Raw genomic sequence first — 72,089 nt, forward strand, 5'->3', positions numbered from 1 at the left:
GCGAAACAACAGTGTAATAGCGGTTCAAGGCTGCCAGTTCACCTGCACTGCTACGTGAGGACAAGAATTTGTTAGTGTCTCTGTCTGTAGCTGCACAGTCAGTCTATTTGCACCCTGACACTGAAGCTTCAGTGACTTTGCTCCACCGTAACACTTACGAACTGCTTGGCAAACCGAAGTTGAACACATCGCGTCATATGCCAACAATGTATAATGCCCAAGGCATTTCTGTCTTAGCCACCTGCAGCCTTGTATATACATGAAACTTCAACCAGTCGTTCGTTTGAATTGGTATTATTATTCCATAAACCGGTTTTTGAACCCTCTCAGGTCAATTGTCAGATGGCTTTCTGGAAGTTACATCACTATTTCTAGCATAATGATGGGTGCTGGTTTGCGACAGTATGGGCGGCTTTTTCTGTTAGTGTCCATCTGTCTGCTTCCATTTTGATGGCCAGTTGGTACATCAATTCACACACTTTCACACAACCTGTATGTATTTACACTGTGACAGAGAAACTTCGCCTGTATACAGCATTATGTTCTAAAATATCCATAATGGATAAGTTCAGCCTATAGTCTTTCTGCAAATTTCTGAAATTTGACGAACACAGTGACCTTTATAGCGATTCCGTCCCACGACTGCATTAATGATTTTGGTGTAGACACTTTTGATTTGTTTGTGTTAAGAATTCAGGACAATTAACTTCCTGTTTCTTCCTTTGTTCCTTGGGAAAATTCTGCTAAGTTACGTGCAGAATTTCAGGATTTGTTTTCTGAGGGTAGTTTGGCTACCCATGTTGTAGTAAAGGGCAACACACAGCAACGTTTTGCTAAGCTCGCCCTATCTCTCAGGCTCTTCGAGAACAGATAGCTCAAGAACGCACTGCTTTGCAAGACTGTTGGGTCATAGCACCCCTTACTGCCTCCTCTTGTTATACTAAAGAAGCCATCCGGCAGACTCCGGTTGTGTTCCGATTTTAGGAAAACTTGGTTCCAAAATTAATCTGTACGTCGCTTACTCGCAAATCTCTCTAGATGAGCAGTCGCAAGAGGTCTTTATCGTTAACACTCATCTTGGCCTATTAAAATTTTCGAGATTGCCGCTTGGCACTGCTTCCACATCCGCAATATTTCTGGAGCAGCTGACGGCATGAGTTCCTTTTTGCTCGAATTATTTAGATGACATTGTCCACTCAGTTCACACTCCTGAAGAACACATTATCAATATTTGCACTCTGTTTCAAGTGTTGTCTGTATCTGGCCTCAAATGTAACAGTGACAAATGTGTACTGTTTCAGACTGAACTTGAGCACTTAGGACATGTCATTAATACCCAGGTTGTTCACTCGCAGCAGTCATTTCCTTGGTATCCGTAACTTCCCACCATCACGCAACATGCGGGAATTGCAATCCGTTTTAAGCCAGCTCACGTACTATATCTACATCTACCGCTACGTATATACGCCGCAAGCTACCGCAGTGTGCGAGGTGAAAGGTACCCTCTACCAGTACTAGCCATTTCCTTTCCTGAAATAGAGCAAGGGAGAAACGACTGTCTATAAGGCCTCCATATGAGCCCTAATTTCTCACATCTTATCTATGTGGTCCTTGCGCGCTATGTATATTGTCTGCAGCAGAATCATTCCCAGACAGCTTCAAATGCCGATCCTCTAAATTTTCTCAATAGTGTTCTTCGCAAACAACGTCGCCTTTCCTTCAGGTGTTCCCATTTGAGTTCCCGAAGCATCTCCGTATCACTTACGTGTTGTTCGCACTTATCGGTAACAAATCTATTAGCCAGTGAACTGCTTCGACGTCTCCTTTCTATCTGAACTGGTACGGATCCCAAACAATACTCAACAACCGGTCGCATCAGCTTCCTATATGGGGTCTCCTTTACAGCTGAAACATTCTTTCCTAAGATTCTCCCAATAAACCGAAGTCGACCATTCGCCTTCCCTATCAGATATCCCAAATGCTCGTTCCATTTCATATCGCTTTACAACATTATGCCCAGATATTTAAACGACTTGACTGTGTCAAGCTGGACACTAGCAATGCTGTATCCCAACATTACAGGTTTGTCCTTCCTACTCAACTACGTTAACTTATATTTTTCCACGTTTAGAGCTAGCAGCCATTCATCACAATAATTGGAAGTTTAGTGTAAGTCGTCTTGTATGTTCTACAGTCACTCAACCTCAACACCTTACTGTACGCCACACTATCATCAGCAAACAACTGCAAACTGCTGCCCACTCTATCCCTGTATACAGAGAACAACAGCGGTCCCATCACGCTTCTCTGGGGCGCTCTTGACGATACTCTTGTCTCTGATGGACACTCGCGGTCGAGGACAACATACTGGGTTCTATTACTCAAAACGTTTTCAAGCCACTCACATATCTGTGAACTTTTTCCCTATACTCTCCCACCTTCATTAACAGCCTGCAATTGGGCACTGTGTCAAACGCTTCCTTGAAATCTGGAAATATGGAATCAGCCTATTGCTCTTCATCCATAGTTCTCAATGTATCATGTGAGAAAAAGGGAAATCGAGTTTTGGATATTGGTCTATAATTTTGTAGGTTCTACATCTACATCTACATCTACATTGATACTCCGCAAGCTACCCAACGGTGTGTGGCGGAGGGCACTTTACGTGCCACTGTCATTACCTTCTTTTCCTGTTCCAGTCGCGTATGGTTCGCGGGAAGAACGACTGTCTGAAAGCCTCCGTGCGCGCTCTAATCTCTCTAATTTTACATTCGTGATCTCCTCGGGAGGTATAAGTAGGGGGAAGCAATATATTCGATACCTCATCCAGAAACGCACCCTCTCGAAACCTGGCGAGCAAGTTACACCGCGATGCAGAGCGCCTCTCTTGCAGAGTCTGCCACTTGAGTTTATTAAACATCTCCGTAACGCTATCACGGTTACCAAATAACCCGGTAACGAAACGCGCCGCTCTTCTTTGGATCTTCTCAATCTCTTCCGTCAACCCGACCTGGTACGGATCCCACACTGATGAGCAATACTCAAGTATAGGTCGAACGAGTGTTTTGTAAGCCACCTCCTTTGTTGATGGACTACATTTTCTAAGCACTCTCCCAATGAATCTCAACCTGGTACCCGCCTTACCAACAATTAATTTTATATGATCATTCCACTTCAAATCGTTCCGCACGCATACTCCCAGATATTTTACAGAAGTAACTGCTACCAGTGTTTGTTCCGCTATCATATAATCATACAATAAAGGATCCTTCTTTCTATGTATTCGCAATACATTACATTTGTCTATGTTAAGGGTCAGTTGCCACTCCCTGCACCAAGTGCCTATCCGCTGCAGATCTTCCTGCATTTCGCTACAATTTTCTAATGCTGCAACTTCTCTGTATACTACAGCATCATCCGCGAAAAGCCGCATGGAACTTCCGACACTATCTACTAAGTCATTTATATATATTGTGAAAATCAATGGTCCCATAACACTCCCCTGTGGCACGCCAGAGGTTACTTTAACGTCTGTAGACGTCTCTCCATTGATAACAACATGCTGTGTTCTGTTTGCTAAAAACTCTTCAATCCAGCCACACAGCTGGTCTGATATTCCGTAGGCTCTTACTTTGTTTATCAGGCGACAGTGCGGAACTGTATCGAACGCCTTCCGGAAGTCAAGAAATATAGCATCTACCTGGGAGCCTGTATCTAATATTTTCTGGGTCTCATGAACAAATAAGGCGAGTTGGGTCTCACACGATCGCTGTTTCCGGAATCCATGTTGATTCCTACATAGTAGATTCTGGGTTTCCAGAAATGACATGATACGCGAGCAAAAAACATGTTCTAAAATTCTACAAGAGATCGACGTAAGAGATATAGGTCTATAGTTTTGCGCATCTGCTCGACGACCCTTCATGAAGACTGGGACTATCTGTGCTCTTTTCCAATCATTTGGAACCCTCCGTTCCTCTAGAGACTTGCGGTACACGGCTGTTAGAAGGGGGGCAAGTTCTTTCGCGTACTCTGTGTAGAATCGAATTGGTATCCCGTCAGGTCCAGTGGACTTTCCTCTATTGAGTGATTCCAGTTGCTTTTCTATTCCTTGGACACTTATTTCGATGTCAGCCATTTTTTCGTTTGTGCGAGGATTTAGAGAAGGAACTGCAGTGCGGTCTTCCTCTGTGAAACAGCTTTGGAAAAAGGTGTTTAGTATTTCAGCTTTACGCGTGTCATCCTCTGTTTCAATGCCACCATCATCCCGTAGTGTCTGCATATGCTGTTTCGAGCCACTTACTGATTTAACGTAAGACCAGAACTTCCTAGGATTTTCTGTCAAGTCGGTACATAGAATTTTACTTTCGAATTCAATGAACGCTTCACGCATAGCCCTCCTTACGCTAACTTTGACATCGTTTAGCTTCTGTTTGTCTGAGAGGTTTTGGCTGCGTTTAAACTTGGAGTGGAGCTCTCTTTGCTTTCGCAGTAGTTTCCTAACTTTGTTGTTGTACCACGGTGGGTTTTTCCCGTCCCTCACAGTTTTACTCGGCACGTACCTGTCTAAAACGCATTTTACGATTGCCTTGAACTTTTTCCATAAACACTCAACATTGTCAGTGTCGGAACAGAAATTTTCGATTTGATCTGTTAGGTAGTCTGAAATCTGCCTTCTATTACTCTTGCTAAACAGATAAACCTTCCTCCCTTTTTTTATATTCCTATTAACTTCCATATTCAGGGATGCTGCAACGGCCTTATGATCACTGATTCCCTGTTCTGTACATACAGAGTCGAAAAGTTCGGGTCTGTTTGTTATCAGTAGGTCCAAGATGTTATCTCCACGAGTCGGTTCTCTGTTTAATTGCTCGAGGTAATTTTCGGATAGTGCACTCAGTATAATGTCACTCGATGCTCTGTCCCTACCACCCGTCCTAAACATCTGAGTGTCCCAGTCTATATCTGGTAAATTGAATCTCCACCTAAGACTATAACATGCTGAGAAAATTTATGTGTAACGTATTCCAAATTTTCTCTCAGTGGTTTTGCCACTAATGCTGCTGAGTCGGGAGGTCGGTAAAAGGAGCCAATTATTAACCTAGTTCGGTTGTTTAGTGTAACCTCCACCCATAATAATTCACAGGAACTATCCACTTCTACTTCACTACAGGATAAACTACTACTAACAGCGACGAACACTCCACCACCGGTTGCATGCAATCTATCCTTTCTAAACACCATCTGTACCTTTGTAAAAATTTCGGCAGAATTTATCTCTGGCTTAAGCCAACTTTCTGTACCTATAACGATTTCAGCTTCGGTGCTTTCTATCAGCGCTTGAAGTTCCGGTACTTTACCAACGCAGCTTCGACAGTTGACAATTACAATACCGATTGCTGCTTGGTCCCCGCATGTCCTGACTTTGCCCCGCACCCGTTGAGGCTGTTGCCCTTTCTGTACTTGCCCAAGGCCATCTAACCTAAAAAACCGCCCAGCCCACGCCACACAACCCCTGCTACCCGTGTAGCCGCTTGTTGCGTGTAGTGGACTCCTGACCTATCCAGCGGAACCCGAAACCCCACCACCCTATGGCGCAAGTCGAGGAATCTGCAGCCCACATGGTCGCAGAACCGTCTCAGCCTCTGATTCAGACCCTCCACTCGGCTCTGTACCAAAGGTCCGCAGTCAGTCCTGTCGACGATGCTGCAGATGGTGAGTCTGCTTTCATCCCGCTAGCGAGACTGGCAGTCTTCACCAAATCAGATAGCCGCCGGAAGCCAGAGAGGATTTCCTCCGATCCATAGCGACACACATCATTGGTGCCGACATGAGCGACCACCTGCAGATGGGTGCACCCTGTACCCTTCATGGCATCCGGAAGGACCCTTTCCACATCTGGAATGACTCCCCCCTATATGCACACGGAGTGCACATTGGTTTTCTTCCCCTCTCTTGCTGCCATTTCCCTAAGGGGCCCCATTACGCGCCTGACGTTGGAGCTCCCAACTACCAGTAAGCCCACCCTCTGCAACTGCCCGGATCTTGCAGACTGAGGGGCAACCTCTGGAACAGGACAAGCAGCCATGTCAGCCGAAGATCAGTATCAGCCTGAGACAGAGCCTGAAACCGGTTCGTCAGACAAACTGGAGAGGCTTTCCGTTCAGCCCTCCGGAATGTCTTTCGCCCCCTGCCACACCTTGAAACGACCTCCCACTCTACCACAGGTGAGGGATCAGCCTCAATGCGGGCAGTATCCCAGGCAACCACAGTCGTAGTCCGATCAGGGGATGCGTGGGACGAGCTGGCCGTCCCCGACAAACCCCCATCCGGACCCCCACAGTGATGCCCATTGGTAACAGCCTCAAGCTGTGTGACCGAAGCCAACACTGCCTGAAGCTGGGAGCGAAGGGATGCCAACTCAGCCTGCATCCGAACACAGCAGTTGCAGTCCCTATCCATGCTGAAAACTGTTTTACAAAGAACTTCTGAACTAATCTACAGAGAGCGCAAACAAATCGACAAAATTTAAACGGTTATTAAAATACAAGATTGGCTAGTAAATGCAGTAATGCTGCTACTTGCGCACTGCTGACACTGCTCGGCGGCGGAAGGAGACTAAGCGAAATTACACTATTCAGGTACTAAGACGCGATGCTACACTCTCAAATACTATAATACGCCCGAAATTTATGAATTAAACAATGCAAGTACCAAAAACACGCAAAGAAATTAAGAATTAAACTATGTAACAAATGAGTGAGCTAGGAGTATACGACTTGCTGCTCAGCTGCTTATCCAACGGCGGCAGGGAGCACACAGGTTCCTCCTTTTACCCTTCCTATGTACTGGAGCACGTGAGATTTTTCCCAGTGACTTGGGAATTAGTGCTGGGCGAGAGATTCACGATAAATGCAGCATAAGCAAGGAAAAATGCCGTAGATAACTAGTTGCAAAACCGAATTGGAATTCCATGCGCACATGCTGCTTTGTTTGCTTTCAAATCTCTTCCTTGTTTCTCTTAAGCAGGAATGCTTGTTACTACGTCGTCCATACAAGAGCCTGTCTGAAGGTCAAATGACAGTATGTTTGTGCGATTGTCCTGTATGAACGATTATTTTAATATGAAATTTATTCCTAACGCCAATCATACTGCTGCCTTATTGTATCTCCCGTGCAGGAAGCACGTTCCTTTTGTTTGGTCGCAAGAATGTCAGTCTGCTTTCCGAAGGTTGAAACATACACTCCTGGAAATTGAAATAAGAACACCGTGAATTCATTGTCCCAGGAAGGGGAAACTTTATTGACACATTCCTGGGGTCAGATACATCACATGATCACACTGACAGAACCACAGGCACATAGACACAGGCAACAGAGCATGCACAATGTCGGCACTAGTACAGTGTATATCCACCTTTCGCAGCAATGCAGGCTGCTATTCTCCCATGGAGACGATTGTAGAGATGCTGGATGTAGTCCTGTGGAACGGCTTGCCATGCCATTTCCACCTGGCGCCTCAGTTGGACCAGCGTTCGTGCTGGACGTGCAGACCGCGTGAGACGACGCTTCATCCAGTCCCAAACATGCTCAATGGGGGACAGATCCGGAGATCTTGCTGGCCAGGGTAGTTGACTTACACCTTCTAGAGCACGTTGGGTGGCACGAGATACATGCGGACGTGCATTGTCCTGTTGGAACAGCAAGTTCCCTTGCCGGTCTAGGAATGGTAGAACGATGGGTTCGATGACGGTTTGGATGTACCGTGCACTATTCAGTGTCCCCTCGACGATCACCAGTGGTGTACGGCCAGTGTAGGAGATCGCTTCCTACACCATGATGCCGGGTGTTGGCCCTGTGTGCCTCGGTCGTATGCAGTCCTGATTGTGTCGCTCACCTGCACGGCGCCAAACACGCATACGACCATCATTGGCACCAAGGCAGAAGCGACTCTCATCACTGAAGACGACACGTCTCCATTCGTCCCTCCATTCACGCCTGTCGCGACACCACTGGAGGCGGGCTGCACGATGTTGGGGCGTGAGCAGAAGACGGCCTAACGGTGTGCGGGACCGTAGCCCAGCTTCATGGAGACGGTTGCGAATGGTCCTCGCCGATACCCCAGGAGCAACAGTGTCCCTAATTTGCTGGGAAGTGGCGGTGCGGTCCCCTACGGCACTGCGTAGGATCCTACGGTCTTGGCGTGCATCCGTGCGTCGCTGCGGTCCGGTCCCAGGTCGACGGGCACGTGCACCTTCCGCCGACCACTGGCGACAACATCGATGTAGTGTGGAGACCTCACGCCCCACGTGTTGAGCGATTCGGCGGTACGTCCACCCGGCCTCCCGCATGCCCACTATACGCCCTCGCTCAAAGTCCGTCAACTGCACATACGGTTCACGTCCACGCTGTCGCGGCATGCTACTAGTGTTAAAGACTGCGATGGAGCTCCGTATGCCACGGCAAACTTGCTGACACTGACGGCGGCGGTGCACAAATGCTGCGCAGCTAGCGCCATTCGACGGCCAACACCGCGGTTCCTGGTGTGTCCGCTGTGCTGTGCGTGTGATCATTGCTTGTACAGCCCTCTCGCAGTGTCCGGAGCAAGTATGGTGGGTCTGACACACCGGTGTCAATGTGTTCTTTTTTCCATTTCCAGGAGTGTATTTTCCTTAGTGATCGGTGCCTTGTTCATTATGATCCAGCCCATCCTGTAGGCTTGGCTGTGTATGCTTCTTCTTACATCACTGGTTGCGTTTTGTCACATAAATTTTGTTATGGCGACAGGCTGACTCCTTTTGCTTCGAAGATCAACAAAGTTTAGTGTAACTATTCATAAACTGGAAAGGGGGCTGTCGCCAGTGTCTATTGACTCTCTAAATTCCACCAGTACGTTTGTGGCAGTAAATTTTACTTGGTGGCTGATCATAAGGCTCTAAAGTTATAGTTTAGCCCTTCTCAGTCAGTCCCAACTCACACGGTGCGAGAGCTGCACGGGGGAGTGGGGTCTCTTGTCGAGTAGTCAGTATCAGATTGTGTACCACCCCACTTCTAAGCAGGCCAACATCGATGGCCATCCTCACTTCCTTCTTGCCTAGCATTTGGCGAGTGAATTGTTTTTTGATGAGAGAGGACAAGCTACTCTCTCACCTATTTATCACATACTAAAAATTAGTATAGATTTCATTACAACCTGATGGACCTAGAGCAGACGTTCATGGAGCTCGGTAGGGTGCTTAAAGCATGAGATATTTTTATGATTCTTAACTTGTAGAAACGGCTTGTTGGGAGTTGAAAACAATTGGCGGCGAGCCCATCCCTCAGTAAATCTTGCCGAACAGGCCCATAGCTGTATAGGGCAGACAGGGTGGCCACTTCTTGAGACAGGTCTCCAGCAGAACAATGCCACACTATCTGCTACATCGCCAGCAGAAGCCTGGGCTGGGGTGATGGTCTGAATGAATGCATCTACACAGTGGACGTATAAACCAGACATTGTGTGCAGAGTCACGTGTAATACAAATTAGCATGTTTCCATGTTTGACGACAGTACAAACATGCCAGTGAAACACTTCCCTTGGCTGCCTCGGTTGTAAGACACTCCAGCGTCTAAGAAACGCTTAGAGATAGAATTTTTATTACACCTCAGAGCTAGGACTAAAAAGCCCCAAGAAACAGGCGATTTAGATAAAGATCTTTGAGATTGTACCTGTCTACTTGTTGCTTTCGAAAACGACAAGACTTTTGAGAAAATTGTCTAGTCTCTCTCTGTGAAAACTTAAAAGAGCCAGTAACTGGCAGTTTCTTTTTATTTATTTTTTTCAGAGACTCACGTTTCTTACTCTTGCTCTGATTCGACATGACTATATGCTGTCGTGTGGCAGGGGAGATTTAGCGCCTCTAGAGCTCTGTTGTTGGCTCAAGATGGTGTGAAGGCGGTGTCGTTCGTGAGCTTTGTCGGAAAACGGAATTTTTTTTTCTGGAGAGGTGCAAAGCACTCAGGTGTGGGGCTTTGGTCTGGTAAGCACTTCTATTCGAAGCTCTGGCATGTGTGGTTGGTACTTAGGACATTTCCTGAGACTGACATCATATGCGAGTAGTTTGGACTGGAGAGCCTGTGGTGAAGTTCTTACTGTACTGCCAGTGTGACTTCAAACGTCTTGGACTACTCGTCTACCGAGGGCACACTTATTCGGTTTTGGTGTACCAGACTTGACGTTTGGTACACTTGTGTGCTCTTTCGTATAAGTGAGCCAAATTCGTCCTTGGTACGACCAGCGAACAGGTGTATCACACACTACTACCGTGATTTCAGGGCTCAGGTAGGGAGTAAATTGCGATCCGTCTGCCTGATCGCTAGGCAGTGAGATTTTTGCATTTCTTTCGTGGCCGCGATCGATTCACAGATGACACCTCCTCGTCTCTCCTCCGCCGCACACATCTCGCCAACTGCAAGTCACGTCGCCACACGATGCAAACAGGGTAAGGTACCGCCGCTCCGGTACTGTCAGGGCGTACAGATCTCAATCACCACTTGCTCTCAGCTGCACCTATGTGGAAAAACTTCAGTAGATTTGATTAATCAAAGTCTGCTCAGCGTCAGATCGAATCAGCTTGCGTTATCCATATTTTTAGGGCCAGAGTACTTGACTCATTTATCACCTAGTTAAACTGCCTTTGCCACCTGGGATCCACCCAGTGTAGTGTTAGATAATCTGTCAGTTGTTTCGGGAATGCAATGTATAACTTACTTAATATAATTTATGTCTTGTTTAAAAAAATAAATGTTGTTAGTACTCTAAACTTTTTTCCAACATTCTCAGTCAATTAAATAGTCCCACCAGAGTTTCTTTTCATTGTGGCGTCCCATGCCATGATCTCGGATTGATGCTACCTTCTGTGACTGTCAGATCGCGTTGTCTAGAGTAGTTATTCAGTTTGACATGCCTTGCGCAGAATTTTAAATTTATGGGACCTTCTGTGACCATTAGATTGTAGATAGTGTTGCCTAGTGAAGCTTCTGCTCGCCATGTTAAATGTGGCGCACTCGTTAGAGTAGATTCGCGTTTCTGGCTCTAAGACATAGTACAATACTTAATTATTGTATGTGTGTATTTTCATGTTGTGGTTGTGACTTCTGTGTCACTTGATTGTTTCTGATGGCGAACGTTGTTGTGCTGATTTGTTAGGATAGATTGAGTTTTTTGTTTGTTAGCGTATACAAGTGTGTTGTTATTTGAATTCGTTGTCAGGAACTACGAATCAGTACCTCACGGGAGCGTAATTTAGAGTAGAGTCTGTGTGGCGTAGGAATGTGTAGTGTTTAAATTCGTTTGGGTCATAATTAGAGTGCATGCTTACAAGAAGCAAAGCACGTTTGCTACACGGTTCTAGGCGCTACAGTCTGGAACCGCGCGACCGCTACGGTCGCAGGTTCGAATCCTGCCTCGGGCATGGATGTGTGTGATGTCCTTAGGTTAGTTACGTTTAAGTAGTTCTAAGTTCTACGGGACTGATGACCTCAGCAGTTAAGTCTCATAGTGCTCAGAGCCATTTGAACCAATTTTGAACGTTTGCTACAGAGTAACGGAAGGAATTGTGTTTTGGTAACCATGAATCCATGTCAGATTATTAGCGGAAACCAGGCAGATATTACACTGGATTCTCAAGTAAATGCAGTTGCAGACCAGGCAGAAATGTCGAAGGTAGAACCTGCAGAGTATGACGACATGTCTCAGTCAGCTGATGAAATTGAACGGGAGACCACAGCAGAACGAAATGTAGGCGCTGCTGGTACGAGACGCACCGTCAGTGAGACTAGCAGACCAGAATCACGAACGAAACGTCACAGAATGATGGACTCTCGCTCATCTAGTCCTGGAGGTGTTAGCTGTGGATCTCAGTCTGAGGCTCTCATGCAATTCATACAAGAGGCAGACAGGAAGAGACAAGAGGCAGCGAAAAAGAGACAGGAGGAGAAGAAGGAAAGACTAAAATTAGTCATAAGAGCGGTAAAAGACGGTGTATACGGGCTCAAGAATGAGATCGTAGGAATCCAAGAGGAGCTAGAGAATGTCAAGAAAAGGACAACAGAAACGTGAGAGGTCGTGGACCAGGGGAAGCGCGATGCCAAAATTGCGCGATTGGTAGCACAACTAGCACGAAAGAACGCATCCGTGGCAAAAGAACAAGTAAAACTGGCAAGAACCGATGTGTGTAAGACAAATCAGACACTTGAAACTCTCCAAAAGAAAAAAACAGTTCAAGAAAAGCAGGAAAAAATGAGTGAGACTGGCAAGCGAATCAAACAAGTAGAAATCAAACAGGCCGAAATTTCTGTAGTTAAAGATCAGCAGACCCGAGACACCCCGCAACAAAACTATTTGGCTAAGGGCGTTCGGCAGGCACATGAGCAGGTGGCGCGATTGTAAGCACAATCTCGTCCGGTAGAGCACCATAGAGAGCATTACAGAAATGAAGAAAATGTTTTTCTACTCTCCGAACCGCTATATGAGGAGACACGACCTGCACATGGGCGAATGCAACAGGAATATGCTCCTAGCGCGGCGAAATTTGTAATAGAACACGTTCCATCGGTAACACACAGCATACCAGAGACCGAGCCGGAAAACAATTGTATACATCTACGAAGGTCAGCAACGTTATTACAAGAACACGAGGGGATACCATAACAGTGCACGAGGCTCGTTTGGGAACGGACACATGCAGCCGAGAGGGGAAATTCATACTGCGGATACGTCGAACCTTTCGACCACAAACTTTTCTTGATCATCCAGAATTTTCTAGTCTACAAGGAGGCAAACAATGCAATACATTCAAAGACCTGGATGGCATACTACGATCATGTGCTACCAGAATCTTGGTCACTGAAGTACAAAACTCCAGTTTATCTGTGGTTTCTTGGAAGGCTCGATTGCAAAACATATGCGCGGAGTTGCGAAGAGTTGTCATTGCTACAAAGAGTTTAAGGACGTATTCCTTAGCACATGCTGGTCGCAAGACACACAGGAAAGGATAAAACAGGGTATCATGCTAGGAAAGGACTTAGAAGCGTCAGGATTCCGCAGTTCTGTCAAAATCTTCGAATCCCAGGTCAGAAGAACTGATTCTTCGATCAACCGTACCGTTCCAAGGAAATTATGAGGGACTGCTACATTAAATTAACTTTACGTTTCCGGCAACTGCTCATCGGCAGATGCAACGATTCAGTTGAAGCTTTCAAGAGTGTGCTGTGTGGACTCGATTACTTGAATGAAATTCACAACTCGCGAGAAAAAAGTAGAAATAATGATCATAACTGGCCAGATTCGCCAAAGAGGAATGAGGATGGACGAAACGGGGGAAAACATCGATCGATCAGAAACAAAATTCAAACTTCAGTGGGAAAACCAGCCATCATGGGAAAATAGAAGAAGACGAGAACATTATAATCGTAACAACAACAACAACTACCGACGAAACGGAAACTGGAAAGAGCAACAGAACTCGAACTAGGGCTAACAGGATTCTAGGGACCAACATCAAAGCAATAACAGGACATACAACGGTCAAGGTCAAAGGAATGATCAATGTAGCGAATACGTGGGAATGAGACCGCCTAATCCATCGCAGGTGTCAGGCACAGAAATTTCGAACAAGAATTGACGTCGGCCGGTGTGGCCGTGCGGTTCTAGGAGCTTCAGTCTGGAACCGCGTGACCGCTACGGTCGCAGGTTCGAATCCTGCCTCGAGCATGGATGTGTGTGATGTCCTTAGGTTAGTTAGGTTTAAGTAGTTCTAAGTTCTAGGGGACTGATGGCCTCAGATGTTGAGTCCCATAGTGCTCAGAGCCATTTGAACCATTTTGAACAAGAATTGACACACAGCCAATGCGGACTCATCTGAAAACAACTTCGCAGAAACTATCGGAACGAGCGATATTAACCTGTTAGAGTACGAAGATACAACAGAAATGCCACGGGAGGAGAAGATGCAGTATGTAAAGAGTCTCCATGGATGAATGTTTAACGTAATTTAATGTTGATATTGTGTTGCTTAGCGTAATTTTCCATTTGTACTATTTCGGTGTTATTTTGTTTTTTATTTTCAATAGTTTTCAGCATGAGTCCTTGTTGAACATGGTCAAACGAGATGCGTATTTGTGACATCTTCACACCCACATTCAATGTCAGGTGGCAGATAGAATTAAAATTTCGTTGCAAGTTATATCACATCAACCTTTGGGACTTTTTAGCATGCCAAACCAGGGACGTTGCAATACTGAGTACCACAGACAACTGAATACTGCTATTATTTCTATAGACCTCTCAATTGTTGTCCTATTTCCACTCCCAGCGGAGCGAGGATATCTGTCGTAATTTGACCGCCAATGAGCATTGTACTCTGTCGTAGCATTCTCGCAGAAGAGCTTTTACAAGTAATACCACGGCCAATGAAATTGTTTGTTTACTTTCTGTGGTTTCTTGTACATTGATCAAGAGACGGATGTATGTCACTTCATGTTTCTTGTGGTGTGAAGCTGGTAAATCGTGCCATAGAGCATGTGCATCTCGATTTGGGCGCGTGTCGACACTAAGACAAGGTGTGATATGTGCCATCACCTGTCATGCAGTGTAGCCTGTCTCGTGGTGGAAATTTGTCAGCGCCATGTGAGTGCCGTCGGCGACGTATTGTGTATGGGGAATTAGCAAGGACAATGTTTCACTCTTCATTATTTTTTCTGTAAGTTGATTATATCGATGTAATGACATTTCTGAGAGAATACGGCAGTTGACAACACTTGAGGGTTGTGCAGACTCCGGAACTAACACTGCAGACTGGACGTCACGACCCATGCCAACCAGCGAGGGGCGAATGTAGTCCGCCATGATAATGAGTCAGCTGTAGCAGCACAGGTGTGGGGGACCACCCGCTGCGGCAGAACCGGCCACTGCCAACTGACGTGCCTATGTCACGCAGCCCCACTGGAGGAGGCAGGTCTCAATCCAGTGCAGAGAATGGGACACCACTGCACACCGCCAACAACCCCCTAGTGGCCAAATACCCACAGGCTGCTAGTCGAGGGACAAGCGAGTCGCATGGCACCACAATCGACTCTGTGACTAACCGACTAAGCGGGATGCCGGGAGTGACGTGTCCCATCGACAAATGGTGAACTAATCCGACGTCCTGCTCCAGCAGGCGCGCGTTCCGATGCAGAGACGAATGGGAAGAGTAGGCTGTCCCATATCTCACTAACACTGAATGGATTTCTACGCCAGAGAGTGCGTTGCATGTCAAATACAATGCTGTAATGCCAGTCCCTGACAGCTGACTGCGGCCTGACCAGGATGAGGCCAAAGGTCCAGCTGCAGACTGTAAGCTGCCAAAGATGCCGGATGCTGACAAGATGCCAAATGCTGCCAGAGACAAGAGAGAATGCCAGAGACATCTGCCGCCACTTCTGCTGTGTCATGGTTGAGTGACAGGCCATTCCACTCTGGAGCAAACTGATGTTCCCCAGTCCTACCAGTCACGGTTTGTACATGTGCGTAAGTGCCATGTTATCAATTCGTTGACATTGTCAACTGTAAAATTTGTCTCCCCAGGGACCCTTGTGGAGTGAGCGATAGGATACCTGTCTGTAATGTCCTTCATACTACTCACAGAAATGTTTACCTGTACTCTTGCTGGCTTCCAGTTTCATGTGAGAGAATGACCTCTGTACTAAAAGAGGTCAAGCTGGGATGAGTTTTAGCCATGGGCAATCCTGATTGTCAGAGTTACGTTTGTCACATGTATATCGGTTACCAGGATGAGATTCTCCTACTATTTTCAATGATTTCCTCTGGTCTGTGCCACACATATTGAAGTGAGACACTACCCATGCAGAAATCAAACAGCAGATAGGGGGAAGTGAGAGAGGAAAAGTTACTCTCCCACCTATTTTCGCATATCTAAAATTATTACAGATTTCATTTAAACCTGTCGCACCTAGAGCAAGACTCCAGGAAGTTAAAGGCCTGAGCAGACACTGATGGAGCCTGGTAGGACACTAACAGCATGAGGTATTTTTATGATTCTTAACTTGTAGAAACGGGTTGTTGCGAGTTGAAAACAACTGGCGGCGAGTGCATCCCATAGTAAATCTTGCCGGACAGGCCCATAGCCGTACAGGGCGGATATGGTGGCCATTTATTGAGACAGGCACTACCTGCCGCAGCGCCAGCAGAGGTATGGGCTAGGGTCATGGTCTGACGGAATGCATCTACACAATGGAGTCTTAAACCAGGCATTGTGTGCAGAGCCACGTTTAATAAAAATTAACATGTTTTCATGTTTGACGACAGTGCAAATACAGCAGTGAACCACTTCCCTCGGCTGCCTCGGTTGTAAGACACTCCGGCGTCTGAGAAACGTTTAGAAATAGAATTTTTGTTACACACAGCTAGGACTAACAAGCTCCAAGCCACAGGTGACTTAGATAAAAATCTTTGAGATTATACCTGTTTGCTTGTGGCTGTCGGAAGCGACACGACTTATGAGAAAATTGTCTATTTCCTCTCTGTGAAATCTTAAAAGAGTCAGTAATTGGCTGTTTCTTTTTTTTCAGAGACACAGGTTTCTTAACTCTTGTCCTGATTCGACGTATGCACTTTTGTGTGGGAGGGGAGATTTAGAGCCTCTAGAGCTCTGAGAGTGTCTCAAGAGGGTGTGAAGGCGGTGTCTTCGTGAGCTTTGTGGGAAAACGGAATTTTTTTCTGGAGAGGTGCAAAGCACTCGGGTGTGGGACTTTGCTCTGGTAAGCATCTCTAGTCGAAGCTCTGGCATGTGTGGCTGGTACTTAGGACCCGTGATGAGACTTATATAACTTGTGAATAGTTTGGACTGGAGAGCCTGTGGTGAAGATCTTACTGTACCGGCAGTATGTCTTCAAACATCTTGGACTTCTCGTGTGCCGAGGGCACACTTATTCGGGTTTCGTTTACTAGTATTGAAGTTTGGTATCCTTGTGCGCTCTGTCTTATAAGTGTGCCAAATTGGTCCTTGGTACGACCAGCGAACTGATATGACACACAATGAAATCTATCGTGGTTTCAGGGCTCTGGTAGAGAGTAAATTGCGATCCGTCTGCCTGATCGCTAGGCCTTGAGATTTTTGCATTTATCTCGTGGCCGCGATCGATTCACAGGTGCCGCCTCCTCGTTTCACCTCCGCTGCACACATCTCACCAGCTGCAAGTCACGTCGCCGCACAAAGCAAACATGGTAAGGGCGTACAGATCTCAAACACCACTTGCTCTCAGCTGCACCCATGTAGAGAAACTTCAGTAGATTTGATCATTCAAAGTGTGCTCAGTGCCAGATCGATTCATTTTGCGTTATCCACATTTTTAGGGCCAGAGTACTTGATTCACTTATCACCTAGTTAAACAGCCTTTGCCGCCGGGGATCCACCCAGTGTAGTACTAATTAACTTGTTAGTTGTATGGGGTATGCAATGTATAACTTATTTAATATAATTTATGTTTTGTTTAGAAAAATATATGTCGTTAGTACGCAAATTTTTTGCCAACATTCTCAATCAATTAAATACTCCCACCAGAGCTACCTTCCATTGTTGCTATAGTTATGCACAAGACACATATCTCTGCATAGCTGCCCGCATCTCGTGGTCGTGCGGTAGCGTTCTCGCTTCCCACGCCCGGGTTCCCGGGTTTGATTCCCGGCGGGGTCAGGGATTTTCTCTGCCTCGTGATGGCTGGGTGTTGTGTGCTGTCCTTAGGTTAGTTAGGTTTACGTAGTTCTAAGTTCTAGGGGACTGATGACCATCGATGTTAAGCCCCATAGTGCTCAGAGCCATTTTTTTTTTCTGCATAGCTTTCCGCTTAATCATTTGAAAATTGCCCAGGCCACTGCAGCGGATGTCGATCTAGAGATTCTGTTGAATTACATCGGCACTGGTTGGCCACATTCATCCAGACAGATTCTTAGCTCTGTGGTCCGCCAATTTTACCTATCGGCAGGTCCTTGCAGGCCAGAAAGGTGTCATTTTGCTTCGCACCAATAATGACCAGACACGTTTACTAGTACCCCAGGCTCTCCAGCCTGACATGTTTCGTTTTCTACATGAAGGACACTGGAGCATCTTTCTCACCAAGTACTTGGCGTGAAGTAATTGCTCTTGGCACAGTCTGGATGTGCAAACAGAACAGTTGACTTCTCACTGTCAAACCTGTGCTGAACTTCACTCAGTCCCTCCTTAGCAGTTATTTGAATGCCTCAACCTCAAGCACTTTGTTAATGTTTTGACCTGGATTTTACAGATCCTTAGTGGAATTCACGTTGGCTCATCTTCATTGACAATTACAGCAAATTTTCCTGCTTGTCTCTTATGCAGTCTAATATGGCTCGTTTCACAATCGAAGGCTTGTCGTCGATGGTTTGTCTCGAGGATTTGCCTGAAGAGATTCTGACTGACAACAGGCCTCAATTTGTTGCCGGCGAGTTTGAAGAGTTTTCCACCATCTCAAGCATCGCCCACGTCACCAGTGCCCCATTTCACATGCAATCCAGCGGCGAAGATGAATGCTTTGTACGAACAATGGACAAATTTCATGCCTCCCACACGCAGGATCAGGCGCTGTTGCTCTTCTTCTCTTCCTACTGCTCGCACCCACATGAGGGACCTTCGCCAGGGGAGCTGTTACATGGGCAGTGCCACTGTACTTTGCTTCAGTTGCTGCACCTGCCCGAGAAGGCAGCACCCACTCTGCCCAGACAGGCGAAGTATCTCACTAACGATTCAGTCTTCTACAGATTGTATGGCAGATGCAGGCGCTGGGAGCGAGGTGACATTGTACATTTGGTTGTATGGCCTATGTTTCTCCTGCGGGGACTGAGAGGATTGCTGAGATGTCACCAGAACCAAGTTCGTCCATGCGAATTGTGTGATGCTGCCATAGGCTTTGTGGTTTCAGATTCCGTGCCTGCCTGGAAGCAGCAGCTTCTCCTGCCGTACTGCCGTAGAGATGCGTCCGTCTTCGTTTGCTGCTCCGCCTTTGCTCGGGTTCCAGGGCAGGCTCCAGGCTCGGGGTGTACGCCGGGGTACTGGTGGGAGCTCGGCCCAGACCTCAGTTTCAAGCTCCCGTCTCCTCATTCTCACTTGCATCCAGCAACACTCCCTCCCCCCCCCCCCACCCTTACCACCACCACCACTACCACCACCACCATCATCATTCGCTCATCTACACAACAGCAGTGTGGATATAGAGGAGTGGTGAATGTGGTATCACGTATCGATACCACCCCACAGTCCTCATGTAAGAGTACTGCAAGCACCGATTGCGGACAAGCAGGATCTGGCGGCCCCCATGGTGTGCACCCATTTAACTATGATTATGAGCGCCCCCTGCCACCACGATATACACTCAAGCGCCAAAGAAACTGGTATAGGGATGCGTATTCAAATACAGAGATATACAAACAGGCAGAATACGGCTCTGCGGGTGGAAACGCCTATATAAGACAACAAGTGTCTGGCACAGTTGTTAGATCGGTCACTGCTGCTACAACGGCAGTTTTACTTTTAGCGTGGTGTTACAGTCGGCATAAGAGCTATAGGACACAGTACCTCCGACGTAGCGATGAAGTGGGGACTTTCCCGTATGACCATTTGACGAGTGTACTGTGAATATCAGGAATCCGGTGAAACATCAAATCTCCGACATCGCTATGGCCGGCGTAAGACCTTGGACGAACGGGACCAACGACGACTGAAGAGAAAGCGACACCGCACACCTCTAGCATTGATACAGAGTGATTCCAGGCACACTATTCTCCGATTAAGCACTTCCGCTAGCCACCAAACTCTCCACACTTGAACATTATTGAGCACATGTTGGACATTTGTACAGATTAGTTAATACATTCTTTGCATGTTTCCCTTGCGTTATCTAGGCACGGACTCGTGTTTCAGTAACTGTTGTTCAACATCGATTACAATTGACAGGGACTGTGATTGCTGTGTTCGGATGAGGGCTGAGTTGGCATCCCTTCGCTCACAGCTGCAAGCGGCGCTGACTTCGGTCGCGCAGCTTGAGGCTGTTGCCAATGGGCACCACTGTGGGGAGCCGGACTTGGGCATCACGGGGATGTCAACCTCGTCCCGTCTGTCCCCAGGTCGGTCTGCCGCGGTGGTTGCCCCGGTTGCTGCCCGCAGTGGAGCTGAGCCCTCGACTGTGGTTGATTGGGAGGTCGTTCCAAGGGGTAGCAGGCAGTGAAAGACATCCCCGGATGCTGATCAGAAAGCCTCCCCGGTGCGTCTGACAAACAGGTTTCTGGCACTGTCTCTGGCTGAGCCAGATGCAGCTGCCTGCCCTGTTTCAGAGGATGATTATCAGCCTTCAAGGTCTGGGCTATCACAGAGGGTGGGCTTATTTGTAGTTGGGAGCTCCAATGTGAGGCGCGTAATGGGGCCCCTTAGGGATATGGCGGCTAAGGAGGGGAAGAAATCCAGTGTGCACTCCGTGTGCATTCCAGGTGGAGTCATTCCTGATGTGGAAAGGGTCCTTCCGGATGCCATGAAGAGCACAGGGTGCAGCCAGCTGCAGATGGTGGCACATGTCGGCAGTAATGACGTGTGTCGCTTTGGATCTGAGGAAATTCTCTCTGGATTCCAGAGGCTATCTTATTTGGTGAAGGTTGCCCGTCTTGCTTACGAGATGAAGGCAGAGCTCACCATCTGCAGCATCGTTGACAGAACCGACTGCGAACCTTTGGTGCAGAGCCGGGTGGAGGGTCTGATTAGAGGCTCAGACGGTTTTGCGACCGTGTTGGCTGCAGATTCCTTGACTTGCGCCATAGGGTGGTGGGGTTTCGGGTTCCACTGAATAGGTCAGGAGTTCACTACACTCAGCTGGCGGCTACACGGTTAGCGGAAGCTGTGTGGCGTGGGCTGGGCGGTTTTTTAGGTTACAAGGCCTCGGGAAAGTACGGGGTGGGCTGCAATCTCAAAGGGTGCATAACAAATACAGGACGTGCTTGGGTCAAGGAACAGTCGGAATTGTAGTTGTAAATTGTTGTAGTTGGGCTGGGAAAGTTCCTGAGCTTCAAGCGCTAATAGAAAGCACAGAAGCTGAAATCGTTATAGGTACAGAAAGCTGGCTAAAGCCTGAAACAAGTTCTGCAGACATTTTTACGAAGTCTCAGACGGTTTTCAGGAAAGATAGATTAGGCAGAATTGGTGGTGGAGTGTTTGTGTCTGTCAGTAATGGTTTATCTTGTAGTGAAGTCGAAGCAGATACTCGTTGCGAATTGGTATGGGTGGAGGTTTTACTTAACAGCCGAACTAAGTTAATAATTGTCTCTTTCTACCGACCTCCAGACTCCGATGATATAGTTGCTGAACAGTTCAGAGAAAATTTGAGTCTGGTAACAAATAAATACCCGACTCATACGGTTATAGTTGGTGGGGACATCAACCTTCCCTCGATATGTTCGCAAAAATACTTGTTCAAAACCGGCGGTAGGCAGAAAATATCTTCCGAGATTGTCCTAAATGCTTTCTCCGAAAATTATTTCGAGCAGTTAGTCCACGAACCCACGCGAATTATAAATGGTTGCGAAAACACACTTGACCTCTTAGCCACAAACAATCCAGAGCTGATAGAGAGCATCATGACTGATACAGGGATTAGTGATCACAAGGTCGTTGTAGCTAGGCTCAATACCGTTTCTTCCAAATCCACCAGAAACAAACGCAAAAAATTTTATTTAAAAAATCAGATAAAGTGTCACCAGAAGCCTTCCTAAGAGACAATCTCCATTCCTTCCGAACCGACTATGCAAATGTAGACGAGATGTGGCTCCAATTCAAAGATATAGTAGCAACAGCAATTGAGAGATTCATACCTCATAAATTGGTAAGAGATGGAACTGATCTCCCGTGGTACACAAAACAGGTCCGAACGCTGTTGCAGAGGCAACGGAAAAAGCATGCGAAGTTCAGAAGAACGCGAAATCCCGAAGATTGGCTAAAATTTACAGACGCGCGAAATCTGGCACGGACGTCAATGCGACATGCCTTTAACAGGTTCCACAACGAAACATTGTCTCGAAATTTGGCAGAAAATCCGAAGAAATTCTGGTCGTATGTAAAGTACACAAGCGGCAAGACGCAGTCAATATCTTCGTTGCGCAGTGCCGATGGTACTGTTACCGACGACTGTGCCGCTAAAGCGGAGTTATTGAACGCAGTTTTCCGAAATTCCTTCACCAGGGAAGACAAATGGAATATTCCAGAATTTGAAACACGAACAGCTGCTAGCATGAGTTTCTTAGAAGTAGATACCTTAGGGGTTGCGAAAAACTCAAAACGCTTGTTACGGGCAAGTCTTCAGGTCCAGATTGTATACCGATTAGGTTCCTTTCAGATTACGCTGATACCATAGCTCCCTACTTAACAATCATGTACAACCGCTCACTCACCGATAGATCTGTACCTACAGATTGGAAAATTGCGCAGGTCACACCAGTGTTTAAGAAGGGTAGTAGGAGTAATCCATCGAACTACAGACCTATATCATTGACGTCGGTTTGCAGTAGGGTTTTGAAACATGTACTGTATTCAAACATTATGAATCAGCTCGAAGGGAACGATCTATTGATACGTAATCAGCATGGTTTCAGAAAATCTCGTTCTTGTGCAACGCAGCTAGCTGTTTATTCGCACAAAGTAATGGGCGCTATCGACAGGGGATCTCAAGTTGATTCCGTATTTCTAGATTTCCGGAAAGCTTTTGACACCGTTCCTCACAAGCGACTTCTAATCAAGCTGCGGGCCTATGGGGTAACGTCTCAGTTGTGCGACTGGATTCGTGATTTCCTGCCAGAAAGGTCGCAGTTCGTAGTAATAGACGGTAAATCATCGAGTAAAACTGAAATGATATCAGGTGTTCCCCACTGAAGCGTCCTGGGACCTCTGCTGTTCCTGAATTATATAAATGACCTGGGTGACTATCTGAGCGGTTCTCTTAGGTTGTCCGCAGATGACGCTGTAATTTACTGTCTAGTAAGGTCATCCGAAGACCAGTATCAGTTGTAAAGCGATTTAGAAAAGATTGCTGTATGGTGTGGCAGGTGGCAGTTGACGCTAAATAACGAAAAGTGTGAGGCGATCCACATGAGTTTCAAAAGAAATCCGTTGGAATTCGATTACTCGATAAATGGTACAATTCTCAAGGCTGTCTATTCAACTAAGTACCTGGGTGTTACAATTACGAACAACTTCAGTTGGAAAGACCACATAGATAATATTGTGGGGAAGGCGAGCCAAAGGTTGCGTTTCATTGGTAGGACACTTAGAAGATGCAACAAGTCCACTAAAGAGAACGCTTACACAACACTCGTTCGTCCTCTGTTAGAATATTGCTGCGCGGTGTGGGATCCTTACCAGGTGGAATTGACGGAGGACATCGAAAGGGTGGAAAAAAGGGCAGCTCGTTTTGTATTATCACGTAATAGGGGATAGAGTGTGGCAGATATGATACGCGAATTGGGATGGAAGTCATTAAAGCAAAGACGTTTTTCGTCGCGGCGAGATCTATTTACGAAATTTCAGTCACCAACTTTCTCTTCCGAATGCGAAAATATTTTGTTGAGCCCACCCTACATAAGCGGGAATGATCATCAAAATAAAATACGAGAAATCAGAGCTCGAACAGAAAGGTTTAGGTGTTCGTTTTTCCCGCGCGCTGTTCGGGAGTGGAACGGTAGAGAGATAGTATGATTATGTTTCGATGAACCCTCTGCCAAGCACTTAAATGTGAATTGCAGAGTAGTCATGTTGATGTAGATGTAGATGATGCCTTGCAACGTGCTGTCTAGAAAGGGATCTCCACCCCCTTGTACGCTTACGGATTTTTGGACAGCCCTGCCCGATTTATGGTGTCAATTACCTACATCACAACTTCAGACATTAGTCGAGTCGATGCCACGACGTGTTGTGGCATTTCTGAGTACTCGCGGGGGCCCTACACGATATTAGCCTCTTCAGTGTAGAATAGCCAACGGCAGCCACTCAACCTGATTGCACTTGGAGCATCGTCGAACCGACACCATCATCTGTGCTTCGTATAGTGACCCTCTTCCTGGTTGACATTGTGATAGCTGGACTCTGTTTCTTGCTGCGTTACTTGTAATGAATGCGTCTTCGTTCCGTTCAATTCGTTGTGTTAACTTGTTTCTGCTATTGGCCAGCTTTCCTATGGGGACAGTTACACACCACACTGTAGCTCACCTTGCCAGTTCTTTCACAACCTGATTGCATTATTAGTTTGAATGCAGGCCATTGGTATGAAAGAGGGAACTGAAATTGTTTACATTTATGAGGAAAAAGGCAGAAATATCGATAATGCCGTAACCCTATACGCTCAACGTTCCCAATACAGGGTGCAATCATGCGCTTCTTTTTGTCGGTTTATTCGACAATTTCAGTCGAAGGAGCAAAACAACCACGAATAAAGAACCTTTGAAGAACAGTTGCTGTGCGGAATAACGAAGCGCCGGCCGGGCTGGCCGAGCGGTTCTAGGCGCTACAGTCTGAAACCGCGCGACCGACAGAACCGAATAACATTTTTTCACTGTTCGTTTCAGCACATAGTGACAGACCGTAGCTTCTTTGCTCGAACATTATTTTCTACAGGTTGGCTTTCACGAACGACGGTACGATTAATCGATACTGCAGGAATCATTAGAATGTGGAAAATTCATATTTGTTACGCTAAGTTGAATATGAGCGTCTGTAATATGTGAGTGTTTGGTGTGGAATAATTGGTGACAAACCCATTGGCCCATTCTTTATAGACTACTCCTTAAATAGTGATAAATATCGAACAATCTTGAAGGACTGTCTACCAGTTTTGGTTGCACATCTCTCTTCGACACCCGCTGAGGTTTCAACATGATGACTATCTAGCACATTACTCTGTAATACATCGGAGGATATTATACCTACACCTACACAAATACTCTGCAATTCACACTTAAGTGCCTGGCAGGGGGTTAAGCGAATCGCTTTCTCGCTATTCCTCTAGCGCTCCATTACCTAACAGCGCGTGAGAAAAATGACCACTTAAATTATTCCGTAAGAGCTCTGATTTCTCTTATTTTATTACATTGATCATTTCTCTCTATATAGGTGGGTGTCACCATTTTTCTTCTTTTTTTTTTTTTTGCATTTAGAGGAGAACGATGGAGATTGAAATATCGTGAACAGATCTCGCCGCAACCGAAAACGCCTTTGTTTTAATTATTGCCACTCCAGCTCGCATATAATTTCTGTGACACTCTCACCTCCATTTCCCGATAACAGAAAATGAGTTGCCTCCCTCTCTAAGCTTTGTCGATGTCCTTCTTCAACTCCATCTGAACAGCAGTACTGTAGCAGAGGATGGACGTGCGTGAAGTACGCAGTCTCTACAGCGGACCTGCTGCATCTTCTAAGTGTTCTGCCAATAAAACGCAGTCTTGGTTTATCTTTTCCACAACATTATCGATGTGATCGTTCCAATTTAAAATGTTCGTAAGAGTAATTCCTAGATATTTATTTCAATTGACAGGCTTTATATTTGTGTGATTTAGCATGTAACCGAAATATAACGAATTCCTTGTGGCACTCATGTGGATGACCTCACACTTTTCATTATTTAGGGTCGATTGTCACTTTTCGCACCATACAGATATCTTGCCTAAATCATTTTGCAATAGTTTTTGATCTTCTGATGACTATAGTCGATGGTAAATAACAGAATCATTTGCAAACAATTAAAGGTGGCCGCTCAGATCGTCTCCTAAATCTTTTATATAATATACGAACAGCAGAGGGACTATAACACTTCCTTGGGGAACGCCTGCCGGCCGGTGTGGCCGTGCGGTTAAAGGCGCTTCAGTCTGGAACCGCGTGACCGCTACGGTCGCAGGTTCGAATCCTGCCTCGGGCATGGATGTATGTGATGTCCTTAGGTTAGTTAGGTTTAATTAGTTCTAAGTTCTAGGCGCTGATGACCTCAGAAGTTAAGTCGCATAGTGCTCAGAGTCATTTGAACCATTTGAATTTGGGGAACGCCTGATACAACTTCTGTCTTACTCGATGGCTTTCCGTTAACTACTACGAACTGTGACCTTTCTGACAGGATATTACGAATCTAGTCGTACAAATGAAACGGTACCTCACAGACACGCAATCTCATCAGAAGACGCTTGTGAGGAACTGTATCAAAAGCTGTTTGTAAATCTAGAAATAGGGAATCAGTCTGAGAGCACCTGCCGATAACACTTATTACTTCGTGAGAAAGAAGAGCTAGTCATGGCTCACAGGAACGATATTTTCTGAATCCGTGCAGACTGCGTGACAATGGATGGTTTTTCTAGAGGTAATTGATAATTTTTACACACATTAATAAGTTCCAAAATCCTACTGCAAATCTACATTAGCGGTACGGGCCTCTAATTCATCGGATTACTCCTATTTCATTTCTTGAGCCTTTATATGACCTGTTCAACTTTACCCTCATTAGGTAAGGATGTTCTGTCGAGCGAGCGATTGTGCGCGACTGTTAAGTACGGAACTATTGTACCAGCATACTCTAGAAAGGGATATACAATCTGGACCGGAGAACCTGCCTTCATTAAGAGATTTAAGCTGCTTTTCTACACCGCAGATATCTCCTTCTAAGTTAGTTATGGTGGGAGCAATTCTCGATTCGAATTCATCTTCTTTGGTGAAGGGATTGGAGAAAACTATATTAACTAATTTCGCTATTCCGCAGTGAAGGAAATGATTCTGTCTTGCCGTCGGTGTACTTTCTGTAGTTCATATACGACCATAGCCTCTTCTGATTTTCTGACAGCTTTGGAGACAGAGTTTCGTTGTGGAATCTGTGAGAAGCATCTCTCACTGAAGTTCGCTCTAAATTTCGAGCTTCTGTAAAACATCGCCAATCTTATATCGCATATACAATCGTCGGTTAATCAGGAGAGGCGGTTCTGTCTCTTTGCCTGCAGCATCGCCGGATCTTACTTTAACTTTTGTTTGTGCAGTTACTTCTAGAGTGAAGTTCATAATGAAGTGCCACCAAAACGCGATAACATGATTCTGCTAATCACCATTGCATGTGAGCTGATTATATCGGAGACATTACTCCGTTGTATCTAATCACCCCATTTGCGGGTGAATAAGTAGATCGAAGTGAGCGGCGACGTTTTTGAGTACTTTCTGTGAAATAATTCTAACAGACCAGCACCCTGCTGGTGATAGGTGACAGGACGTACATCACACGAGCACCCTGTTAGTAAGAGGCGAGAGGACATACGCCAGACAAGCTTTTTCCACAATTACTGAACACATCTGGTGGATCATTCTACATCAACCCCATTTGTCTCGATATAACAACTGTTTAGAGCTCAGTTATATTATTTGTACAGTAACGTGAAATCTATTGCACAACGACAAAAGTAATACATACTCGTACAAAGGTTACGTAATTTTTTGTCCAGAATAAGTTTCTGCAACGATAATGGTGTCTTCCTATTTAAAATTACAAAGTTCAGCTTCGATCCACCACCTTGGGGTTGGGCCAGAGGCGTCAACACTAGTATCGTGCGACAGCATTTTTCAAAAATATTGAAAACATATTTATCCGTTTTTCGTAACCCGATGAGTAGTTTTCGAGGTATTTCGTTGTCTCAAGATAAAAATTCTAATCTCTCGAACATGCAGGCCATATGAAGACGACACATGCCGTTCCCACATTTTCACGTACGTTCTTCCTTTTCCCTTTATAGATCTAATGAATTATCTATATTTTCCACCATTTGTTTGTGAACTCACTACTACTGATGTCATTTTCTAGGCTGGCTTTACTGTGTCTCACTTACAGGTAACAGAATAAGAATGCCGATACTCATGCAGTTGGATTTATGTTAAGACGAAAGAGTGAGTGGGGAGGGCGAGGAGCCTTATTATCTTCTGTCCAGGCGTTTTCTGCCACAGAGGCGTGACCTGTGATCTGTTCCAGACCGCTGACTGTAGTGTGGTGTCCTTGCCACGTGTCAGATTCATTTTACGGCTAGCAGTGTCAATTCACGAGCGTGAGAGGTGATGCAGGGAGAGAATTCTCTGTTTTCGTCGACCTCTACATACTCTACAATCCACTGTACGGTGTGTGCCGCAGGGTACCACGTACCACTACCTGACATTTTCTTTCCTGTTCCACTCACAAGAGCGAGGGAAAAACGACTGTCTATAGGATTCCATACGGGCCTTAATATCATTCATATTACCTTCGCGGTCCTTACGCGAAATATGCGTCGGTGACAATAGTATTGTTCTGCTTTCGGCCTGATTTGACAGTTCTCTAAATTTCCTCAGTAGTGCCTCGCGAAACGAGAGTGGTCCTTCCTCCAGTGATTCCCATTTGAGTTCACGAGCCATTTCTGTAATACCTGCACTCTGATCGAACCTACTGGTAACAAATCTAGCTGCCCGCTTCTGAGTTGCTTCCATGTCTTTCTTTAATCCGCCTGGTGGAGATTCCCAGACACTCGAGCAGTAATAAAGAATGGCTAGCACTTGTGGTCCACATGGGGTCTATCGAACGTTACAGGACTGTTTTTCCTGCTTATCCTTATTAACTTATACTTCTCTTCCATTAAAGCACGCTGTCATTCATCACATCAACTAGAAATTCTGTATAAGTCATCACGTAGCCTCCTACAGAGACTCAACGACGACCACTCCCCCCACACGGCACAGTGTCGCCAGCAAACAGAGGTAAATAGTTGCTCACCGTGAGTGCCAGCTCAATCATGTATACAGAGAATATGAGAGTGGTCCTATCACACTTTCTTCCAGTTCTCTTGATAATACCTTTGCCTCTGATGAACACTTTCCTTCTAGGACAACACACTGAGTTCCATTACTTGAAAAGTTTGCAAGTCACTCACATATATGGGGGACAAACTTTATGCTCAGACCTTTTTCATCGGTCTGCAGTCGGGCACCATGCCAAACGATTTCCAGAAATGTAGAAATATATGAATCGTCTATTGCCCTTCATTCATGGTTTGTGGGATAGTGTGAGTGAAGGGAAAGCTGTGATTTGCCCTAGAAATGCGTTCTAGATCCGTGCTGTCTAGATCCGTGCTGATTTATGGACCAAAGCTTTTCTGTCTTAAGTAATTTATTGCATACTAACTCAGAATGTGTCAAAGAATTCTGCAGCAAAACGATGTTAAGGAAATTGGTCTGTAGTTGCTCTTTTACCTTTCTTATATACATGAGCAACCTGAGCTTCCTCCCAGTCGCTTGGGACTTGGCGATGGGTGAGAGAATCGTTTTATATGACAGCTAAGTAAGGGTCCAGGCGACTTACTAGTTGCTTCTCAACGCCGGAATGCCTATTTGTATGTACTTCAGGCTGGAGTCTCTGCGACTGTCAGACGACAATATATTTGTAAGATCTTTCTGCGTCAATGACTTCTTCAGCTTTCCTTTTGCTATCTTCTATTGCCACCCCACACTGGTGTGAGAGTGACTGGATAGCAGATTTCGACATGCTCAGTGATTTTACGTGTAATCAGAATTTTCTTGTGCCCTCGCAAAATCGTTCACTAAAGTAAGTATGGTACTGATGGCAGTTACTGCTGAAACAAACAGTTTTATATAATACCGGTTTATATATAACCTGACTGGGAAAACCGCTCAAAGTAACCGGGTTCTGAAATAATCGATTTTCGATTTTTTATTGCCATTATTTTCAAAAATAGACGAAGATATCGAACAATGGTTAGACTCGCTCAGACTTCTGCATTATACACTCCAAGGTACATAGATCCAAAGTAAAAGATAAATGCTGTACTTAAATATAAGGAAAATAAGTCCATCTTTGTCTAGCTCCTTTTATCTAAAACAAGTGAGGGATTGGACTGTAAAAAAATTCTCCAGTCTTTTGCAATTGCCTCTATTTTTTTTAATCATTGCTCAAAAAGCATGTTGCAACCGACGGTTATTCTACTATTTGAACTTAACGAGTAGTCAGTGTTTAAATGAAAACTGAGGTTGGATACATCTATTTTTCATCTACATCTGCCATCGTACTCCGCAAGACACTTAATGGTGTATGGTGGAGGATACCTTCGGTACCACTACCTGATCTCTGCAACCCTGTTCCACTCAGGAACAGTGCGTGGATAAGATGATACTCGGTAAGCCTCTGTATTGGCTCCAATTTCTCGAATTTTCTCCTCATTGTCAGTACCCGAGGTGTATGATGAGGGGAAATAATATGTAGTCCGACTCCTCCTGAAACGTGCTGTATCGAAATTTCAGTAGTAAATCTCTCCGTGATGCACAACGCCTCTCTTGTAACGTCTGTCAAAGGAGTTTGTTTAGTATCTCCGTAACGCTCTCTCGCCAGCTAAACGATCCCGTGACGAAACGCGCCGTTCTTCTTTGGATCTTCTCTGTCTCCTCTATCAGTCCTGCCTGATAGGGATTCCAGATAGATGAACACTACTCCATAATCTGGCGAACAAGCGGCTTATAAGCCGCTTCTTTTGTGGATCAGTTAGATTTCCTTAAGATTCTTCCTATGAATCAGAGTCTGGTACCTGCTTTTCCCACTATCTGTTTTACATTCCACTTAAGGTCGCTCTGTATAATTAAGCCTACATATTTTATGACAGACACTGTCTCCAGTTGTTTGTCATCATAGTGTAGTTGTACAGTTATGGATTTCTTTTCCTATTTATACGAAATATGTTACATTTATTTACGTTGAGGGTCAGCTGCCAGAGCCTGCACCATTCATCAATTCTCTGCAGATCTGCCGATTTTGTTTCGTTAAGAGCGACGTGTTGATTCCTATCTGCAAGGAAGTTCTGAATACAACCACAAGTCTGCTCCGATACTCCGTAAGCTCATATTTTTTTCATTAATCGGCAATGCGTGTCGGTGTCAAAGGCCTTACTGAAATCAAGGAACACAGTATCAACCTGAACGCCGTCATCCAGTGCGCTGTGTATCTCATGGAGGAAAAGGGCGAGCTGAGTTTCGTAGGATCTCTGTTTCCGAAATCCACGTTGACTTTTATAGAGCAGATGTTCATTTTCCAAAAACGTCATAATTCTTAAGTATAAAACATGTTCCATAATTCTACAACAGATTGACGTCAACGATATAGGTCTATAATTGTGTGGATCTGTCTTATGGCCTTCTTAAAAAAGGAGGAATGACCTGTGCTTTTTTCCAGTCGTTAGGTACCCTTCGTTGCTCAAGCGATAAATTACTGCCAGAAGGGCAGCAAGTTCTTTCGCATAATCTTTATAGAGTCTTACACGTATCTCATCTGGTCTCGACGCCTCTCAACTATTAAGAGATTGTAGCTGCTTTTCAGTTCAGCGTTCGGTTATCTCACAATCCACCATTTCGAAGTTCGTGTGACGATTGAAAGGAGGGACAGTGTTACAATCTTCCGCGGTGAAACAACTTCGGAATACGGAATTCAGTATTTTGGCGTTCTCTCTGTTATCTTCCGTTTCGGTGCCGATGTGGTCGCTGAGAGATTGAATAGATGATTTTAACCCGCTCACTGATTTTACATTCCGTTTCGGTGCCGATGTGGTCGCTGAGAGAATGAATAGATGATTTTAACCCACTCACTGATTTTACATACGAGCGCAATCTCTTAGGATTTTTATTCAGGTAGGTGGACGTCGTCTTACTTTCAAAATCAGAAATTTCGTGTTAAGTTTGCATTTCCATGGGTTAGAAGCAGATAAAAGCATATTATGCCAACACAGGTAGCAGATCTGTACTTTCTATTTCTGTTCTTAACTATGAATGAATTGTGAGGTATTTAATTTATTAATGGATTCGCTACTCCCTTTATCTTTTATTGTTTCATGGAAATGACAGACAAACAATAAGCTTTTGTCCAATATTTGTAACATTCTTTTCCTCAACTATTTTGTATGAAAACCAAGTTTGTAGTCAGATATTTATCTTTACTTTTAATATAAATTAGAATATAATTCTTGTTGACAAAACGAAACATGCTCTTCCAAAAAATTCAAATGAACAATTTAGGTTGTAGACAATATATAGCATTTACCAGGAATAGTTATATGAAAATGTTTAAAATTCCAATAATGAGTTGAAGCATTGGCCAATATTTACAGGCCAATCTATTCATATAGCTCGTTCTATAATGTACCGATGTGTAAGTTGAACCTTTTCGTGAGTATCATTCAAAGACGATACTAATCTTTCAGAATCAACTGAAGTTTCTACACAACTCATTTTACAAAAATATTAAAAAACCAAAAATTTTAACGCCACCGCTATTGCGAATTGATACTAGGCTGTTGATAAAACATCAATATATCGATATATTTCCCAAAAAAGTCAGTAAGTATCGGCGATATTTTCTTTCCCGATATGCTATATGCATATATGGACATAGAGTTTCGATATTCCGATATTTTCATTTTGTATTATATACTTTTCCAATGTATGGTATATATTTGAAATAGTATTAGAACATAATTTTATTTTTCCTGTGTGAAGGAGTCTTACTACCTAATGAGCTTGTATCAAGTCCATTCTTTCTCTTTCACTGTGTAAGGCAAGAATAGGTGGCACAAAGAAGAAGTGTGATTGCATTGGGGAGTGGCGACGTGAATAGAGTAACAAGATTTCCGATGTGAAGGAATAGCCCACAGTTTTTAACGTAACTAGTGTGCTACTTCTTCACATTGGCGTTTTTAAAAATATTTGGTGAAAATTATGAATATAAATCTAAGTGACAAGTCCGGTCATTGCGGTTGGTGGAGACTGTGAGGGAAAATGCTGACGTAATCGGCGCTCGGCACTATTAACAGAACCTGCAACGTTTATCTTCACCATCTTATTTAGACACTACAACTGCTAGGCCGCTGGCGTTTGTAGAAATGAAAAAACAGGAAATTCGACATGAAGCGTTCCAGTCAAATCTGATGTGTGACAAAACTGAACGACGGACCAATCGGACACCTTTTATTGTGCCCCTTACATGCAGTTACCATTGCTAGCAAAGCGGTTATTGCCAAGCGTTAATGTGCATCGTTTTCCTTTCAGTGCTTGCTCTAAGGGGGAGAATCAGGCTGCTTATTTAAATATACAGCTCTAAAACCGGCAGCCTATTTACAATCTGCAGGAGATACTTGTATAGGCCAGTACCTCGATAATTTTTCCGTCTATATATCCATACTTTTTTGATATATCGAAGGCTGGTAGTGATATTCTTTTTAAATATCGATAAATCGAGGTCCCGGTATCTTTAAAAGTATTAAAAGTCCTAACTGGCACATCGGTTTTAAACGCGGTTAGCAGTAACAAATAAAAATACCTATTAGAAGCAATAGAAAAGAAATGTCGAAAAATACTAGTTATTCATAAGTAAAATAATGGTATTGGTTTTAACCGGTAAGTATTTCCCACCCGTAAACTGCGGTAGAACTTTTTGTATGCTTTAGATACTGATCTTCTCTATTAGGTATGCGTGTGGTGCTTGTAGTTTAAGGATGGGAAAAACAGGCAAGTTAAAACCAGTGTCTGAGTTTCAGTTCTAATTAACCATTATTTTTCGTTATTTGACCTCGGTATTGAAAGGCGTTTGTTATTTTTTACTAATAACAGAGGAAAAAACGGAAATATCAATTAGCCATAGCAGCAAAGCTAAAATTTTTCGTTTGTATATAAACCTTTCTTTAAAAATGGAATAATTTTTATTCGTAACGTTTGCATTGGCTTGAAATACTGCATTGTTACAGAAAATCAGAATAGCGATCAGAGCTATTTTAATAACAATGCCGCTGGAAACTACCAACAAACACATGGGATAAGAACTGATACAGCATTGCTGGGGCATAACGTCCCTGTTGGTACTAATTGTAGCCCATGGCACTTGTGTAAGTGCAATGTGTAAGACTTACTATTTTCGTCGGACATTCGCTGTATTACAGAATGGCACCGAGCCGAGTCTAGAAATATTATTACAACGTGGGGGAGCAATGAAGAACAATGATTCAATTCTTCAAAAGATTTAAGATTTGGCTATGATTTCTACGAAACAATAAAAGAAAAAGGAAATTATGGTCATTATCATAAACTAAAGGCTGTGCCTTGTCGGTTGTCATCCTCTTTAATCCTTCATACGATTTTATCCCCATAGCTTCTTTGATGTTATTAAAATACGTTGCTCTTGGCCTGCCTCTTGGTTTTTTCCCTAAAACTTTTCTTCAAATAAATTATTTAGGATTTGGTTGTGTCTCATTATGTGCCCTATCATTTTTGTTTTTTCTTCCTATATAATTTAGCATCGTTCTGTTTTCATTCACTTCCCTTAAGATCTATTCATTACTTTTTCTATTTACCCAGTTTGTTTTCGTTCTTCTTCTCCACATCGATATTTCCATTGCTTCCAGTCTGTTTTCTTCTGTCTTTCCCAGACTCCACGCTTCACATCCGTATGTTAAGATACTCCAGACAAAAGTTTTGGCAAACTTTTTCCTACTTTCTAGGCTTATATGATTGTCTGTTAGTAAATTCCTTTTATTTTGGAAAGCTTGCTTTGCCAAGCCTATTCTATCTGTTATTATATTCACTCTGTATTCCAATGAAAATTATATTTTAATTGTATCACGTCTAACGCATCACTGAAGATATGCGCATTTCTTCTGTCATTACATTCCCGCTGTATTCCCATTGTGGACCTAGTGCAGTTCTATCACATAGCAATAATAAAATTATAAACTTAACGATTGATATAAAGTATACAATAAAATCATGAAGGAGTTGATCTGCTGCCTGTATCTATGTAATATGCCTTTATCTGCCTGCATCCCATGAAAACGGATAGATTAACAGGAAAAACTGCGTCCGCCAACGTACATTTTCACCCTTCAGCAGTGACTGGTCGTAACGCTTAAATAGTGGTATGATCCCCGATTATGACATGATTTTTGAGCAGAGTTTCAAAAAAATTGGAATCAATAGGAGAATACCAGCAGTTTTTTACATCCTCCAACCATTAATCACTTTTGGAGAAAAGCAGCAAACAGTTGATGGACTAAATTTTATTTTCCCATTTAATTTAATATTTTAATATTATTTATCATGGAACCAAGGGACTCAAAATTTTTCAATCTCTGTTCGATTTCTATGTTTATTACAGGAATTAATAGGAATAAAAAGCGGTTGAAAATGGTTCAAATGGCTCTGAACACTATGGAACTTAACATCTGAGGTCATCAGTCCCCTAGAACTTAGAACTACTTAAACCTAACTAACCTAAGGACATCACGCACATCCATGCCCGAGACAGGATTCGGACCTGCGTCCGTAGCGGTCGCGCGCGTCCAGACTGAAGCGCCTAGAACCGCTCTGCCACACCGGCCGGCTAAAAAACGGTAAATCAGTTCCTTTTAGAGGCCAGTTATTTTAACCGGTTTTAAGAGTCAAGTTAAATTGGCTCGAATAAAACGATATAGCGGAAAACCAGTTGTTTCAGCAGTAACCACCATCCCTGCTGTAGGTGCAGCGACTGTGTTCCCCACAATTCAAACCGTGACGGGGCGACGGCCGATGGTCCGGTACCCACTGCTCGCAGGCCTGTCTGGACACGTGGCGACACCGCAGTAGAGGAGTGGGAAGAGTTATACGACACTGGAGCAGATCGTGGCCGGTGGCTGGTTGGAGATAAAGAGAGAGAGAGAGAGAGAGAGAGAGAGATAGAGAGAGAGAGAGAGGGGCGACGGCGAGCGGTCTGCTAGCGGTGACTTGGCGTGTGAATGTTTTCTCTATAATCGTTATTGTTCTCGTCACTAATCGGTGGCGTCGGTCGTTGTTTAGTGACTAAGTACTCGCTTGTGCAGTGGGTAGTGCTTCTGCGACTAGCTTCAAGCGCAATCACGACGTCACACATTATTAATGAATTTCGGACACTGCTTTCTTATCATATCAAGCTGTACTGTTTGTTTATCGGTGTACTTTTGTTACATTGGTAACGGCCTTGACGCAGTGGGTACACCGGTTCCCGTTTGGTCACCGAAGTTAAGCGCTGTCGGGCGTGGCCGGCACTTGGATTGGTAACCATCCGGGCTGCCATGCGCTGTTGCCATTTTTCGGGGTGCACTCAGCCTCGTGACGCCAATTGAGGAGCTACTCGATCGAATAGCAGCGGCTCCGGTCACAGAAAACCATCGTAGCGACCGGGAGAGCGGTGTGCTGACCACACGCCCCTCCTATCCGCATCCTCAAATGAGGATGACACGGCGGTCAGATGGTCCCAATGGGCCAGTTGCGGCGTGAAGACGGAGTGCATCTTTGTTACAATAGTGCACTGCAGTAATCATTAAATGTTTAAAATCACGTTTATTAGGATTCTTGGTTCTTAATATCAATGGCATTGTAGACATAAAATAGGATTTAGCCATATCTCTGTTATATAGCGTTCCAATCTGAAAGGTATGATAGACAATGAGAGCCCTACTATTAAAAGTCCTAAGTCCAGGAACTGTTTTATCACCATTGTATCCGTCCGACTGTTAAGAACCCTCTTTTTCAGGAACATATAGCCGAGTGAAATTGAAATTTATGTCGCATGCTAATGTCTACGGCCCTTTGGCGGTGTAAAGCATTAAAGGTTCTAAGTCAATGCAATCAAAACACAGCGTCATTTATCTCACCATTTTGGCACTCACAGACTCAGTCATAAAAACTTGTAGGGATTTTCCCATTGACCTGAAGTTATGAATTTTGTCTAGAAGCAGGGTTACACAGTACAAATAAAGGGAAAAAATCTCAAATCTGTAATATCGCATTAAAACCGTATTACAACTTACTTTCCATTCATTATCAGTCAAAAGCGTAATAGAAAACTGTTACTGCATGCAATCACTAAATGTAAGTTGTAGTCATGTTTTAGTAAGTAAATGAAACATATTTTACTAAATCTCCTTTCGGTACATACACGGATCAGCCAGAACATTATGACCGCCTACCTATTAGCCTGTACGTCCACCTTCCTCAGGGATGACAGCGGCGACTCGACTTGGCATTGAAGTGATGAGGCCTTGGTAGGTCGCTGGAGGGAGTTGGTACTAGACCTGCGCACACAAGTCACCTAATGCACGTAAATTCGGTGGAGAGCACCATGAGCTCAGACGCCACTCAATAACATCCCAGATGTGTTCGATCACGTTTAGATCTTGCGAGATGAAGGGCCAGCACATCTACTGGAACCCGCCATGTGTTCCTCGAACCACTCCATCACACTCCTGGCCTTGTGACATAGTGCATTATCTTTTTGAAAAATGCCACTCCCTTCGGGAAACATGTTCGTCATGGAGGGAGTGTACGTGGTCTACAACCAGTGTACGATACTCCTTGGTCGTCATGATGACTTGCACGAGCTCCATTGGATCCTTGGATTCCCACGCGAATGTTGCCCAGAGGATAATGGGGCCGCCGCCAGCTTGTCTCTTGTCCCGCAGTACAGGTGTCAAGGAGCTGTTCCCCTTGAATGACCACGGATTCGCGCCCTCCCATCGACATGAAGAAGAACGTATCGGGATTAATCAAATCAACGCTCTGCAACTGTGCCAACGTCCAGTGCCTATGATCACGTGCCCATTTCAGTCGTAGTTGCCGATGTCGTCGCGTTAACATTGACACTTGCACGGGTCGTCGGCTGCTGAGGCCCATCGTTAGGAGTGTTCGGTCCACTGTCTGTTCAGACACACTTGTTTTCTGCCCAACAGTAAAGCCTGATGTTAGTTTCACCACAGTTTGCCGCTTGTCCTGTTTTACCAGTCTGCCCAGGCTACGACGTCCGACATCTGTGATGAGAGGTGACCATCCAACCCCCACCAACTCTGAACGTCGTTTTATCTTGGTCTCACCACGTGTAGAAGACACTCACCACAGCACTCCCCAAACGCCCAAAGAGTCGTGCAGTTTCCGAAATGCTCTTACCTAGCCTGCGGACCATCACAATCTACCCTCGGTCAAATACAAACAGATTGCGCGAATCACTCATTCTACACACGGACAGCTTGCTCACCGATACTACATGCACCGCATGTGTGTCTGACTAGCAGTTATTCCTCGCCTTGATGTGGCTATGTTGACAATAGGTAGGTGGTCATAACGTTCTGGCTCGCCTCTTTTCGTGTGTCCGGGCTAGTCTCAGGAAGTACTGTACAGATTTCGATACGTTCTTGGAATTCCCAGGACTAATACCTTGCCAGTATTGACATCGATAACAGGAAAAAATCGTCGAGAATCTTGATTTCGGGGATGGATGAACTAGCTGTATACGTAATTAAGTTTATACGAAATCCTCAGTGTGCTAATTTTACTCCTTCTGTAGTGCGCTCGTCCTGCTCGCACTTGGCCGATTTTTTTTTCTACTTATGTCTTAGAACAGAGGTTGCGTATTTGGGAAAAAATGGGAAAATTATAGCTTTGGAAGATAGCTGTGGTTACATTAATTGTTGTCTCGTCTTTATTTTATGATATTTCGGCAACAGACTACAACAATGTCTGTGTTGCAGAGTGCACTCTGGTGTTATTCAACTTTGTGTCCAAAGCGAGTGATACAGGTGATTCAGCAGATCATTGCATAATTTCAGAAGTAGGCAGAAAGTGAGACTGAACTGAAAGACGGGTATTTTATTAAGCCTCGAAAGCTGTTTCAGGGTTTTTTCTCAAATTATTACCGATTTAAGATGTTTTTAAGAGCAAGTTTCAATCTGTCAGAATCGCAGTACCTGTCGTATATCTTCATTTTGTCTAAAATGATACTCCTCAAACGCCAACTGAAATGTTTCCAAAAGATCATCTTTAAGTTATTCTCCAAAGCTTCAATATGCTCTGTGAAGGATATCATTATACCTCCAAATCTTACTATTAAATACATTCTATTGGGACCTGTTTCAATACAGCATCACCATCTGGCATATTTTAAAGTTCAACCACGTATTCAAGATTACAATGTACCATATACACAGGGTGTTAAAAAATTCAGTGTCCAGATTGACGGATACGGTGACGCAGACAACAAATATATTTCGTCAAGCAGTCAAGTGTCAGAAAGGCCGTTAAGCAAATAAGTATAGGAAGCACATAATTAGTGAGTACGAAGTAGTCAGGAGGTAACTGGGTGCACTTCAGAATAAAACAATGCAACTGTGTATCAATAAGATGTTGTTCTCATCAATGTTAAAATAAATGTTTTAAACGAACACCATTAACATGAGCACAGGGCGTCTTGTGTTTGATGGTATATGTGTGAAATGTGAATACGGATGGCCACCGCAAGAATTCTTGCATCAAATTCTTCCCATGAGTCTACAGGGTTAAAATATAATTCGTTTATCATGTACATCCAAAGGAAGATGTGTGATTGAGTCCAGGTGTCTTGTAAGTCAACGTAAAGGTTCGATACAGTGAAAAACGCATGTTCTAGTGCAAGCTCTTTGCTTTCCATGTTTTGGGAGGAAGTAGTATGGACCAAACACGAGCTCTAAAATGCATACCTTAAGCGGTATGGGCGGTTGTTGAATAGGTAAGATGTGTTTCATAGTAGCACTGAGGATTGGTTGTTTTGGTAGAGAGGACCAAAACGTGAGATTATCGCTTCCATCGGATATGGGAAGGATGGGGAAAGTTGTCGGCCGTGCCTTTCAAAGAAACCTTCCCGGCTTTTGCCTTTAGCTATTTAGGGAAATCACAGGAAACCCTAAACACGATAGTCGGATGCGAGCACTGATGTAGAAGTGCGCATAGTGCATACGCTATGCACTTTTACACTGGGTGATAAAAGTAATGGGATACCTCCTAAATTATCTCGGACCTCCTTTTGCCCGGGGTAGCGCAGCATTTCGACGTGGCATGTATTTAACAAGTCGTTCGAACCCCCCCTTTCCATAATAGCGAAAGTGTTGTCAGTGCAGGATTTTGTGCACGAACTGACTTTCGATTATGCCCCATGTATATTCGATGGGGTTTATGTCGGGCGATCTGCGTTGGCGAATCATTCACTCGAGATGTCTAGAATGTTCTTCAGACCAGTCACGAATGTGTCACATGCTGCCGGCCGGGGTGGCCAAGCGGTTCTAGGCGCTACAGTCTGGAACCGCGTGACCGATCCCGTAGCAGGTTCGAATCCTGCCTCTGGCATGGATGTGTGTGATGTCCTTAGGTTAGTTAGATTTAAGTACTTCTAAGTTCTAGGGGACTGTTGACCTCAGAACTTAAGTCCTATAGTGCTCAGAGCCATTTGAACCAATTTTTGTCACACGCACATGGTCACCCACAAAAATTCCAGGGTTGTTTGGGAACACGAAGTTCATGATCGGTTTAGTTGGACCAGAGGACCCAGTGCATTCCAGCAGACGAGCCACCACCTGCTTGGAAAGAGCCTCACTGACAATTTGGGTCCATGGGTTCGTCGGGTCTGTATCACACTCAAACCATACTATCAGCTCTTTCTAACAGAAATCGGGACTCGTCAGGCAAAGGTTTTGCAATAATCTGGGATACAACCGATAAGGTCACGAGCTAAGGACAGCGAGTACCGTCGATGACGTGCTATTAGCGAAGGCACCCGCGTCAGTCGTTTGCTGGCACAGCGCATTAACGCCAGATTTCGCCGCACTGTCCTAAAGCAGACGTTCGTCGAACGTCCCGCATTGATTTCTGGAATTATTTCACTCAGTTTTGCTTGTCTGCTAACACTGACAAACTCACGCAAAGAGCGTTGTTTTCACCCGTTAAGTGAAGGCCGTTGGCCACAAGGTTGTCCATAGTGAGAGGTAATGCTTGAAATTTGGTATTCTCGACTCACTCTTGACTCTGTGGATCGCGGAATACTGAATTTAGGGCTCCAGCTATCGTCCCGCGCTCAGCGTCTGCTGATTCCTGTTGTGCGGCCACAAACAGGTCGTAGATCTTTTCCCATGAACCAGCTGAGTGTAAACGACAGCTCCGCCAGTGCACTGCCCTTTTTTACCTCGTGTACGAGATACTACCGCCATGTGAGTATGGCTATCGTCCAACTTTCGTCACCTCACTGTGGAGCCCATGTTTACTGGACTCAATTGCTTCTTCTTGTTCCGTACTAATATTTCATGAAATATGGAAAGCAAAGAGCTTCGGATGGACGTGTCTCACAGCAGTGAAGATTCAGTATGTGCTCGTAGCTCTTAAGGAATGCATTTTAGAGAGCATGTTTACTACATATTTTATTCTTGTTTTTGGTCCGTACTACTATCTCTGAAAGTTTGTTGGTGGAGTTCTGTACGTCATGTACATTGTATACATGGAAAGGTGGTTTACGCAACAACGAATTATAACGTCCGGCAGACAATTATGCCATGGGGAAGATTGTTTCGGCAGAAAAAAACATTATTAACTGCAGTTTTTGTTGGTATGGGGAACTTATTTCCTAAATGACATGTTTTCCTTGTATTTTTCACTTTTTGTAATTACCAGCTGCTTCATCATAATGCAATACTGAAATGCTTTCTGGCAATATTTTCTGATAATACTAAATGCGCGTGTATGCTGAGCTCTCAGACTTAAATTGATGAATTCCTGATCTTCAGTATCACCACCATCGTCGTTTTCCAACTCCAGTTTCCCGGGTGTGGTGTACAAACGCTCGCTATCTCCTTCTGTCTTCATACATCTTCTGTTCCAGAAGAGCCTCCCATTTGTGTCCTTTTTCCTCCACATCTGATCTGACAGTCTCTATCCAGCGTTCTCTGGGTCTTCCCCATGGTCTCCATCCTACGAGGTTCGGGTTGAATTACCTTCTGGTTGGTCACTGACTGTTCGTTCTCATTATGTGCCCACACCACTGAAGCCTGCGTTTTTTTATGACACTGGTAACAGGACCATCAATACCAGATACTTTTCCATTCACTTCATTCCTGATTTTGTCCTTTTCAGTTGTTTGATTCACAGTTCTAATGAATCTCATTTCCGTTGCTTGAACACTGCTGAGGTCTTTGTTTAGTGGGATATATGTTTCTAAATCATATGTTAGGATTGATATGAAATAGGTGTGGTTGTGGCATCATACACAACCATTAACCCGGCTCATGGGAGACAGGGCACCTTTCCTATCAACCACATGCGTAATTCTTGCCTGGTGCATCATTCTGCGGGGGCGCGCATCCTCCACATCAGTAGGCCGGTGTGAAAAGATGGCTAAGTTCAGGCAGGGACCCAACTTCACGCGGTAGAATGTGAAACGCACGTCTGGGTTTACAGCGAAGAACTTTGCGATTAACAGCACCTTCGGCAGAGAAGGAGATCTTCGGAATGGCCGAGATGGTGGGTGAGGCAACCCTTCCTCCCTGGGCATAATTAGATGAAGACACCACTGCCTTGTGGAGAAGACGGATCTTCAGAGGTTAAGAGACTAAACCCTGAAAGAAAATCCTCACCAGTGTTAGGCCTGAGAAAATATATATTGCTTCAAACCTAAACCTAGTGATCTCTGTGTCGCATAAAACATCTTGACCGATTGCTTTGAAATTTTTACACAACGTTAAATTCTAATACGTCAGTGTTTTGAGGTACCTAATTTCTTAATATACTTATATTTTTACTGCAGAAAGTATCGAATTGTGTAAGAGTAACATATAAATGAAAAACATTGTTAACAAAAATCTCAGATTTAGACTTTACCGTGATTCCCATGATTCGCTTCAGCAGATGCCGGAATGGTTTCTTTGAAAGGGCGCGGCCGACTTCCTATCTCATCCTTCGTTAATCCGATGGGACCTATGACATTATTGTTTGGTTCCTTCCCACGAATCAACCAACAAACCAAAAATATCAAAGTGTATCTTTCCAATTTACTTCAAATTTGTGCATGTTATAGTAATAAACTTTTAGACAAATACAGAATATAGTGAAACTTTGCCTGCAAAGAGAATAGCTGTATTTATGGGTTATTGGTTTGTGATTAGGATATTATTACAGAATCTGAGTCTGCGACAACAGTAAATAAGGCTCAAAGAGAGAGAGAGAGGGGGGGGAGGAGATGGACAGAGACATGGGAGAAAATGGACATAGAAAGCGTGAAGGAGGAGATGAAGAGAGAGAGAGAGAAGAGGGATAAAGAAAGGGAGGAGTAGGTGACAGAAAAGGGGAGAGAGAAAGGGTTGGAGCAGATGGAGAAGAAGTGGGGCAGAAGAAGGTGGACACAGGGGGAGGAAGCGGCGGACAGGCAGAGAGGAAAGATGAGGAGATGATCAAAGAAGGAAGCAAGGAAGATTAATGGAGACGAGGGAGAGGAGGAAATTAGGACGTATATCCAGTTTCCGTATGTTCTAGAAACGAGTACTCTTTCTATTTCATCAGACTGAGCTACAGCAAAGCATGCTAGGTGAGTAATGAAAAGCTCCGTGGCAGTGTTGAGGGGCAGAGCATCGTTCAAAGGGAAACGCTTTGGCTGGCATATGACAGAGATTACAGTGCCGGTTTGGGCGCTGTAGAAGAAAGGTACGGCCGAGTCGTTTCCGAGAGAACAGGAGGTTCCCTGGAAACGCTTGCGGGTTATCGCCACAGTCCCTCGAGGCAGCCAGCGCGCGGCTACGAGCGACAACTTACCCACCGAACAACAACAAAACAACAGGCGGCGGCCGCAGCGGCGACGGCAGGGGTCAGCAAGTTGGCGGCTGCAGCTGCAGCTGTCGCTGTCTTGTTCGACAGACCGCAGAGGCGGGGGCGACGGGGGCGGCGGATAGCGTTCCCGTGGGGCGATCGCAATCCGCAGCCCACACGGCTACCAGGGAGAGGAAAGGGGGGCGGAGGAGAACACTGTGCAGAGCGTTAGCACACAGCGACACCGAGTGGACTGCGAACTCCAGGGGGGATAAACGCACACATACACCTGTACGAAGAGGAATCTATTCCACACCGACGTTTGTGGGCAGCCAGATCAGTGTCGATGGAGCGGAGCAGACTGACTGTGTAAAAATATGCCACAGTTAAACAGTACGCAGAACCAATGCTCCACGCAGTATTACCAACTAGGGAACTTAATTTGCTCAGAAGTTGTACTCGTTAGTTGCGATGGCACACCTTCGAAGTATGACGATAAAACTTTAGAATCAGTTAGGCCAAGGAAGCTCTTCAGCCTAGTAATTAGTTCAGAAACTTCAGTAACCGAACGGAGGCGAAATTCGCATACGAAGATGATACAAAGATGATGATGCATAAGATACAGGAAGTTTGCACGTTGATGCCATATTGTTTAAAAAACTTACTATTAGGTTCATCCAAAAACAATCTAGCCACAGAATGTGCATGAAAACCGCTGAAGGAGTTATAATGCCGTTACCTAAGGAAAAAGGTGTGGTCGCTATACGAGAGAGAATGCCCAAATGTCGCCGCTGGAGGGACACTCCGGTCAGTCGGGCACAAAACTGAGAAATTAAGCGATATACCGTCAGACTTCAGGAAAAACATCATACACACAATTTCGAAGTTTGCAAATGCTGACAAGTGCGAGAATTATCGAATAATCAGCTTAAGACCTCATGCATTCCAGTTCCTGAGAAGAGTAATATACAGAAGGATGGAAAAGAGAGGCGGGGATTTGTTAGATGATCATTTCGCCTTTAGGAAAGGTAAGGGCACCAGAGAGACAGTTCTGATGTTGCGATTGAGGATGGCACCAAGACCGACGAAAATCAAGACATGCTCACAAGATCTGTCGACCTGGAAAAAAGTGTTCGGAATTCATAGAAAAACAGAGGTAAGGTATACCGAAAGACAGGTAGTAGGCAGTATGTACAAAAACCAAGAGAGAATAAAACTAGAAGACCAAAAACGAATAATGGTGAAGAAAGAGGTGGAGTCTATCGCCCCTCATGTATTATTTACAAATCGAAGAAGCAATGACAGAAACAAAAGGAAAGCTCAAGAATGGAATTATAATTAAAGTGAAAGGGTATCAATGGTGAGATTTGCTGATAACATTGGTATACTAAGTGAAAGCGAAAATAAATTACAGGATCTTTTGAACGGAATGAATAGTGTAATCAGTACACAATATGGATTGAGAGTAAATAGAGGAAAGAGAAAGTAATGGAAGTAGTAGAAATCGAAACAACGAGAAACTTAACGTCAGAACTGGTGATGACGAAGTAGATGAAGCTACGGAATTCTGTTAGCTAATCACCAAAATAAACCATGTGGGACAGAGCAAGGAGGACATAAAAAGCAGACTAACACTGGCAAAAAGAGGATTCCTGGCCAAGAGAAGTCTACTCGTATCAAACATAGGCATTAATTTGAGGAAGAAATTTCTGAGAATGTGCGTTTGGAGCACAGCATTGTGTGATAGTAAAACATGGTCTGTGGAAAAACCGAAACAGAAGAGAATCAAAGCAATTGAGTTGGTTGATTGATTTGGGGCACAGCACCAAACAGCGAGGTCATCGGTCGCATCGGTTGAGGGAAGAATGGGGGAAGGAAATCGGCCGTGCTCTTGGAAAGGAACCATCCCGGAATTAGCCTTACGCGATTTACGGAAATCACGGAAAACCTAAAGCAGGATGGCCGGGCCCGTGTTTGAGCCATAGTCCTCCCGAATACGAGTCCAGTGTGCTAACCACTGCGCCGCCTCGGACTGTGGTGCTACGGAAGAATGCTGAAAATTAGGTGCGCTGATAAAGCAGGGAATTGGGAGGTTCTTCACAGAATCGGCGAGGAACGGAGTACATGGAAAACAGTGACAAGAAGAAGGGGCAGGATGATAGGACGAATGTTAAGACATCTGGTTGTAGCTTCCATGGTATTAGAGAGAACTGTAGAAAATAAAAACTTTAAATGAAGACAGAAATTGGAGTACGTACATCCAGCAAAGTATTGAGGACGAAGACTGCAGCTAATACTTTGAGATGGAGTGATTGGCATAAGAATTCGTGACGGGCAGCATAAAACCAGTCAGAAGACAGCTGACTCAAATAATTACTAGTACAAAGGGGTGTATTACATTACCAGATAGTGTAAGTAGTGCGGGGTACGAACACTCATCGCACATTGACCCACGTGTACGGAGAACAGGGAACGTTCGCTGCAATTCCGGCGCTCATACCGACATCTCGGAAAATGGCTGCCACCGCAACTCTCCAAGCCTCAGTAATGACGACACCAGCCTGCTGGACAATGGATGCGGTGTGGTGTCCCAGATGCTGCGTCATCTGCCAATCATGTTTCCTTGAATCGTTTGCTCCACGTCTTGGCGCATACAACGCACGTGCAGTGCATTCCGTACACTTGAACCATTCTTCAACGAATATCAATTCTCCGCACTCCGTCCGTTCTAAGGAAACATACTAAGCCTCTTTGCTCTTCTTTGGAGTCTTCCGCTTCTCTGTTTACAGCACCACTGAGTAAAGTGGACGTTAGACGCGTGCACACGCTCGCTTGTCGTCACACGAGTGGATACTCATGTTTCTCTAGCATCGATTTTGAGAGCCCCAGCGCTCTTATAGGGACGACATCATCTTCCGTAGGCAACAGCATTATCGGCCCTTCGGGGGTTATCGTTTTACAGCCTCCGACTGATTTATCTTTGATGACCCCAATAATGATTACGAAGACAGCTATTTCCGTTGAAACCGTTTTACGATCTTGAATGTTTACACGCATTAGGATACGACAGCAAGCTGTTGCTGGATGTTTTGAGACGCCAGATACTGGCAACTTAAGGTTTCAGATTGGCTCTTATAGTAGTTGTGGAAAAGACACAGGTTGCCCTCGAAATACTAGTTCACTTCCATCCGTCGACTCTTTTCTTTAGAGACCGAGTTTTCAAATGGCATCCAAAGCGACCAGTGGTTCTCATTTTTTGGACTTCCGTGAAGAAGCCAGTGCATGCTTCAGCAAGAGGTACAATCTGCATCTGGGCGACTTTGGCCACCTTTTAGACCAGATGTTGCAGTAGTGTATCTGAGTGTTGAATCTTGAAAAGCTTAGTGAAGACTCGCCGCTTTCAGCGACCAAATCATTAAGAACCTTGTAGTTCGCTCATCGACGTAACTTGATTATGAAATTTTACGACGAATAGGCAGTCGATCACCTCCAATGACAAGTGTCCGTACGTTCCAATGCTGCGGCAGTCACAGCTGTTTATTGTCAGCCGGTGCGCGGAAGCTCGGATAGGTTGGCGCGACCCTGTTGCGGAGACGACAGACGTCACCCGACAACTCGCCGTGCGTTTGTTCACTGACTGGTCTCCAAAGACATTCTGCAGGCGCCTATCAATATCTGTGATGCTCTCATTTTCTACTAACGAAACTTAATAATAACAACTCTCTGCTTGGAACGCACCTCCGTTACAGACGCCAGTTTGAAGGTTACGTATCTGAACTTAATGAGTCTGTAGAGGCTGAAGCTATAACGTTCCACAACAAATGGCGTTGTTTTTCAGCCAAAGTTGGTCGAGAAATGTATGTAACGCATTACTCACCGAACACCCCTCGTATTTCCGTCCCAGTAAGTGCCACAAAGACGCCACGACGGTAACGTCGAAAAAATGCGCAGAAGAAGTGCTTCGAAACTTTTGGCGCGACAAAAATGGCGCAAAGTTTTAGCCGTCAGGTGGAGGGATACCAACATTCCCAACGACCTGGTTCACAGGTTGTAGCACATAATGCTCATCTACCGATTTCAGCACAATTTTCGCTGAACCTTTTCTTTTAAATTACACACTGCTCAGAACTAATGCGAATAATGACAGTCATATAAGTTATTTCCGTAACATAAACCATTAATCATTGAACTGAAAATGTAATCTATTCTTCCAATAACAGCCCGGGCACTTCGCCTCGTTGTAATAACTTCCTAACAGCCTTTAAAAAATATCACTGAAAACTGTAATATCTCTGGCACAACCATACAACAAACTACTACGATCCTTGTCTTGGTAATCATTACTAGGGTCATCAAAGAGATGAGCCAATGGTTCCAAATAAACAATACGAATCGGTCTGACACTGTTAAGGTCTCACATTCGCATGCTTACAAGTTTATCGCCGAGGCAGAAAAAATCGCCAGGCAAAACCAGTTCAAACACGAACGGGACGGCACAGCTCACTGATTATCCATACAGGGCTGGACACACTGCCGCTGAGTGGACAAGACTGAGGGCGGATGGTCGTAAGGTCGAAGCTGATGAACCCCCTTCCGTATCACATAAGTTTTGCAGAATCTTGTTTCTTGGTATCAGTTTAGCTGCAATCTTTGGTGGATGGTATTTAAAAAAAATGGTTCAAATGGCTCTGAGCACTATGGGACTTAACATCTGAGGTCATCAGTCCCCTAGGACTTATAACTAGTTAAAGCTAACTAACCTAAAGACGTCACACACATCCACGCCCGAGGCAGGATTCGAACCTGTGACAGTAGCGGTCAAGCGGTTCCAGACTGAAGCGCCTAGAATCGCTCGGCCACAGCGTCCGGCGGATGGTATTTAAATGACAGCTTTCTGTCAAGTATAACTCCAAGGTACCGTGGATGTTTCTTATGGCTCTGGTAGTCACCATCTAAAAACATGTCAAGTTCTCGGTTGCCTAGGATGTTACTCAGATGAAAGCAAGTGGATTCAGTTATGTTAGGGTTCGAATGAAGTCACCATTCACGAAAGTATTGTCCCATCTTATGTAGCTCGTTCTTTAGTATATCCTCAGTGACGTCGATTTGTTTGTGTTGTATTGCTTTCATTCTGTCATCAGCGTAATTGAACAGGCTGGCCTGAGTGGCTTGCTCATCTGCAGTATGCAAGCTAAATAGTGGCAAACTAATACTGAACGTTGAGGTAGGCCATTGTAGAGGGTCATCTGGTCAATAGTGTTGCTGCCTGTAATTATCTGAAATGGTCTGTCAGTCAGCATATTGTTAAGAGTTTGTGCTACTCTGCACCAGGCTAGTGCACGGAGCAACGGATAGACTACAGCACACTCGCTCCACAAGCTCTCATAAGGTACAGACGAGTGAATAAATATGACAGACTTGTTTCAGGAAAATAGTATCTATGTAAGTTGTCAATGAAATTCCTTGATCCAGACAGCTATGGTTTGGTCTGAATCTGGCGTGCGTTCGCGGCCGGCGCAGCTCCGCTCACCCCGCCATCTCGGAAGCAACTCTCTCCTAACTTCTCCTTACTACAATTTACCGAAGTTGGTTTAAAAAAACTATCTGGCTGTGTTTTCATCTGACCAATCAGGGTCTCAATGTTAACCTTAAGCTCCGCCTACAAAAATTCTGCCTATCCAATGAGAAACGTTATACTTTTCGTGGTGGGGCAATGTTTTTAAAGTTTGCAACGTAACAGAGACGCGAAAAAGTCTCACGATAAAACTTGCGGGTGGTGTGGCCCTTTTTGTGTTATCGTAAGATCTATACTGTTCTTCTGGAGGGCTCTAGCTTTTAACATGGGCTGGGCGGTGGTCCTGACGTAACAGAGACGCGAAAAAGTCTCATGCTAAGAATCTAGCTTTTAACATGGGCTGGGCGGTGGTCCTGACGTAACAGAGACGCGAAAAAGTCTCATGCTAAGGATCTAGCTTTTAACATGGGCTGGGGGGTGGTCCTAACGGTTAGCTGGCGACGTGAGTGTCCGTCCCTTATCGTAGGGCCTTCTAACTTAACACGGTTCTGCTCTCGGCCTCTGTTCTCGTTTCTCCCCTCGGAACTGCGTCTGTCTCACGGTGGGGAGGTATGACATGGATTTAGGCAATCTTGTGTTAGTCTGTGGTATTCCATTTCCTCAGTCGTTACTCGTATTACTTTGGTTAATTTAATGTCACGATTTATTCGGAGCTACGTGACATACTACTGGATTTGCTTATCATGCCAGGGTTTTCAAGAAAGGTGTTGGATTTGCCTGACACCTTACACGTTCCGGAGCGTCCGGAACAAAGATTCGTAGCACCGACTGACTGCATTGTCCTCTTGATTCGGAGAGAACTTGCGAACTGTGCCCTGCTGAGTGCGTCTGTCTGGCACTGGATGGCTGGTGGTCTGGGCAGGTTGTTTTCATAGCCGGTCAAATGGCAAGTTCAGTGCCCTCAGCTGAATAGCAGAGGCATGATTGGTCAACTTAAACTGAGGCTAGTTGACGTCAGAAAGCCCTGCTCGAAATCAGAGGGAATGGTCGTTGTTGTCACGAATGATGTTTTGAGACGGTGCGGAATTTTGGAATGAGACCTGAATACTGATTCGCGATTTTTCGAGGAGAGTAGGGAGTAGAGCAATGTTGGCTTCGCTCTTGCGTCGCTCGGGTAGTGAATTGGGGATGTTCCTCGGAGTCGGACGGTCTTGTGACTTGGTCGTTCGAAGTCGGCGCCTACATCATCAGGACGCTGCCTACCGGCGACGTGCTGCAGATTTCAGTACTGGTACAGTATTTTGCGGCTCCGGCATTGTAGGACCTTATCAATTTTATACTGAATCCCTCAGCAGCACGCTTGCTTGCGTTGCTACAAGTCCACCTTGCTTGTTTCTCCATGTGATCCCATTTGAGCTCTCACTACTAATTGCGATACTGCTATATAGTCGGAAGATTAATATTTGATTCATTAGGACCTCCAGTCATCGTCAATCTATTGCATCACAGAGAGTAGGACCCACTTGTTCTCGAGCCAACTCTTATTCTCATAATATTTCAGTATACCCTTTAATCTACTGTGTGTGTCGATAATCATGTGCATTTGTATTCTGATGTATAATAAATCTAATTGTAATATTTAATCGGCATATCATTTCGTTGATATATGCAGAATTCCATTTCCTGTTGTTTATTACGATAAACTTCTCTTTTTTTCTGAGTAGATTACGATTTTTATTAAATTATTATGAGTGTGTACTCCTTATTTTACCAACTAGCAGGGTCCACCATCATTTCATTCCGTTACCGTTGTGCGCATAATAAATTAAGTGGTAGATAAGGAGAGGGTCGAGCGCATGTCTCGTTCTCATGCAAAGTTCATCTGAGCTAAAGAGGTTCAAACTCTTCTCCACCCCGGCACCTCGCGAGTGGAGATAGTGTTATTTGCCGATGAGGTCACATTCAGAAATCATGCGAATATAAATTTCGTAAACGAGACCTATTGCTCAACGAAAAATCCACGTTGGCATTATGAGATGTTCAGCCAACCACAATGGAATGAGAATGTGTGGTGTGGCACAATGGGACAGCACCTACCCGGCACTTATTTCGTTGACGGAACACTGAATGGGAAAAAAGCAGACATTCTGGGAAAAAATGTTTACTCTTCTTATTTAAAAAATGCTGTTGAGTACTTGCTAAATGATGTGGCTCTAACGTGATATTCCACCCACAGTTATTCAGTAACGGGAGGTGCACTAAACCGTTCCAGATACTGTCCAGAGGTATTCGGCAAGATCGCCCTGCGTGACGACGTTAATTTCTCTGAGGTTGTGTGAGGCATGTGGTCCACAAGGCGGTTCCGACATGTACGGAGGACATGAAATACCTCGTTACTGTTCTGGATAAATCTAGTAATCTATGAATGTTGACAACAGTGAGTTCATGTGTCTACGAATGTGTCCTAATGCAAATGCTTCTGAGTGGGTCGCGGCTGACTTGCCAGCGGACCTGCCATCTCTTTTAGGCAACACTCGGACGAATGTGGTTAAAGTTTTTAAGTTCTGTGCCCTGTCAAATGTTTTTACAAAGATTTCAGGGAGAGGATTTTAATTTTCTCACTGTGTGACAAGCTCGCCCATATTTTATGTAAGTGGCCAGCCAATAACAATTTCCTGTGACATTCTTGTTGCTATGTTTCCCCTTTCCGTAGGTTTTACTATCTTAGGTAGCATTTTCCTTCTCTTCCTGCTTTGTTTGAGTGTGTGCTTTAGTTTTCTTAGGTCTGTCCACATTCGTTTCTTTTAATGTGTGTCAGGGCGCTGATGAGCTCGATGTTGAGCGCCCATAGGCCCCAACACACCACCACCACCTCACTGAGTGCGAACGTAACATTTAAAAAATTCACCAACAGAGATGCAGACAGCACCCAATAATGTGTTGATTGTTCTTTCTCGTATTCTTTGATTCATTTCTTGCATGCATTTTGTAATCCATTACTTTTCCTCAGGTGTAAAAGTGACAAAGCGTATGTAAAACAAATCAAATTTATAATCTGATATTTTTTACAGTAATACATTTGGTCTTGCTTCTTCTAATAATTTTGTCATCAAGAAAAAGTATTTCTTTGCGAGCATCAGACTTTTTCGTGGATATCCGTTGTAACCTCCTCACAAAAATTTAAAAAGGATATTATTTAAGAATGCTAATGCACATTGAGCTAAGTGTAAGCTCCCCAGAGAAATTTTGAAACACAATAGTTGAATGTTAACAAGAATACAACCTAATGTAAGCTCCCAGCAAATAAATTTAATGACAATAAAAATGAGAATCGCAATATGACTCAAGGTGCAAGCTGTCACGAAAATAATGAAAAACAATTCAATGCTAATGAGACTTCAGTGACAATGTAAACTCAATTAAACCGAAATATCGGTCTTCGGCCCTGTGCAAAAAATCATAATTAATTTCTTACCTCATTCGAAACTGCATGTCAAAGTTCTGCTCTTATTGTTGGCCACGGCTTGGAGGAAATACATTGCAAGCATTATTTTATTTTTTAATATTTTTTTTTTGAAATTTAATTGAAACTTTTCTTTAAAGGAAATGGAAGGAAATCGTTCGTTCAATTAAATAGTTCTTTTGTTAAAAATATTGCTTTGAAAACCAAAATTATTATTGGGGCGATTGTTGCACAAATTAGTTACAGTTAATTTACATTATTAGCTGAGCGCATTTAAAAATAATATACCTCATCCTGAATCTTGACCAGAGTGCCATGTCGACGCCCGCCGACTCCTCACACACAACTGCACTGGGCTGCTACAACCGACATACTGCACTGCTCACAGACTGCCGACTAACTACTACTCGCAACTGTACTGCACGACTACTACTGACAGAGTACCGCTCGCAACTCTCGCGCGGTCAAGCGCAGACTAGCCACGATAAATGGCTCTCTGGTCAGAGACTCTGCAATGCCTCGCCATCGCCGCCACACAACATACGTGTTTCACCGTCCATTTTTAAGCTTTGTGGCAGGTAAAAATGTTATTTTTTCATATTAATACTGGATAGACTTTCCAATAGTATTAAATTTTCTTTGGTATGATACATTTTTCAACCTTTGTAAAGTCTAACGCACAAGCGTCGCATTGCGTCTTAGCAATGTGGCGCAAGTTTGCAACAGACTGACGTACACTTCAAGTTGAAAGGCCATTTAATGGCTCCGAAAACAGAATAGAAACACCTACATTCTAAGTACTTTTACTCCATGATTTCCTGTTACACCTGTAGAAGATTTATATCGCAGAATTTTTCTCATAGAAATCTGGCGATAAAAAGTAGCGAGGTGTAAAAAGATTACCAATGTCATCCACATCTACATCTTCATCTACACAATTATCTTGCAATTCACTATCAAGCGGCTGGCAGAGGGTTCAGCGAACCACCTTGAAGCTATTTCTTTACCGTTCCACTCTCCATCACCGAGCAAGAAAAATGAACACTTAAATCTTTCCGTGCGAGCTCTGATTTGTCTTATTTTATTGCGACCATCATTTGTCTCTAAGTAGGTGGGTGTCAGTGAAATATTTTCATACTCTGGGAGAAATTTGGTGTTTGAAATTTCATGACAAGGTCCTGTCTCAGCGAAAAAGGCCTTTCTTTCAATGAATGCCAATTCAGTTCGTGTGTCATATTATTTTATTTTATTTACCCGTCTAGTGCCGCAGGACCAAATTGAGAAGCAAACCTCCAACGCCATGGAACGTGTCAGTACATGAATTTACAAAATGACAATAATAACAGATAAAATAAAATGTTTGTGAACCCAAAAAGAGAGAAGCCCTAAGTTCATGTAAGATCAATCAACAATATAACACAGGAATCAGCTTAATTTTTTAATGAACTCCTCGACAGAATAGAAGGATTGATCCATGAGGAAACTCATCAGTTGTGGAGTCCTGGCCACTCGTCTCTTATACGGTGCCTAAAGAATGCTGCTTTCTCGGACAGCTGTACAACAATTCAAGCAAAGCACATTAATGGTTTTTATTACAATAAAGTAGATTGACAATACGTAACTTCGATTTCAAAAGAGTTGTGCAAGCGATGGGCGACGTGCAGATAACCAATGTTCTTCGTTATATGCAATGTCCATTTAGGTCAGGGGTCTCCAAACTACGGCCCGCGGGCCGAAACCGGCCCGCGAGTGCCGGCAAACCGGCCCGCGTTAGGTGGCCGGACATCCCCAGCATCCGGCCCGCCAAATATTTGAGGTGCTACCTATACTGCCAACAATCGAGTTTTGAGGCCTATCGCGACCAATATACCGCGACATTGGCTCTGCTACTCGCTACAAGACTACATAACTAAACTTCTTGTTGCGCCGCTTGTAATAAAAATGCGTTGACATACTCTACCTCTGTTACGTCTTGTAGTAATACTGTTGCTAACAATGATTTTGAGATTTCGTTAACTTTGCAGGACGCTTTCGTGAAGAATGTACATTGACATACCTTTTTTGTCGGTGAAATTCGCCAGAATAAAATACGCCAGAATTTCGGTCAGGTACGTCCACCAATCAAAATTATGTAATTAAATGAAAATCGTGGTTCGTTTCAGTTCTAGCTATTCCCACAACCCTAGATTTTTGCGATTTCATCTTTCTTTCAGCCTTACATTACGGTGATCATGGAGTGCTACGGTGCTCTAATCCCACTAGGTAGATCTTGGCCCTTATGACTTCGTGGAGGATTCAATGTGGCCCGCGGACTAAAAAGTTTGGAGACCCCTGATTTAAGTTATCACTCAAGTGCCTATGGATGACTAATAAAGGTCCAGCTAGTGCCAGTCCACTACTGTCCGTGACTCATACTGTCCAGCCGAGGCTGGCAGGAGCGGCGCTTGTATTCTCTTCGGCTAGAGGCCGCTCCTGTCGTGGTGCGGTCCTCGTCAGCATACTATTGGCTGACGTCGCCTCACTGCCTTCTCTGCCCCTGCGGTCTTCGTCTTCGTGCCTTCGCTTATCGTCACGCCGTATATCGGTGATGTTTTGAAGGCGCGTGGATTACTGCTAAGATTTTTTAATTATTGAGGTACATTATTGAAAATGGATGCAGCAGTATACTGCATCCTTTCTGCAGAAGAGTCAAGATAGTGCGATCCAAATGCAGATTGGATTTCTGCTTAGTATGAACTGAGTGGGAGCTGCTAATTTTTGGGAATAAGCTGGTGTTGTTATCAAGAAACGACAGTAAAGAACATACACTACGTGATCAAAAGTATCCAGACATCCCCCAGAACACACGTTTTTCATACTACGTGCATTGTGCTGCCATCTACTGCCAGGTACTCAATATCAGCGTCCTCAGTAGTTATTAGACATTGTTATAGTGCAGAATTGGGCGCTCCGCGGAACTGACAGATTTCGAACGTGGTCAGGTGATTGGGTGTCATACGTCGGTGTGCGAGATTTCTACACTCCTAAACATCCCTAGGTCCACTGTTTCCGATGTGATAGTGAAGTGGAAACGTGAAGGGACACGTACACCACAAAAGTGTACAGCCTGACCTCGTCTGTTGACTGACAGAGACCACCGACCGTTGAAGAGGATCGTAATTTGTAATAGGCAGACATCGATCCAGATCATCGCAAAGGAGTTCCTAACTGCATCAGAATGCACTGCAAGTACTATGGAAGTTAGGCGAGAGGTGAGAAAACTTAGATTTCATGGTCGAGCGGCTGTTCGTAAGCCACACATCACGCAGGTAAATGCCAAAAGACTTTTCATGTGACGGTAAGTGACAGCGCCATCTGGAAACAATCTAAGAGGACTGCTCTGATTGTCTCCTAAATCATTTATGTAGATCAGGAACAACAGAGGGCCCATAATAATTCCTTGGAGAACGCCAGAGATCTTTAGAAGTTCTGTCTGTGGGCGCGTTAGGTATATGTGACTTCACTGGAGAGAACACAGTGTCGGTGATGAAATCTAGCCCACGACTGCTGGTAACAAGAGTCCCACAGCAAATGCGCCGAGTAAATGAAATACACTGTAGGCAATGATGGGGCCTGTGGATGGCGATAATGTGCCGTCGAAACTAGTCGTTTGATAGACTAAAGACATTCTCAAAATACAGCTTTGGTGGTACTTTATCTAATATATTTTGATTAGATGCTGATCTAGTCAGATCTATTAGTATACCGGGTGAACAGCCGGAGAGGTATGAAAATTCAATTGTTGACACCCTTATGTGTTGTAAGGCGAGATTCTTCACCTCAATCTTAGAGTGTGCTTGGGTTTGCGAGCCACATTGTACTGGTATCTGACCGTCATATCGTTAATAGAATCACGATTCGAGATTGTTGTTAGAAAATCACTTAAACTATGTTGTGTAGCTTGGCTAATATACTTATTCTTGGATTCTCGGCAGTGTTTAAATCGTTCCATTCTTGAAATTCATAATTTAATCTGTTAATCGCCACTTGCAGGGTGTTGTAACTTATTCTGGATTGCTTGTTCAGGCAGCTATTTGCTGAAAGTGTGTTATTCTACTAATTGACCTGTTGGTGTTTCTAGGCATCTTGTCGCATGACGCTTATTTTACGAGCACCCTGCTGTTGCCTGATGGATCAGCCACTGTTTGTGCAGTCTATGCGTTACCCTGTGTGAAGCAGCTCTACTGCACGGTGACTGTTGTTTAAGTTAAGTTTTTCTTCTCGAGTTCGCGTGGGCCTAAATCATTTCAGAGTTCGCGTGTTTTTATCTTTTGGTTCGGATACCTTTTGGTGCGGTGTCCTTTCTGTATCAAGATTTCCTCAGACAGCTGGGCCGTTTGCTGGCCCCTCTGTCGCTTAAAATTGTCAGCTTTCTCAGATGAATGCATTACATTTTGTCTTGTAATTCCGAAACCATTCTGTTAGTCCAGACATTTAAATTTGTTTAGACATTTTTTCCGTTACTAAGTTGGTGGTATTCATTGTTACATTTGACCTTTTAAAACTATTGTTTCAAATCTGTCACCTTTTTCAAGGTACCATGTAAAATTGTGGTGTGCAATTTAAAACCATTCTTTTAGGTAATGACATTAAAATTTTTTCTGGTATTATCTCTGCACTAAATTTGTACTAGTCGTTGTTACATTTGACCTTAAAAAAATTTTCCTTTACATCTGTCAAGTCTCTTAAAAGATCATGTTAAAAATTGGGTCTGTAATTCAAAACCCATCTTCGCCGTTTTCTACCATTGGATGACGCTGCATTTGCACACCATAGTTGAAGATTCCAAAATTTAAACACTGTATGAGCAATCGGGTCCTGGTTTTTGATTAGGCCCCACAAAAGAGAGAAATGTACAGTAAAACTACGAAATTGCTTCTTCGGGTGGACATTGCCGCCCTGCAGTACTGAGTCAGCGCGTGACATGACCATAATCCGATCCACGGGCGATGACGGTTCGCGCTTGTCGGGGCACGGACGCGGATTGCATTGTTGACAATTTCCAACGACATCTGCGGCACGCGCATGCCCTTGCTTACAGCTTGAACAAAGCAAATATCCTGAAAATTATGTCCCTCGCTTGTTTATGCAGCATTAATCACTTATCACCACCATCTGCGATGACGACACGCCATAAGTGGAATACAAATTCACTAAACAACTCTCTAGTGGAATGCAAATTCACTAAACAACTCTCTACGATGTGACACCGTCCAGCATTTAAGTTTAGTGAAAAAACTACGAGCTTACGGAGAATCGGAGGACACCTACGATTGGATTCAAGACTTTCTTGTAGATAGAACTGAACACGTCGCTCTTAACGGAACTAAATCGATAGATGAAAAGGTAATATCCGTAGTACCACAGGCTGTTTACAATACATAAAAATTATCTAGTAAAAAGCGTCGGATGCTCTTTAAGGCTATTCGCAGATAGTGCAGTTGTTTATTCCAAAGTAGCAACGGCAGAAGATAGTAGGAATTTGCAGAACGACCTGCAGAGAATTGATGAATGGTGCAGAGTCTGGCAGTTGACCCTGAACGTAAATAAATGTAACATATTGCGCATACATAGGAAAAGAAATCCACTGCTGTACATTACACTATTGATGACAAACATCTGGAGACAGCGTCTGCCGTAAAATTTCTAGGCGTAACTATCCAAAGTGACCTTAAGTGGAATGACCTTATAATACAGATAGTGGGAAAAGCAGACAGCAGACTCAGATTCATCGAAAGAAATTGAAGTCATCCACGAAAGAAGTGGCTTATATAGCGCATGTTCGCCCGGTTTTTGAGTATTGTTCATCTATCTGGGATCCCTCTCAGATAGGACTGACAGAGCAGATAGAGAAGATCTAAACAGGAGCCGCTCGTTTCGTCACGGGATCGTTTAGCTGCCGAGAGAGCGTCACGGAGATGCTACACGAACTCCACTGGCAGACGTTTCAAGAGAGGCGTTGTGCATCACGGAGAGATTTAGTATTGAAACTCTGGTGCAGCACTTCTCAGGAGGAGTCAGACAACACACTGGTTACCCCCACATACAGCTCGCGTACTGACCACGAGGAGAAAATTCTAGAAATTAGAGCCAGTACAGAGGATTACCGACAATCATTCTTCCCACGCAGTATTCGCGAGTGGAACAGGGTTGGAGGGATCAGTTAGTGGTGCCGAAAGTGCCCTCCGCCACACACCATTAGGTGGCTTGCAGAGTATGGTGCAGATATAGATAACGTTTAATGCTCGCATTGGCTACTACATTCATGGCAAAGAGCTCAGAGCGCTGCTCAACGCTGATTGGCTGTCGGAGAATGCGTGAGGTAGGTGTGTAGAACAAGTCAAAATTCGGCCACTGACGTTCGTTATTCCATCTTTAGTGATAAAGAACTTTTCTAGGTACCTCCACCATTTTACAGAAGTGTTAAATACGTTACCTAAATTGAATTTCACACAAATTACAATTTCTCAGCTTATTACCTAATACTGACACAAAAACACGAATCCTAATTTCTAAATTCTTCCGACGGAATCTGGTTGATTTTCGGATCGGCAGTGACGACTAACTCACACAACGTGGCACTGCGATGAAAATTGCTGGCGTCTCCAGTCCGAAGGTGGCGACAAAAAGCGGTAAAAAAAAAAAGAAAAAAGAAAAAAATAGACGATGAGGAAGAAGAAGAAGAGCCTTTCCCCCTGCGAGTAGGAACATCGATATTCGGTCGACTGCCCGCCACGACGGGTGCCTGCACTGACGCCGGTCGCCGTTCGGTGCGGCGCAGGAAATGAGGAATTTTAAAGTGAGTGCGACGCCGCTGTGCGTTGGGTGGGTTAGGGGGTGAAGAGGGGAAAAGAGAGGAGAGGTAAGCAGATAAAGGAGGAGTGGGGGAGGTCCGCCAACTGGAGAGGGCGGCTGGTGCGTGGCGGAGCGCCGTGAGAATCAGCGGCGGCAGGGGCGGCGCCCCGAATTGAAGAGGCGGGGGATTTGGGGGGTAAAGGCCCGCTGTGGTGGCCAACCTGCCGCCCGCCGCCTGCCGAACCGGCCGCGCCGAGCGGCGCCGCCTAGATTGAGACATTCCCGGCGGGCCAACCGCGCGGAAGAAGCTTTCCCCGCCACCGCTGCTCCTCGTCCTCCTGCTTCGCTCTGACATTTTATTCCTCATATTCATCTCTCTCTCTCTCTCTCTCTCTCCTTCCTTCCCTCTCTTTCTCATATCTATGATTTGATTTGCGCCTGGAAAAACGGGAGAGGGAAAACGGGGGAGTGGAAAGGAGTCTCGGAAGGAGGAATCGGATGCGGCAGCAGAAATGCAAAGATTCTGTCAGCAGTTACGAGCGAGTCGTAGCTCGCGCCGCGGTAGGCTGCCGTTGCAGGGGATATCGAACGCGTCAGCCAGCTATCGCTTGAGCCCACAGGCCCGCCCCTCTGGAACGCTCGTACCTCTACCGGCGGAAAGAACTGTGAGGTGCAGAAGACGCGGAGGGGCTGCTGAACCAATAGGTGGCTTCTAGGATGATCCATGCGACTCTAGGCGTGCAGCCGGTAGCAGCTTCCTTATTAGGGAGAGGAGCAAAGGCCAATAACATTTGAGCATCGACGCGTAGCTTCTTGCCACAGTGTCGTGTCGTATACAGTGTGAACGTTAGTAAACCCGACAAACTGCAGGAACGGATTTCTGACTGGAAATGGAGGAAAAAAGTCCAATGAACATGTGTCTGGAAGTGCATCGTTGCCAAGGTAAATGGCGCTGACGACTGGAAGTTCCTCCGATCATGTTCCGTGTGTTCCTGATGTGTTGCAGTCTGTGCGATTGACGTAGCGTACTGTAAGCAGCAGAATGGTCCGGTATTCATGTCGTGAGCAAGCCGCGATGGTGTTTGTTTACGGTCAGGCCGACAGAAACGGTCGAGTGGCAGTGCGACTATACCAAAACAAGTTCCCTCACAGACATCAATCACATCACACGACATTTCAAACCCATTTTGGACGTTTATGTAATCATGGGTGCTTCCTTTCAGACAGACGAACATGCAGGGAGGCGGTGGGCTGTGCGGATACCAAATTGGACGATTAAGTTTACGGGATATTGTTGTGCATACTCGGTTCGCTAGGCAAACAATCAAACAACTCATATTAATGTGCTTTATTACCAAAAGATAATTACAATACTTAACATTGGTATAAGAGTTGCAAGCAAAGGGCGCATACAAAATAATAAGTCTTCTTCAGAATAGACAGCCATAACTCTGTACTACGTAGAGACTACTAATGAAGTGGCTAACACTGAAGCTGCTATCGAAGTAGGGTGCCACCATTCTTCTTCTCCTAGGGGCCGCTGCTGTCGCGTTGTCATCCTGGAACGGAGGTCGGTCAGCGTGCGATTGGCTGACTTCTCACACCCTTCTCTTCCCTGTCGTTCCCTATTGTCGTGCCGGCGCTGACTTTACGCCGTAACAGATATTGAGACGAATCATAGTGCAAGCTCCAGGCAAGTACCCCGCCAACGTCTGTGTAAGCCAAAGTACGATTACGTGTATCCTGCACGACAGCCGTTGCTATGCAAGTCACCTGCCACGAATGCAGAACCTTCAACAGCGTGTTCACGACCATGTGACGTTATTAGGAATGAGGCCGGAACGTGCGAAAGAGTCTGGCAATCCATGATGCGAGATGTGAACGCATGCATTGCATTCCCTGGAGGCCATTTTGAAAGTCTCTTGTGACTTAGATGTGATGCACCTATTTAATGTGTTCCGAAACGATTTGGTATTCTTGCACGCTCACCGTCCACTTCCGAACACATTTTCATAGATTCTTTCTTTCTCCATTTTCAGTCAGGAATCCGTCTCTGGAACATATCGTTTTTACTAATGTCCACACTGTGTAAGAAAGCTGGTAAGTGAAGAAAATACGAAACCAGGCACATATCCAGCGGCCGCCGGCCCTGTATAGTGATGGGAAAATCAAGTGTTTCTAACGCTCTTTCGTCTTTTTAACAGTCGTTGCTTTGTCGTCCATTCAGTCTTTTGCCAACGATCTATATACACAAGGCAGATTGGACAAGGCGCCGGCATATTTTAAGCCAATTGGAAACTTAGCCTCCATGCTTTTTGACGTTTTAACCAATCTAACCGTATGCTAGGACAGAATCATATGGTTTTGTTTGTCACACAACAACAATTGTTACTGCCAGTCACGATTCTCTTTTTATTTGTTGCCCACACGGCGACTTTCGAGCGATAATTGCCAAATTCGAAATGTGTTATTTCGTTGCTATGGCATCTAAAGTGTAATTTTTGCGATTTGCGTGCTATTGAATTATTGTGGTGAATTTAATGTGAACAGGCGCATTGGTATAATTAGCGATGTGTCTTACCCTATAGATCATGGCGATTTTAATTGTAACCACTACTTCAGATATTACTCCTTTGACTTGAAAAACATTTAGCGCGATCAAACATTTTAGCGAGCGAGTGTCAGTCTAGGAAGTTCTGCCTTGTATATGTCTATCAAAGAAATATATTTAAACAGAAATAAACCAGACGAGAGTAGTCGTATACAGTCATTAAACATACGATTCAAAGGCTTAAAAATTATCGTTGCTGTTGAGGGTAATTCCAGATATACGACCAAGAGTTTTTTGGTCCGGTGTCATGCTTTTTGTGGTCCTTTCAGCAGCTGTAATGGAAGATACGACTTTCATGTTTCAGCTCACTTTTCGTTAGGATTTTTGTTTTTCGGAAAAGACCTAATATGAGAGGGGCGTATATAACAGTACCGAGTAGGCTGCCACTTGTTCCCGCCTTTGTTTGTTACCCACTGTTGTGTTAGCTCATTGTTTTTCAAAGGCATTCTGTACAAAAAAGTAAAGAACAGCTTAATTAGAGTTTATACACGTGCAGAGTTCATATGCCCGTTTAACACGTAATTTTACTGTGGACAAAGAGTTGTATTGTTGGTACACTCAGATGCACTAAATACAGTAGAGCTGCGTACTTTAATACAGTCGTTTGCCTCACATTACAAATGGCCATGAAGATCCAGAAAATACGATGTAGAAATTTAGTAAACACGACAGTTAAGTATACTAAATGTTACACGCGAAAATATGGTGGTATCTATTATAGTATGACCTTCCAACTGTATCACTACGGTACAAATATACACTGCACATACACTGACCACGTTAATGATAAAAAATACTGTACTTTTAACTTACATTTCGATAAAGAAAAGCATGTGCTATTCCAGCACCTGTTCAATCTGTCTAGCTGAAATGTTCGGTGTAGCCGCGGTGGTCTAGCGGTTCTAGGCGCGCAGTCCGGATCCGCGCGACTGCTACGATCGCAGGTTCGAATCCTGCCTCGGGCATGGAAGTTTGTGATGTCCTTGGGTTAGTTAGGTTTAAGTAGTTCTAAGTTCTAGGGGACTGATGACCACAGATGTTAAGTCCCATAGTGCTCAGAGCCATTTGTTCGGTGTTCCTGACGTTACAAAATATGGCGGCGCTCTCTGTATATACAGGACTATTACAAATGATTGAAGCGATTTCATAAATTCACTGTAGCTCCATTCATTGACATATGGTCATGACACACTACAGATACGTAGAAAAACTCATAAAGTTTTGTTCGGCTGAAGCCGCACTTCAGGTTTCTGCCGCCAGAACGCTCGAGAGCGCAGTGAGACAAAATGGCGACAGGAGCCGAGAAAGCGTATGTCGTGCTTGAAATGCAGTCACATCAGTCAGTCATAACAGTGCAACGACACTTCAGGACGAAGTTCAACAAAGATCCACCAACTGCTAACTCCATTCGGCGATGGTATGCGCAGTTTAAAGCTTCTGGATGCCTCTGTAAGGGGAAATGAACGGGTCGGCCTGCAGTGAGCGAAGAAACGGTTGAACGCGTGCGGCAAAGTTTCACGCGTAGCCCGCGGAAGTCGACGAATAAAGCAAGCAGGGAGCTAAATGTACCACAGCCGACGGTTTGGAAAATCTTACGGAAAAGGCTAAAGCAGAAGCCTTACCGTTTACAATTGCTACAAGCCCTGACACCTGATGACAAAGTCAAACGCTTTGAATTTTCGGCGCGGTTGCAACACCTCATGGAAGTGGATGCGTTCAGTGCGAAACTTGTTTTCAGTGACGAAGCAACATTTTTTCTTAATGGTGAAGTGAACAGACACAATGTGCGAATCTGGGCGGTAGAGAATCCTCACGCATTCGTGCAGCAAATTCGCAATTCACCAAAAGTTAACGTGTTTTGTGCAATCTCACGGTTTAAAGTTTACGGCCCCTTTTTCTTCTGCGAAAAAAACGTTACAGGATACGTGTATCTGGACATGCTGGAAAATTGGCTCATGCCACAACTGGAGACCGACAGCGCCGACTTCATCTTTCAACAGGATGGTGCTCCACCGCACTTCCGTCATGATGTTCGGCATTTCTTAAACAGGGGATTGGAAAACCGATGGATCGGTCGTGGTGGAGATCATGATCAGCAATTCATATCATGGCCTCCACGCTCTCCCGACTTAACCCCATGCGATTTCTTTCTGTGGGGTTATGTGAAAGATTCAGTGTTTAAACCTCCTCTACCAAGAAACGTGCCAGAACTGTGAGCTCGCATCAACGATGCTTTCGAACTCATTGATGGGGACATGCTGCGCCGAGTGTGGGAGGAACTTGATTATCGGCTTGATGTCTGCCGAATCACTAAATGGGCACATATCGAACATTTGTGAATGCCTAAAAAAACTTTTTGAGTTTTTGTATGTGTGTGCAAAGCATTGTGAAAATATCTCAAATAATAAGGTTCTTGTAGAGCTGTGAAATCGCTTCAATCATTTGTAATAACCCTGTAATTTATACCTCTCTTCTTGGTCGAATGAAACAACCGAAAGTAACTAGTCTCTGTGGCCCTGTCGGTTATACCGAGCGAAGTGGCGCAGTGGTTAGTACACTGGACTCGCATTCGGGAGGACGACGGTTCAATCCCCCGCCCGGCCATCCTGATTTAGGTTTTCCGTGATTTCCCTGAATCACTCCAGGCAAATGCCGGGATGGTTCCTTTGAAAGGGCACGGCCGACTTCCTTCTCCGTCCTTCCCTAATCCGAAGGGACCGATAACCTCGCTGTTTGGTCTCTTCCCTCAAAAACAACAACAACATGTCAGTTATATGAATGTTTTCATTAGCTCTCCGAGTTCTGTCTCGTTTCAGTTAATGTGAGACAACTTACTGACAAGTCTCTGGTAGTTACAGTAGTGATACGAAGTTGTCACTCAGCCTCAGTGTTTCAGTGATTGTATGTACAAACTTTCCCAATCATTTAGACTACGCATGAGCTATGTCTATGGTTTTTGACATTTTGAGAGACAAGAAAGCTGGAGTTACTTTGGCCCTTTGCTGGCAACTTTGACAGGAAAAAGTTTCAAGTTTTTCCCGCTAAAACTTCATCAATAGCATGGTGTAAACAAGGCAGTATGCATTTAGAATGTGTGAACAACAATCTAGAAAGTTGTGAGTTCCATGAACTAATACATTGCCACCACTAAACTCAGTGTTGATCATAAACACTTTAACAACTATTATACCCCAATAATTTCTGCCTGGATGGTTCACATCAGTTAAGCTAAAAATACAATGAGAGTCATTTTGTATTCTGTCAATATTAGCTAATAATTTGCGAAATTGTCATTTGTGCAACATTCAGTGTTTAAATGGCTCTGAGCACTACGGGACTCAACTGCTGAGGTCATTAGTCCCCTAGAACTTAGAACTAGTTAAACCTAACTAACCTAAGGACATCACAAACATCCATGCCCGAGGCAGAATTCGAACCTGCGACCGTAGCGGTCTTGCGGTTCCAGACTGCAGCGCCTTTAACCGCACGGCCACTTCGGCCGGCTCAGTGTTTAACACTCCTAAACATTGGAGCAGATTTTTGAAAAATATTGGATTACTTTAGGCCAGGCCGAAGTAACACCAACACGAAGACATAGTGGTGTTAGAATCCCGTGGTGATTCTGAAATTTTCTCGAATGTTCAAGATGATGTCCAGCATCGGAAAATGTTGAAAAATAAGTTGGCAGTTGGGCAGTATGCTACAGTTGTATATGACGAAGAAGGATATTCCAGAATGGCGACTGAGTTGAGTGATGAGGTTGCTAAAGTGAACGGTACGATGAAGACAAAGTCTACTGCAAATGGCGACAGCAAAAAGGTATTTTATCCTTGTTTGGATTTGATAAGAATTATCAGTCCAACACAACCAACAAAACGTAGCAGTTTTTAAGTACTAGAGAGCCATTAATTTGTACTGTAAGGCTCACGTTCATTTCATACTATCTTGACGTATTATAAGCTACCTTTGCATATAGTTACCATTGTGTAACATGTAACTTAAAAACGATTTAGTCAGTTGTTGAAGTATACAAGACTAATGTGCCGCTTTCTGAATAAAGTTCAATATTCCTGTCCTTGAGTTCAAAATTTAATATCTTATTTGCTTCTCATCCTCCTGAATGTCTACTCCAGAGATATTCATTGAATTCTCATTTTAATGAGAGGAGAATAAAAAGTATATTTCTAAAAACGAAATATTTTGAAAATTTAAATTTTTATTTGGATAAAGACGAATTTTTCATACTTCAGGATTTTTGGTTGGTTTTAAAAAGATGACTGGTGCTGCATTACATATTTTATGTTTTAGTAAATGAAAAATTATTTTTTTCTAGCTACCTCTCTAAATAGTTGCTGCTCCAACTTAGACATCTGTTGTGGCCCTGTAAAAAATTTCCAGTACACTCGTTACACAAAGCAGCCGCCTGTGTTCTCCGCTAATTCACTACGTTGGTCTGCCTTTCGTTGTTTGTGGCAAAATGTTGTCTTCGTAGCCAGCGGTTCATGTCAATAGAGATGAACAACGGAGGGAGCAAATTAAGTGCAGTATTGTGGCTGATCAAACACTTCCGATCAAAACTGCTGCAGGAACGTCTTCATCGCCCATGCAGAATGGGGCTGAGAATTGTCATGAAGAAAGAAACATGTAACATTTACGTTATGTGGGCTGCATAGCTTCAGGAGAAATCAGATTCTCATATTTGGCGGGAGACACTCTTGCTACAGGCATTTCTACGTGATCACTTTGTGCTCTGAACTGAAGAAAGCGACGTGAAGTGACTGACAATCACACTGAAGACACTGCCGAACGTATCAGTGCAAAGTTCCATCGGATTTTCATAGTGGTTTCCATTTCGCGTCTAATCAGACCTTACTTTCCGAATACGTCTCGTAAATATTTATATGACTCTTCTGCTTTGCCAAACTGGTACGGTGGACTTAATTTCATGGCTCAAGTGTGTAATATGTGTCTTACTTATAAGTACTAAGGCAAATTTAACTTCTAGTTATTACTTCTTTGTGTGCGGCTTTTCACCGGACTTCACATGAAAGTCGACGTGATTTTACACTCTCCTAACAATTTTCATACTGAATAACAAAGAAAAATCGTTGTTAGAATTCGCCACACCGTTAACAGAGAGCATTAGTGGGTGCTTTACTTTTCGATAACTTATTTCAGTCAATGCTCACATAAACAGTTTATCAGCTACAGGACACCTCTGGTAGGTGTCCTAATGAAATGTTGGCCCCTGTTGGTAAAGCAATAATAATGGGGTGCTGATAACGAACACATTAATTTTGTAGTTTTCTTGATATTCTATGTCAGTTATCGCTACTGAAAAGGAAGCCTTTAAAAATAATTTTGGTTTGATCGATCTTCGCAGTTTAATTTTATTTTGACGCATCACTAGTACCAAAATCATCACCATCTTGCTTCATGAGGAAAGTAAACTACCGTGCCAATGCTTCTGTGGAGAGTTTTGCTTATTCTCTGGCCTTGACGTGCATTATACCTCGACGTCGTTCGGCACACACTTTCTCTCTTGTCCCGCATCGCATTCGCTTTCGTTATCTCTGTTTCAAACATTTCGTGACTACCTCATCTCGACTGGAAATTTCTACTAGTCTCATTTCCGTACCGTTGATTCTACAGTCGAATTGTGGAGACTGCTAATCTACTTAACATTCATTCTCAGCATGCGAATAGCTGCTGACGTCCTAGGCGAGGACCTCAAGGCCTCAAGAGGAAAACCATGTAACCGTTTTATGCTTATCCCAGCTCCCTAATGCCGAACACGCGCAGTGGAGAAACTTCTACGTGAATTTAGGTATATTCCAAAATCCCCACGGGGGTGGAAATGTCATTACAGAAGACGTTATCCCTTCAGAAGATATGGGGACGCTACAACGTGTGTCATAGCTTTACTTATAAGTTAAGTTTAAAAAAAAAATAAACGGGTGTTTCCCAACTATCTGTAGAAGTTCCTTTGCTCCAGCCAGCTGAGAACTTTTACCACTAACGCTGCTGAAGTAGCTAACGCGTGCTAGCACATTACCGTTTGATCTAGCGAATACTGACTCCGAAGAAATATCCGATATCGGTATCGGACAGAGAAACGAGGAAAAGGTAGTTTCTAATCAATAAAATACCAATCCAGAAAGTTCGAAATACATAACTAATGTGGATAAAATGATTAGAAAATGCAGTTAGAAAAAATTATACGTAAATTTTGAGAAAACTTCAAAAAGACATTACTGGGACGGAAGAAGTAAGTATCCCTCTTCAAGAGAAATGGAAACATGATTAGTAGAATGATGACTGCTATGAGCTAATTATACAAATCGTGTAGGGCCTCCACTAGCACTCAGAAGTGCCGCAACAAGACGTGGCATCGACTCGACTAATGTCTGAAGTACTGTTGCAGGGAAATGACAGCATGAATCCTACAGGACTATCCATAAATCTGTAAGAGTAGGAGGGTGTGGAAATCTCTTCGGAATACCACGATGCAAAACATCAAAGATATGCTCAATAATGTTCATGTCTGGGAAGTTTGATGGCTAGCAGAACTGTTTAAACTCAGACGAGGTTCCTTCACTCACTCTGCAGCAATTCTGGCCGTGTGGAGTGTCGCTTTGTCCTGCTGGAATTGCCTAAGTCTGTCGGAATGCACAGCGGATATGAATGGATGCAGGTAATTAGACAGGATGCTTACGTACATGTCACCTATCACCGTCGCATCTACAACGAAATTAGAATTATATCAATACCGTCACCTACTGATAGGCGTTGATATATATCAACGGGAACAAGTGAAAATGTGTGCCCCGTCCTTTCGGACATGTTCGAAAGAACATACACCATGCTCATACAAGTATATAGTTCTGGCAATTCCAGCCATGACCTTCTTCTTCTGTGCGGATACACACATATTCCCCGAATTCTTACGGGACTTGGTAAGAATGTCTTCCACGAGTAATGAGTGTGTTGGGGTGGGCCACTACGAATGTAGTGTGTGGACGTACAAGGTGAGAATGTGGGTCTCGCGGGAAGAGTGCGCGAGATAGTCCCTGCAGTCGCTCTATCCTCTGTGCCCTCGGTGGCTCATGGATAGAGCGTCTGTCATGTAAGTAGGAGATCCCGGGTTCGAGTCGCGGTCGGGGCACACATTTACACCTGTCCCCGTCGATATACAGGGTGTTCCACTGATCGTGACCAGGCCAAATGTGTCACGAAATAAGCGTCAAACGAAATAACTACGATGAACGAAACTTGTCTAGCTTGAAGTGGGAAACCAGATGGCGCTATGGTTGGCCCGCTAGTTGGCGCTGCCATAGGTCAATTGCGTTTTTTTAAAATATGAACCCCCAATTTTTATTACATATTCGTGTAATAGTCACAAACATATGGCTCACAATTTTAGATGAACAGCTGGTAACAGGAAGGTTTTTTAAATTAAAATACAGAACGTAGGTACGTTTGAACATTTTATTTTGGTTGTTCTAATGTGATACATCTACCTTTGTGAACTTATCATTGCTGAGAACGCATGCTGTTACAGGGTGATTACCTGTAAATACCACATTAATGCAATAAACGCTCAAAATGACGTCCGTCAACCTCAATGCATTTGATAACACGTGTAACGACATTCCTCTCAACAGCGAGTGGTTCACCTTCTGGAATGTTCTCACATGCACTGACAATGCGCTGACGCATGTTGTCAGGCGTTGTCTGTGGATCACGGTAGCAAATATCCTTCAACTTTCCCCACAGAAATAAATCTGAGGACGTCAGATCCGGTGAACGTGCTGGCCATGGTATGGTGTTTCGACGACCAATCCACCTGTCATGAAATATCCTATTCAATACCGCTTCAACCGCACGCGAGTTATGTGCCAGACATCCATCGGGTTGGAACTACATCGCCATTCTGTCATGCAGTGAAACATCTTGTAGTAATATCGGTAGAACATTACGTAAGAAATCAGCATACATTGCACCATGAAGACTGCCATCGATAAAATTGGGGCCAAATGTCTTTCCTCCCATAATGCCGCACCATACATTAACCCGCCAAGGTCGCTGATGTTCCTATTGTTGTAGCCATCGTGGGTTTTGCGTTGCCCAATAGTGCATATTATGCCGGTTTACGTTACCGCTGTTGGCGAACGACGCTTCGTCGCTAAATAGAACGCGTGCAAAAAATCTATCATCGTCCCGTAATTTCTCTTGTGCCCAGTGGCAGAACTGTACACGATGTTCAAAGTCGTCGCCATGTAAGTCCTGGTGCATGGAAATATGGTACGGGTGCAATCGATGTTGATGTAGCATTCTCAACACCGACGTTTCTGAGATTCCCGATTCTCGCGCAGTTTGTCTGCTACTGATGTGCGGATTAGCCGCGACAGCAGCTAAAACATCTACTTTGGCATCATCATTTGTTGCAAGTCGTGGTTGACGTTTCACATGTGGCTGAACACTTCCTGTTTCCTTAAATAACGTAACTATCCGGCGAACGGTCCGGACACTTGGATGATGTCGTCCAGGATACCGAGCAGCATACATAGCACACGCCCGTTGGGCATTTCGACCACAATAGCCAGACATCAACACGATATCGACCTTTTCCGCAATTGGTAAACGGTCCATTTTAACACGGGTAATGTATCACGAAACAAATACCGTCCGTACTGGCGGAATGTTACGTGATACCACGTACTTATACGTTTGTGACTATTGCAGCGCCATCTATCAATAAGCGAAGTGAGTGGTCCAACTAAGACATTCATATTTCTTTACGTACTATACGAATATGTAATAAAAGTGGGGGTTACTATTTGAAAAAAACCCAGTAGATATCCGTTTGACCTATGGCAGCGCCATATAGCGGGCCAACCATAGCGCCATCTGGTTTCCCACTTCAAGCTAGACGAGTTTCGTTCTTTGTGAGATATTTGGCCCGGTCGCTATCAATGGACCACCCTGTATATCAACGCCCGTCAGCAGCTGCCGGTAGTGACATAATTCTAATTTCGTTCTAGACCGCTGCAGGTCATCAATGGTGTCAGTTCTTTCGGACATGTTCATATAAGTCGTTTCTAGACGTATCGTGGGTATCATATCACTCCAGCTGCACACGTCCCACACCACTACAGAGGTTCCACCAGCTTGAACAGTGCCCTGCCGACATTCAGGGTCCATGGATTCATGAGGTTGTCTCCGTAGACGTACACGTCCATCAGATCGATACAATCTGAAACGAGACTCGTCCGACCAGACAACATGTTTGCAGTCACCAACAATCCAACGTCGGTGTTGCCGGGCCCAGGAGAGGCGTAAAGCTTTGTTCTCATCAGGGGTACACGAGCGGGCCCTCGGTTCCGAAAGCCTGTATCGATGATGTTTCGTTGAACGGTTCGCACGCTGACATTTGTTGATGGCCTAACATTGAAATCTGCAGCAATTTGCGGAAGGGCTGCACTTCTGTCACGATGAACGATTGTCTTCAGTTGTCGTTGGTGCCGTTTTGCAGGATCTTTTCCCGGCCGCAGCGATATTGGAGATTTGATTATTTATCGGATTCCTGATATTCACGGCACACTCGTGATACGGCCATACGGGAGGATCCGCACTTCATCGTTAACTCGGACATTCCGTTTCCCTACGCTCGTGCGCCGACTACAGCACGACGTGCAAACTCACTTAAATCTTGACAACCTGCAGCAATAACCGATCTGACGACTGCGCGAGACGCTTGTTGTGTTATATAGGCGTTGCCGACCGCAGCGCCGTATTCTGCCCGTATACATATCTCTGTATTAGAATGCTCATGCCTATACCAGTTTCTTCGGCCCTTAATTGTATATATCTATCACGTTTCACTGATCACTATAGGAAACAATTAATGGTTGTGCTATTCAATATTCAAGTTTTATATGTGAAGA

The sequence above is a fragment of the Schistocerca serialis genome, chromosome 8 (genome assembly GCF_023864345.2).
Source record: "Schistocerca serialis cubense isolate TAMUIC-IGC-003099 chromosome 8, iqSchSeri2.2, whole genome shotgun sequence".
NCBI classification, from domain to species: domain Eukaryota; kingdom Metazoa; phylum Arthropoda; class Insecta; order Orthoptera; family Acrididae; genus Schistocerca; species Schistocerca serialis.